At 50.4% G+C, this 50779-nt stretch overlaps 2 long non-coding RNA genes across 3 annotated transcripts; both read left to right on the top strand.

The window, feature by feature from the left end:
• Positions 1-3095: 3095 nt before the first annotated feature.
• LOC146430433 (uncharacterized) lies at positions 3096-27983 on the top strand. Its single transcript, XR_014855365.1, has 6 exons — positions 3096-3149; positions 5452-5602; positions 11340-14054; positions 14295-14833; positions 19022-19417; positions 26576-27983. It is a non-coding gene; the product is annotated as an uncharacterized LOC146430433 (long non-coding RNA).
• A 3342-nt stretch (positions 27984-31325) lies between these two features.
• Positions 31326-36024, top strand: LOC146430432 (uncharacterized). 2 transcript variants are annotated; one of them, XR_014855382.1, is made up of 3 exons: positions 31326-31414; positions 32867-33082; positions 35917-36024. It is a non-coding gene; the product is annotated as an uncharacterized LOC146430432 (long non-coding RNA). The 2 variants fall into 2 exon arrangements; XR_014855381.1 differs by having other exon boundaries at positions 35859-35957.
• The last annotated feature ends 14755 nt before the right edge of the window (positions 36025-50779 follow it).

The raw sequence follows: 50779 nt of genomic DNA, 5'->3' as shown, positions 1-50779 counted from the left end.
GTTTGTGCCTTGGTGGTGCTGATATTTCAAGTGTACTTCAAGTATTTGGTTTGACTGTAAAAGTCGTGGATCAACCTTGTCTTTTTTGGCTTCAAGATGTCCTGGGCTCTGTGCAGCTCTGGACAGAATGAATTTGGCTCTGGGTTTTGTGATCCAAGAGTTTGGTGGATTGAAGCTGCTGATTTAAGCTTAGAGGAGAAAGAGAAATGCATTCCTTGGGGGATTCAGTGCATCCCAGCCTGGGGTGGGATGGATGGATGGATGGATGGATGGATGGATGGATGGATGGATGGAGAAAAGCTGCTACTTCCCCTTTATTCTGAGGATGTTTGGACAAGTTTGTTGTATATCCTCCAGCTGTGCTGGTCAGCACCAGGAGAGATGGAAAAGCTCATTTTCTGCTGGGATAACCTATGGAAAAATAGTTTGACCAGGGGCTGAGGATCCCACCCAGCAGCATCAGGGAGATGCCACAAAATGATCCCATCCCAAGCACATCTCCAGTGGGACAGCAGAGCCACAAAGGCACACAAAACCAAGGGAAAATCAAAGTTTGCTTTTCACAAAGGGAACACCAAAAGTTGTGTTTTCCTTGTTCTGCTCATGAGCTCTGAAGATCTGTCTCCTGTGCTGGAGCAGCAGGAAAAGGCAGCCAAATGCACGGACAGGGAATTGCCTGGGAGGCTGATTTTAACAACAAACCCTGGTGATCTCCAGAAGCTCCCTACCAAAAGCAATCCAGAGACATTCCAAAACACATTTTTTCCAGCCTGCATTTTTAGCAACATCCATCAGCGCACTGGCCCAAGCCACACACTCACAGCGAGACCCAGAAAATATGGAAAAGCTGAAATAATCCTTGGAAGCCAGCCAGGGACTGGCCATGCAGCCTGCAGGACCTTTCCTGAATAACTCAGTAACACAAACCTAATGGAAGCACCAAGAGCCAGCCCGTTGGTTTTCCAGGCCTGGTTTCCCATTCCAAGATGAATGACTTGGATTTTTGGGAGGGAAAGGAGCAGGACTGGTCTGTCTCCTGGCTGGGAGGGTTGGGTTTTGGAGAGCTCAGCCTGCAGGAACAGGCAGCGCTGTGAACTTTCCCACCTTGGGCTTTCTCTCGGCCTGGATCTCATTTTTATTCCCTGTTATTTAAACTTCTGTTACACACTGGGGAGTTGCCTTCATCCCACACCAGGACATGCTCTGCTCCCTCTACTGGGTGCTGTGGAGAAGCCAAAGCCTTGGAGATCCTGGAGACCTGCAGGTCTCTGTCTCTCACCTTCCCTTTCTCTCTCTCTCTCTGATCACAGATATCTGAAGTTTTTCAGCCTTGAGGCTCTGGAACAGAGGGAGAGGAGAAATTTCACTGAATGGCCACCAAAATGTTCTCCCTTTAGCACAGGTGTCTTTTCCCCAGCTCTGTGTCCCCACTTTCCCAAAATCCAGCTGGCAGGGGGAGCAGAAGGAGGAGGGACTCACCATAGTGACTTGGCTCCTCTGGTTTTAATTAAAGCTGACTTAATTCAGATTTCTCCAGGAAAACCCTCCAGCTTTCCCTATGCCCCAATAACAACCCTAAGCAGAATCCCCTTTGCTGGAAGGGGATGAAGAAATAGATGTGGGAGGTTGTGTTTCCCAAGCATCTCATGAGGAAGGATGGGAGAGGATGGCTGGGAGCAGAGAGCAAGGGGGGTGGGTTATTCCTGTGTCCCAATCCCAGGCAGCTTTTGGTCCTGCAGAGCATCTTGGAATCATGAAGGTTGGAAAAGATTACAAAAATCACCCAGTGCATTAAGAATCTCCAAACTGGCTACAGGAAGCTGCTTTGGGGACTCTTGCTCAGCCCAGACACCTCTGTGGGTTCATCATCAACCCATCCCCAGCACATTTCTGCACCTCCTTTCCTGCTGTTAGCAATGACAAAAAGCAGCTTTAATGCAGATATTTCTTCACAGACCTGCGACTGGTGCTGAAGCAGTCAAGCACCTTCCCCTTGGCTCTGTGGTCTGAAGTGTTTTTCAGAAGTATCTGTTTATTACAGCTCAATAAAGTTTTATTTTGCGAAAAACCCGTGACGGATTTCCTCCGCTAGGAACAACAAGCAGGCAGCACCTCCTCCTCCATTCATAAAAACGTGTTAACAATTCCTTTAAAATTCATAGACAAGCCAAGCACGGTTCATTCCTGAAGTTACACAAATTAATACAAAGCAGCACGCGGCCTAGGCCTGGCAAAAAGTCAAAGTTTGCTCCAAAGGCCTCCCTCTGCTGTGCAAGACCTCTTGGAAACTCCAGCAATCAGCAGACAGTGCTTGGAATTCCCTCCTCCCCTGCCTGCTTCCCTCTGCCCTCCTGGTGGGAATGGAATGAGCTTTGAGGTGCCAAACCATCCCCTGGTTTGTGATTCCCTGGACATTCCCATGGCACATGAACATGAACATGAACGTGAATGTGACACAAGGAACAGCCTTGATTAAATCTGAGGTTGCACAAGACTCTGCCCCTTCAAAGTCTGGTCGTGCTCCAAAAGCAGTGTTTGAGTCATCCTGAATTTTGGCTTATCCAAAGTTTTTCTCCTTTCTCTTATGCAGGTGCCCAGAGCTGAGGGTTGTGGCCTTGGGGACAGAGGTGGCTTGGTGACAGAGTCACCCAGCTTTGGGAGAGGGTGGGTTGGGAAGGAGAACTCCGAGGGAAGACTTTCATCTGGGAAAAGTGCAGGGGAAGCATCCTACAGTTCCCAGGTACCTGTGGGACACTGAGGAATGGACTCGACCATCTCCAAGGTCTTTTCCAGCCTCGTTCATTCTGTGAATTCCGTGAAATGGCTTTTCCCTGCAGCGTCACACATCTGTCACCACACAAAGCCACCCCAGCAGGTCCCTCTGCTGGCTCCTCCCCAGCCTGCCCTGCTGCCCTTGCAAGATGTTTCCCCCAAGTGGATTTTCCCCCGGGAGGCTCTGACAGCAGCAGGTGCAAGTTGTCATCCTGAGGCACTAATTGGCTTTAATTACCCTGATGAGCTTCACCTGGGGTCTCCACCCTGCCCTCCTCTTCCCAGGGCTCTGCAGCTCTGTTTAATGGCAGCTCTGAGTGATGGCACTGTGTGTGGGATGTCCCTGCTCTCCTGGATGGACTGTGGATGTGCTGCAGGTAATTTGTCCCCTCAGGTGCCCCATGGCCTTCTCCTGTGGGCAGTTTGTCCCCAGCCTCCCTCCTGGGTGACCTTCAGCCCTGTGAGTCACTTGTCTCGTGTCTTGAAGGGTCAGAATTGCTCCTTTTTTTGTCCTTGCCTTGTCACCAAGCTGTGCAGAGGTTTCCCCCACCCCAAATCCCTCTCTCTGGAGGTGGTCAGTGTGGGCAGCACAGCTTCCTGACAGCAGCTTTCCCTTCACAGGGACTGGGATTCTGCAGCTTTAACATCCCAAAAGAGATGCCTTTTTGGGTAAAAATGATAAGAGTTTGATATTCTGATCAGGGTTTTAGAGCTGGATTCTCTGTCAGCTCCAACACTGCTCTGCTGGGCTCCAGTTTGGAGGGAACTCAAGCAATAATTTGCAGTGAGTGTGTTTGTTTAATCGCCTATTCAGCTCTACTTTTCTTTTTTTCCTTTTTTATTCAAGAGAGGCAACGCTGAAAGGCTCCTTGGAGTAGCAAGCCTGGGCTTTCTCTCCCTCCCTGCCTTGTCAGCACAGCCTCTGCTCTTGACCCTGAACTCGTCATTTGTCAGCAAAGGGAGGGAGAGCAGGGACACATCGATTGTCCCTGCTGACAGCACCTGGAAGGGGCAGCACGGGCCGTGTGAGGCCAGGTGGGACTTTGGGAAGCATCCCTTGCCCTCCCACCTGTGTCATGAGGAGCAGGCAGTGCTCAGGTGTTGGTTGATGTCACCAATCAATTGTCAGCCTGGATTTCTCTCTCTCAGGGTCACTGGCTCTGGGCTTGGGGGTATTTTTTCCCCCCCAGGAGGGTACTGATGTGCAGCAGGGTCACCTGAGCTGAGATGCTGGCTGTCCTGCCTGCAGGGAAACTGCTGGGATGCTGCTGGCTCTCTGAATTCCAGCCTTGCCCACAGGGGATGGTGAAATTGGTGATTGACAGCCTCAAATATCCCCCAGCCTTGCTCCTTTTTTCCCCTCTGCTGACCTCTTATCTAAAGTGCTTTCTCCTGCCCTCAGCAGCTGAGTTTCATCACACTGGGGAGGTCCAGCAGCCTGTAGCCCCTTGGTGAATCTCTCTGCTTCCAGAATGCATCCTGGTGGCCCCAAAATGTCCCTTTTTGGCTCCATGCTCCGAGTCCTCTTCCCCAAACCTTGGTATTGAGATGTTATTTTAGGCTGTAATTCCGCCAGGGCTACCAAGCTGGGAGGAGATGCTCCTGGGTTTTGCCTGGTGTGACACACAGCTGGGATTTGGCCCTCAGCTGGAATCAGCTGCCAAGCCAAGGGAAATCCTTGGCATCAGCTTCAAAACCCTCTGGGCGAGGCAGGAGCTGAGCAGGGCTTGGCTTTGTGTGCTGCAGAGCTGCATGGAAAAGGCCATGGGGGAATATTCAGGTAGATTCTAGCAAGATAAATTCAGGGAATGTGGGGATGAGGAAGCAGAGATTTCATCAGCTTTGGCTGGGTGAAAATTCAAGGTTTAGCCTGGCTGATCTCAATCTTTGTCTGAGTTGCTGCTTCCCCCTGGGATTCCTTGTGAGAGCTGCACAGGGATTTGAACCTTCTGATTCCAGGCTTGCTTTCCCTGGTTCTTCCTCATGGATCCTGCACGGTTCTGGGAGGGTTTGACCATCATGGACTGGGGATTTGGCTGAGCAGGGTGACACAGCCAAGGCCAAAGCTCTGCCTGTGCCACAATGTTCTGCAGCACCCAAGGGGCACTTGGCGTTTGAAAAAGCTGAGGTTGGGGAGGTTTTGTTGAGAGCTGCTCCTTCTGCAGGCTCATTGCAGAACCTGTTTGCAATGCCAACACTCAGACACAGGGAGCTGCATCTGCTGAGGTCACGCAGGAGTTGATTTGAGACATTTTCAGAGGCTGGGAAATATTGCAGTGCTAAGTCCCAGCTCCCCATTTTCCAGAGCTTCCAGTCCAACTCTGCTCTCCAAGGAAAGAAATGATGTTCCACATGTCTCAGCAAGCTGCAGCTCCCCAGGACAGAGATCCCAGTGCCCTTTCCAGCCCCTGGAGTGATGTTGTGAGGATCAATCCCTGCAGATCCACAGCCACACAGTCAGCGTGGAGGAAACACTTCCCTGCAGATGGTTAAGCTTAAGGAAAATGCAGCTCTATTACAGCCCCTGAATTAAATTCCCAATTGCTTTGGGAACCTATCTGGGAGAGGAAAAAGCAGATCGTGTTTCACCAGACAATGCCTGAGCTGAACAACCAGGGCTGGTGTTATAGAAGGCACAGTTGATTTTTCTCCCAACATTTCTGTATTTTTTTTTGGCAGGAGAAGGAGAGAGAAACCCTGGTGGATGAATCCTAGCTGGAGAAAGGATGGCAGAAGATGGTTACTTATGACTGGCACTGATAATTCCTGCTGCTGAAGAATTTCCCTGGGAGAAATCCTGGGAATCCAAGGATGAGCAGTGATCTCCGAGGTAAGCACTTCCCATCTGCTGGATTCCAGCTGTACATGGGGTAGCCAAGTTGCTTTTGGGTTTTTTCTGAGGGGTCTGATGTTAACATGGGACTGGGAGAAGAAAAGCTGGAATAAAGGTAGTGCTAGAGCTGAAAATTCAGGGGACAGTCAGTGCAGGATGAGCAAGAAAAGAAATCCAGGTGTGAGGATGGCAGGGAGGAAGAATGAATCTTTAGCTCAAGAGAAAAAAAATGAAAGGTTGTTTTGGTTTTTTCCTTTCCTGAATTGGGGTAAAAGCCAATATCCCAGGTTGGATGAGGATTGGAGCAACCTGGTCTAGGGGAAGGTGTCCCTGCCCGTGACAGGGAGTGGGGACAACACAATCCCTAAGGTCCCTTCCAACCAAAACCAATCCATGGAATTCTGCACATTCAATCCCAAAAGGAAAAAAGCCTCTTAGAGTAGTCAACAAATCCCATTTTGGTAGCAAGGCTGATTTGTTTTGAGCTGGCTGTAGAAAATGAATGTCAAGGAAAAGTCATTTCCAAGCAAGAAAGCCCATCCTTTGCGTTGGGGAAAATGTCAAAAGGCCACGCTGACATTTACATTTTTTTTTTTCCTCCCTCCACTTTGTTCCTGAACAAAAATTTGCCAAAGCCAACAGGGTGTCACTTGCTGATGGAAATCTGTTTTGACACGAATTTTCCAACCAGCTCTCCTCGCTCCACACAAACATTTCCGCTCTCCATTCCAATCCGGATTTGGCAGGGAGCAGGGTAAGGATGAAGAGGGGCTATTCCTTTCAGGTCCTGTCAGGGATGGATCACCCTGTCAAAGGCCCCAAGATTGCTGGGAGAATTCTGATTGCAGGCAGATCTCAGCCCGAGGTTGTCTCTCTTTGCCTGCCCGACTGACCTGGGCAGGGATTAAATCCCTACCTGAAAAAGAAATGCTCCCATGGGAGTGGAGTCTGGGCTGGAGAGCTGCTGATCCAGAATCAGGGTTTGTTTCTGGGTTGTTCTGCTGAGTTCCAGGTCTTCCCCATTGATTTCTGGGGGTTTTTTCTTCTTTATGATGCAGTTCCTGGATCATTGTTTGAACAAAGACTGATTTGCAAGGGCCTGGAGTGATGGGACAGGGGGAAGTGGCTTTAAAATAGCAGAGTTGGTTTAGATTGGATGTTGGGAAGGAATTCCTCCCTGTGAGGGTGGGCAGGCCCTGGAATAGAATTCCCAAAGAGGCTGTGGCTGCCCCTGGATCCCTGGAAGTGTCCAAAGCCAGGCTGGACAGGGCTTGGAGCACACTGGGGGAGTGGAAGGTGTTCCATGGCAGGGTTGGAATGAGATGAACTCTAAGGTTCCTTCCAATCCAAACCATTCTATGATTTTATGATATTGAATGAAGACAGGAGTTCAGTTATCTGCTTTTTATATATATATATATTTAAAGACCAGAAAGTGTACACTCTTGCTGTAATTTATCTGTATGATACTTAAATCCAGTGAATGGGATGGAAGAGGTTTGGAAGTCTCTCTCATCACCTTGTTGGGATCACATCACAAGGAATATCCTCCTGGGAGTGGGGATGAGGTCCCAAGCCATGCTGGCTCTATGCTGGAAAGAGGACAGCCCAATTTGTCCTCCAGCTCTGAATACAAGGGGCTTGCCAAAAAAAAAAAAATTTAAAAAAATCTGAGCACAAGTGCTTGGATGTTACTGGCAGGGAAAAAAAAAAGCCACAGCGGCAATAAAATTAATTTCCCTCTCTAATATATACAAGACTTTCTCCAAGAGAATTATGAGGCAAGCTGATCAAAGTCTGTAAGTGGTACTTATGCTATCAGTTTCACCCCCTTAATGCCCTGCTGTCAAAACAAAATCCCCTCGAAAGGCTTTGAGGAAAATCACATGAGCATAATGGCTTTGAGAAAAATGGCCCTAAGTACTCAGTAACATATACAGAGAGGACTATTAGATGGGCTGGTGTAATTGGACTTCTAGTCCAATGTAAACACTCTCCTTGGAGCAAGTTACTGCTGAGCCACGGAGCAGAGCAGGGCTGGGTTATCCACGGCCAGGGGGAACTTTGCCCTCAGATGTGATGAGGACTTGAGGCAGAATGAGATAAAGGGGAAGGGAAAAGCAGGGGAAGGATGTGGTTTGTGAAAGAATCGATTTTAGGGGTATAAAGGATGGATTTTGGTCGGGGTGTGATGGTGCTGCAGTGCTGGTGAGCTCTCTGAGCCTTTATCTGCTCTCTGTGGGGCTCTGAAGGTGTTCCTGGGGGGGATGGTGCTGCCCTGACACCTCTGGGAACAGCAGTGCCTGGAATTCCCAGCTCCAGGCACAGCTGGGACCATCCAGCCCTGGTGGGGACGATGAAGGTGACACCCCAAATTCCCAGTTTGCAGCACTGGCAGGCTGCACAGACAGCTTGGGTTGAGAGATGCTTTTCATCTCTGGAGGATTTCTTGGTGCACCTGTAGGGAAACACTGATTTTTCATATTTTGGTCCATGAAGTTTCCCCAGGGTGTTCCATCACCTCTGGAATGGTGACAGGGACAGTGCTTGCTCCATGTGCAGCTCCCATTGGCACTTCCTGCTGTCAGCTCTGCCCTTTCCCATCCCTTTTGGGGTGTCTCAGCCCCTTTCCCATCCCTTTTGGGATGTCTCAGACCCCTTCCCGTCCCTTTTGGGGTGTCTCAGCCCCTCCCGTCCCTTTTGGGGTGTCTCAGCCCCTTTCCCGTCCCTTTTGGGGTGTCTCAGCCCCTTTCCCGTCCCTTTTGGGGTGTCTCAGCCCCTTTCCCGTCCCTTTTGGGGTGTCTCAGCCCCTTTCCCGTCCCTTTTGGGGTGTCTCAGCCCCTTTCCCATCCCTTTTGGGATGTCTCAGACCCCTTCCTGTCCCTTTTGGGATGTTTCAGCCCCTCAGGTCCCCTCTGCTGCAGCAGTGATGCCCCAGGGCTGGCAGTGACTGGGAGGGGATGAACAGATCTGTGGGTTCAGAGCTGAGGGGCTGAAATGGGGCTGGGCTGGGAGAGATCCCAATGTTAAGGCAGCAAAACTGAGCAGCACTGACGGTTTGGATGCTCCTGGGTGGAAAAAGTGCTGCTGAGGGTTAATATCAAGTCCCTGCTGTGCCAACAGTGGCCAGTGCAGAAATCAGGGCCCATTTTTTCAGTCCTTGCTTCCCCTTCTCCCTGTTCCCTTTTGCACTGCAGTCCTTTCCATCTGAGGCTCAAAGCTCCTTGGAGCCATTTCCCTCTTTCCCAGGCCATTCAACCTCTTTGCCACATGCCTTTTCTCCCTGGGAGCACCAGCTCAGCCTACCAAAAAGCAGGATCAGAGATTTTTTTTTTTTTTTGACAAAATACTGAAATATTTCAAAGGCTTAGAAAAAAAAAACATCCAAAACAACCCAAAAACAATACCAATAAACCCAGACAGTTTCTACCACCTGGGTTTTTAGCTGGTGAGTGTAAAACAAGTCTTCCCTGACCATCCTTTCATGCTGGAGTCAATGAAAAGATATTCCAGGCTCATCCAGATTCCTGACATCTCCTAGAGCTATTTCCCTATCTGTCCCTCTTTCCTGGCCTTACTGTCTTGCTCTCCCTTTGGAGGAAATTCCTTTCCCGGTGATAACCACGTCTGTAGCTCATATTTCCTCTTTCTTGTTGACAGTTTTAAACCAATAGATTTATGAACTTTGAAGTAATAGAAATATTTCAGGCATACCTACCCTGGCCCTTATCTAGAGCAGGCAGGGATTATTCTTTTTCTGGACACTGCACTTGTAACAGGAGACATTTGCCTTTCAACCCATCCTTTGGAAAGCCCAGCCTGGTTTGCTTAATGAGGGCTTTGCTAACCTCTGATTATTCAAGTGTGAGTCCCAGTGCTGGTTTTCACCTCAGCTGGGATCAGAAAGATGAATCCACTTTGGAGGTGATGCCCTCTGAGGGGGGTGTGGGGCTGGGGAGTGATGAACGGGTGGTCAGTGAAAGGATTTGGGATTATTTTCCCTCCAGGCTGGCTGGGATGAGTTAACAGATTGTCTTCTCCCTTCTTGCAATCCCTGCTCCAACTGAGAATCCTACTGTTGGAAATTCCTCCTGCAAGATCTTCCCAGGCAGAATTCCTTCAGTTTTTAATTCAGCAGGATCCCTAATTAATAAAAAAGGATGGAGGGAGTGGATGCTTCCTATAGGAAGTGTTTCCCTATGTCAAGGATGTCAGGACAGATTTACTGCAGCAAATCCCACAAGTGACACAAATCAGAGATGATTCCAGTGGCACTTCCCACCTGGATGTGGGTGCTGAGGCCTGGGGGTGTGCAATGAGTGGCACCAAGGACTGACAGCTCCCAGAACTCCCCAGGGACAGAGGGGGAATGCTGCAGGTGGGACAGTTTGGTGTTCATTGAGATTTTTGCCTTGGGAGAAATCGTGTGGCAAAGGGATCTCTGGGTCGGGCTGAGCTTAGGGGAGGCTGAGCCTTCATTCCAACAGGTCCAGACTTAGTTCCAGATCCCAAATGATGCTGGGGATGAAGAACTAACAGCCCTGCAAGGTGCTGCTCTCAGCTGGGGGTGTTTCCTTGCACACTGCTCATCGAGAGGGTGCTGGACAGCCTTTCCAGCATGATCCTGACACCACACAACCTCCTCCTGGATACTCCTGGAGCCAGGATTTCCTGGTGGGATGGGTGTGAAGGCACTGGAGAAGCCCTGGGTGCTGTGGGTGGGTGCATGGCTGGGTCAGCTGTGAGAGGGGAGAGGCAGATTCACCACATACCATCCTCTTGTCCAGGAAAAAGAGGATCCTGAAGGAGCTGGGGCAGCTTTGAGAGCCAGGAAGGGGCTCTGGTTGTGTGCTGAGGATGTGCTTTTGGGATCAGAGGTTGGTGATCCATGCCATCCCCAGCCTGCTTGTGATCAGGACTGCAAACAGGAAGGATTGGCTGGGTCTGTGCAAAAGTGAACCCCAGAATCATCACAGAATCCTGGAATGGTTTGGGTGGGAAGGAACCTTAAAGAGCATCTTGTTCCACCCTCTGCCACATCAGGGACACCTCCCACTATCCCAGGTTGCTCCAAGCCCTGTCCAGCCTGGCCTTGAGCATTTCCAGGGATGTGTTTGGGCACAGATCTCCACAAATAGTATTTATCACCATGCTGAGGAGGAGATTCCCTGGATTTTCTTTTTTTTTTTTTTTTTTGTCCCAGCATTTCTCCCCTTCCTTCCAGGAGTCTGGTGGCTCTGACACACTGCTTGAGTGAGCAGCAGAGCAAGGAGATCCCACCCTGGGGTTTCCCCAGCTGTATCAGCTGGGGGCTTAACCAAATAAATCATTTTCCAAGGCTATAAATCCCGAGGCTTTCAGCAGCTCCTACAGTAACTCCCAAGTGCAGAACAACAGCAGGCTGTTTATCCAAACTCACCCAAGCATCTGGAGCCGAGGTAATGATTTTCCAGCCACTCACACCCTGGCTGTGGGCTGGGAGCTGCTGCCCAGAGCATCAGAGAGGGAAGCAGAGGCTTCAGGGTTAAAGAAAATCAATTTCCCCTTCCAAACCCCAAGCTGGGCTGTTTTTGGAGGATATTTTCATCCTGCTCTACTCCAGACTGGGATTTCTCTCCAGAGGCGCAGGAATTGGTGCTGTAAGGGTTAAGCTGATGCGCTGGGATGTTCCTCTCTCCTCCCGATCCCCAGCTCTTGTCTCTGTTAAACATCTCCCCCTCTCTTTTACGTGCAGCTCCTCTTTTACAAGGCTGGATGTTTCGGGAATTTCAGCGCAGCCAGGAGCCATCTCCCCATCCATTAGGGCTGGGTGACAGCAGGTAACGGGATGAGGATGGCTTCAAAAGGGCCACGCTGCCCCATCGCCCCTCCCCAGCCCGAGCTCTGGCAGCACAGTCTGAGCACAGCAGAGCGAGAAGCAGCTCTGTTCGTTTGCAAGGCTCGTCTGCACCCAAATTGCCCATTTTGGGGGGCAAAGGCAGAGCTGAGCCCGCTGGGCGCTGATAGTTTTTAGGGACTGCAGGGCTGTTTGCCCACAGAGCTCTCAGAGCAGATGGAGCCACCTTGGCCCCGAGAGGAGCTGGAGATGCTCTGCTTTATCAGCTGCTCTGACCTCTTACCCTGCAGCAGGCCAGCCGAGGCTGGATCATGTCTGGGCTAATCACCGGGGCTGCAGAGCCCTGAGGGGCTCAGGAATCCACTTTCTCAGCCTGCCTTCCCTTTCTTTTTTTTTAATTCCTCCTTTCTCTTGGTTTCTTTCTTCTTTTTTTTTTTTTTTCTTTTTTTTTTTTTTCCTTCTCTCTGCCGACTCAATCTCACGTTTCTCACCTCTTTATTCCCACGCCCTCTCCCCCATCCCGTGCATCCTTTCTGTCCCTTCCCGTCGGGCAGGACAGGTTTGCTCGTGTGTGGTCTTTCCACCTGGGACACCAGAGGGGAATTTCGGCTCTCCTGCCCGGGCACCAGTCAGGGATAACAAAAACAGCGGTAGGAAGAGATCAAATAGGAGGTGGAATGTTGGCTTGGATGATGCTGGAAGGGCAGCCCCAGGAAGTGCCAGTGTGTTGCCTGGGCAGGGAAAGAGGCAAGTGCTTCCTTTCTTTCCAAAAATCTTTTTTTTTGTGACAGCAAAAAGCAGAGACATCGATAAATTTGCTACCTTTTTCATTTCTGAAAAGTAGTTAGAAAGAAATCTGGAAACATGAAGGTGTGAACACCCAGGAGCTCCCAGGCTCTACTTGCAATTTCTTTTAATTATTATTAATTTCTCTTACTATTATTCAGTAATAGTATATTTAATTACAATTATTTCTCTATAATTAATAGATTAATGTAATAGATTAAAATTAATAATAGAAATAGTGATGTCAAACACTCATCTTCCTAAGAATCCTCTTGCCAAACCCATTTCTTTACAGAATTGGCTTCAGCTGCTGCAAACCCCACCCCACACCTGAGTTAAACTTGAGCTAATTTGCTAAATTACCTCCCGATTTCCAGGGAAATCTTCTCCCAGGTGCTGACTGGAGGAGCTGCAGACATCAGGAATGCTCAGCCAGCCCGGCTGGGCTAAGAGGCTGTGGTTTAATTTGCACTAATGAGTTGCAGGGTGATTAACTGGCAGAGTGGGACATTAACACACTCAGGCTGTGCCACTGCTCCCTCTGCAATTCCAGGGCTCGGCTTTATGGCTTGTCCTTGAGATCAGCACCAAACCAGTCCCAAATGCCCAGGGAAGCATTCCTGGGGGGCAGGAAAGGCCAGGCTGAGGGAGGAGAGGCACCTGTGGCTGTGTTGTCATCCCAAAGCCCTGCCAGCTGCACCTGCTGGGAGCTCCTGGGGACATCGTGTGGCTTCTGCTCCTGGATCCTCAGCCCTGCTGGAGTCTCTCTGTCCTAAAGGACACTTTCTCAGGGAGTTCCTCCTGCAGGAACAGCTCCTGTGGAATTGCTCTGGCAGAATGGTTCTTAAGATGTGAATAATGACAGCTTTTTAGGGGCAGAAATAGATTTGGACCCATGCAAGCCCTTGGGAAGCTCTTCCAGCCTTCCCTTAGGCCTTCTGATGTATTTTTTTCTTCTGTGCTTTTAAGGGGAATTATCCAAAGGAGGCCACTCTCCTTTTGATTTATGGATCAGTGTTTAAATATGGCATGACTGACAATTCAATTAATTGATTCAGTTTGTGGCTGGTTTGAAAATGGCTCTTGCAGGGCTCTCCCCAAAGCTGGGATTTCTCCTCGGCTCTGCCCCAGGACTGACGGCTCTGAACCCCCCAAAACATCACCCTACAGCACCCCAATCATGGAATGTCAGTGGCAGCATCCTCCCCCTGAATCTTATTTTCAGCTGGGGAAACTGAGGCACTTAAAAACCAAATTAGCCTTCTTAATCCCACCCAGGCATTACAGGCAAAGGTAGAATTAGCCTTTAAAATAACTCTGATTTCTATCCTCCAGTTTTTAGGATGCTGGAGAATACAAAGGTCCCTAAACAGACTAGAATAACATTAGAAGTAGTTCCTTGTGTGTCAGCTAAACTGCAAGAAATCCAAATTTTTCCCATTTACCCTCCAAAAATTAAACATCAAGGGGACAAAAAGGCCAAATCAGGGCTTAGATCTTCGAGTGCTGAGCCTACATTTTCTTGCAGCCATCCCAGAGAATCCCCGTCCGTCTCCATCTGCCTGGGAATGACAGAGATGGATGGCGGTGCTGCCGGGAACGTGCTCTCCGGCTGGGGCTGTCCTCCCAGGAGCAAGCTGGAGGCTGTGGGAGCCCCTGATGAAGATGTAAGAGCTGTGTTTGACACGCCAGCTCTTTTGTTGGGGCGCTGGTGGCTCGTGCCACCCGCCTGCCAGCCAGGAGCCACCACAGTCCCACCCAAAAGGGTCACCAGGGCCTGTGGCCTGCAAAAAAAGCTGGGCCAACAGGGAGTCTGCCTAGAGAAGTGTGGCTAGCACAGGTCTTTCTCATGAGAATTTTCTCCTGTGTTTTATAAACAAAGATAAAGTTTGGATGTTATTAAAAACAGTGTCTCGAGATTTGGACAGTTCAGGCCTAAGGGGAGGTTTCTGACTGACCTCTGAAAAGTCTATATAAGTTGGAATCAAAACAATAAATTGCTTTTTTCTTGCCATGCTGAGAATCTGGGCCTTTTTCTCTGCTAGCGGCTGAACAGCGACAGAGAAGAGGCTCAAGAAGTGGGTTTTGGGGATAAAAAGATCAGAAAGCAGCCAGGAGGTGTAACAGCAGGGAGAAATGTTCGGTGACGGGGAAGGATGAGAGAGGAGCAGACAAACCCCCAAGGGGCAGAGCTGCTGCTCTGAAGGAGTTAATCCCCCGAGCAGAGCACTAAGTGGTCAGCAGCCCCATAAATTACGGCCTGGAAAGACAAACCCCAATCATCATTAGTCACGGCTCATTGGCCTGTTAAGGCTCCTCAGCCGAGTTTATCTCTTCCCTCCTGTCCGGCCGCAGCCATATTTCATGCTCCGAAAACAGCTGACCCCGGGGGTCAGCCCAATGAAAGCCCCATTCAACAGGTCCTCCCAGGGCCGGCCGCGGAAAAAAACGGCCGAGGTCAAAATAACACGGAGCTGCGGGCAGCCCTCGGGCCCCGGCCGCCCGGAGCAGCCACACACCACACGCTCAAGTGACCAGGACATGTTAATCCGCGCCGGGATCACGCGGGGTCAGCCCGGGGCTGGGAGCAACAGTGGCGTAATTAGGTGAGGGTGACCTCCATAAAACGGTAATGGGCTTCCAGAGGCCGGCACGGAGCGGCCCGCGGTGCTGTGCACCCAGTGCCTGGCTCCTCGGGAGCTGGGGATGGAGGGAGGCCGAGTGTTGGCCTTGTTCACGCTGAGGGCCGGAGTTGTGGACGTCACTGCTTCACCACTCAGTGCAATTTTAGCGTGACGTATTTGAAAAGAACGGAGTGGGGAAAATGTCTTTATTTCCATTAAAAATAGCCCCAAGAAAATATTTTGTTGGGAGCTGGAATGGTAGGGAGGGATGGAGGAAGGCCCGAATGTTGGCCTTGTTGCTGCTAAGAGTCATGAACATCCCAGCTAGGTGTTTCACCACTAAGTGAATATTAGTGTGAAGCATTTTAAAAGAAAAATGTGGGGCAAATGTCTTAATTTCCATTAAAAATACTCCAAGAAAATATTTCGTTGGAAGCCGAAACATTTCCCAGTTCCTTAGGAGGTGAGAATGGCAGGGAAGGATGGAGGAAGGCCCAAATGTTGCCCTTGCTCCTTATAAGAATTGTGAACATCACAGCTTCGCCACCCAGTGTAATTTTAGCGTGAGGCATTTTAAATAAAGGAGTGAGGAAAATGTCTTAATTTCCATTAAAAATACCCCCAAGAAAATATTTCTTTGGAAGCTGAATAATTTCCCAGCTCCTTAGGAGGTGGGAATGGCAGGGAAGGATGGAGAGAGGCCCAAACATTGGCCTTGTTCCTTCTAAGAATTGTGGATATCGCAGCTTCACCACTCAATGCAATTTTAGTGTGTAGTATTTGAAAAGAAAGGAGTGAGGAAAATGTCGTGGTTTCCATTAAAAATACTCTCAAGAAAATATTTTGTTGGGAGCTGGAATGGTAGGGAGGGATGGAGGAAGGCCCGAATGTTGGCCTTGTTGCTGCTAAGAGTCATGAACATCCCAGCTTGGTGTTTCACCACTAAGTGACTATTAGTGTGAAGCATTTTAAAAGAAAAATGTGGGGCAAATGTCTTAATTTCCATTAAAAATACTCCAAGAAAATATTTCGTTGGAAGCCAAAACATGTCCCAGTTCCTTAGGAGTTGAGAATGGCAGGGAGCGATGGAGAGAGGCCCAAACATTGGCCTTGTTCCTGCTAAGAATTGTGAACATCACAGCTTCACCACTCAGTGCAATTTTAGTGTGACGCATTTTAAAATAACAGAGTGGGGGGAATATCTTAATTTCCATAAAAATACCCCCAAGAAAATATTTTGTTGGTAGCTGGAATGGCAGGGAGGGATGGAGGAAGGCCCAAATGTTGGCCTTGTTGCTGCTGAGGGCCAGAGTTGTGGACATCGCAGCTTCACCACTCAGTGCAATTTTAGTGTGAAGTATTTGAATAGAAAGGAGTGGGGAAAATGTCTTAACCAAAAAACAACAACACTTAACTTCCATTAAAAATACCCTCAACAAAATATTTCATTGGAAGCTGAAACATTTCCCGGCGCCTTGGGAGTTGGGAATGGCAGGGAGGGATAGAGGGAGCTCTAAATATTGGCCTTGTTGCTGCTAAGGGTCATGAACATCCCAGCTTGGTGTTTCACCACTCAGTGCAATTTTAGTGTGAGGCATTTTAAATGAAAGGAGTGAGGAAAATATCTTAATTTCTATTAAAAATACCCTCAAGAAAATGTTTTGTTGGAAGCCAAAACATTCCCAGTTCTTTGGGAGTTGAGAATGGCAGGGAAGGATGGAGGAAGGCCCAAAACCACCCCCACAAAACAAAAAAAAAAAAAACACCAAAAAAACCCCAAAAAAAACAACAAAAACCCAACCCCAAAAACCACCACCACCAAAAAAAAAAAAAAAAAACCCAAAAAAACTCCAGAAAATATTTGTTGGAGCGGAATGGGGAGGCCCAAATGTTGGCCTTCTTGCTGCTAAGAGTCGTGAACATCCCAGCTTGGCGTTTCACCACTGTAAAACTATTTAGTGTGAAGCATTTTAAAAGAATAGAGTGGGGAAAATGTCTTAATTTCCATTAAAAATACCCTCAAGAAAATATTTCGTTGGAAGCTGAATAATTTCCCAGCTTCTTGGGAGTTGGGAATGGCAGGGAGGGATGGAGGGAGGCCTAAACATTGGCCTTGTTCCTGCTAAGAATTGTGAACATCACTGCTTCACCATTCAGTGCAATTTTAGTGTGAGGCATTTTAAAAGAAAGGAGTGAGGAAAATGTCTTAATTTCCATTAAAAATACCCTCAAGAAAATATTTCATTGGAAGCTCAAGCATTTCCCAGCTCCCTGGGAGTTGGGAATGGTGGGGAAGGATGTAAGCCTTGTTGGCCTTGTTCCTTCTAAGAATTGTGAACATCACAGCTTCACCACTCAGTGCAATTTTAGTGTGAGGCATTTACAAAGAAAAGAGTGGGGGGAATGTCTTAATTTCCATTGATTTCCATTAAAAATACCCCCAAGAAAATATATTCCAGAGGTGGTGTGGAAAGGCCCTGCCTACACATAGCATCAGGAAAAGAGAGGGATGAAATAAGGGGGGTTGGAAGAATTTCTGTAGGGTGTTTTTTTCCCAATATCTTATAAATTCATGGACATAGGTTTGGGAATCTACCTTGGTTGAATAACTTGGAGTGGGATGAAGGGAGAGGAGCACCAGACCAGCCACAGCTTCAGCTTCCTACATAATATTATAAAAGGCTGTACTGGGGGACACAGAGTGGCTCAGGGTGAAATCATGGTTCTTTTTCATTGTGAAGGCATCTATTCAACTGAAAGCTCAAAAAAATTATCTTAAAATGAAATTTAATGCCATGGAATTAAAATCCTGTGGATTAGCATCAAGTGAGAATATTCACTCTTCACCAATGCATCAGGGCAGGGTTTTAATTGTAGAGAAGAGTTTCTCTACAGTGGGAAGAATAAGAAAGGTGAGGAAAACATCTGGATTTTTTACACTTTGGATAGATGGGTTTTGAGCCAGGATGGTGCTCAGTTCTTGGCTACAAATACCCAACACCATGACATTACAACACAGGCTTGTAAACACTTCAGAAATAATCCTCATGGAAACTGATTGATTGATTGAGACTGAAGGATTTGACTGTGAAACAACAGAGATCAAGTCCAGCTCCTGTTTTACCAACCCCTTGGAAGTCAAACTCCTGTTTTAGCAGCCCTCTGGAAGTCAAACTCCCATTTTCCAGCCCTTTGGTTGGCAGTGCAGCATCACCTTTAGGAATTCAAATCTGAGGCCAGGAGAGCCTTGTGGAGGCAGCACAGGTGTTTATTTATGTTTATTGAAGGTTTTCCTGTCCCCTCACCAGTACCTGCAGGACCAATTGCCTTTTTATCCCTCTTCATGTGCTTCTCCAGGTATTTAGGCTGTGCAAGAAGCCACATTGTCCCCTGGAATATCATCTTCCTGGAGCTGGAGGTTAAATGTGGGGCTGAACCCACTTTGCTATCTATTAAGGAAAGGTTTAAAACCAGCTCCCCTAATGACTGTGATCTCTGTCGTTGAGCACCATAAATCAGGAGGTGCTGGCTCAGGGCTTTCCCTTTTTTTTTTTTTCCAGGGAAGCAGAGGGAGGAGTGAGGATCAGGGATAATTCTGCTGAGATAATTCCTGCCCAAAGCAGCTTGCAGGGATCGCATTTTAACCCAGCTATTTGTCTGCCTCTTTATTGCAGCGTGTCAGGGGATGTTTGAACACAAAGCCATGGAGATGATGTGATTTGGGACATGCAACCTCCCTGCTCCCTCCCTAATTACAGGGAGGATAAGGATGGGAGGATGCCAGAGGCAGGTGTGGAGCATCCCAGCCCTGGATCTCTGCCACGACTGCAGGAGAGCTCAAAGGGGGAAAAGGGAGCTGGAAAAGGGAGGATGATGAGGGCTGTGTTTCCTCCTCTTCCTGGGCTGGAGATGGGGCAGCTCCTGGCTCTGAGGCAGGGATTTGCAGGATTTGGGGAAGGAGAGCTCTGAAATGGAGACCTTCTCTCCCCTCTTCATCCATCCAGGGTCCCTCAGCTCTGAACTCCTCTGCTGTGTAACTTGGATGACTGAACTGGGCAGTGTCATCTCCTTCCCTGGGTGGATCTGCCAGGAAAACTTCAAACAACCAAAAAAAAATCTGTTCTAGATAAAAATCCTGGGGCTTTCCACAGGATTTTTTTTCTCCTCCAGTTGGAGACGAAAATCTTTCGTGCAGTGACTCATTTTGGGAGAGTTTGCTGCAAAGCCTGATCCCACCTGGAGCTGCAGCCTCTATTCCCAATGGAGGAGAGCTTTTCTCCCATCCTGGATTTGGGATGGCACCCAGCCTTGGATTTGGGGTGTCACCCATGGATGCCATCCCCATCCTGGAGCTGCTGGAGCAGGCCTGGCCCTCCCAGGCTGCAGCAGGTTTTTGTGGGAGCCCAGGAATGCTATGCCAAAGCCTGGCTGAGCACTCCAGAGCTTTCTGCCCGCTGGCCACTGGCTCCTTCTGAGGACAAGGCATGACCTGACATGGGATTGATTTGTTCCTGGACAAGGGAGGTGAAAATGGATGGAAAAGGAAGAGCTTGGAGCTGGCAGCAGGTAAGGCTTGGAATTCACATCCCTGTGCACACAAACTGGGGGAAAAGCAGCCCTGGAAGCGAGGCAGAAGCTGGGACAGTGTGGAACACTCTGGCTCTTTATTCCCTGGTATATAATGAAGCCATTAGTTAAATTCAATTAATTACCTTCTCCTGGTGGTGATTCCCATGCTGTTCCAAGCCAGGGATGATCAGCCAGGGATGATCTCCCCTCCTCTCTCCATATCAAACATCCCTCCCTCCCTTTTTCCTGGGCAAAAGCAAAGACTATCCCATTCTCCCTGCCTTTTCCTTAAGCCATCTTGCCCTTGCCAGATTATTTGGGGAATTAAAGCTCCTTGGAAACGCCTGGATCAGCGAGGCACGGTGACAGCACAGTGGTGGGAGCAGGCAGAGCAGGGAAGGGATGCAGGAGAAAAGCCTGAGCAGGACAGGTACAGTGCTGGTGGAAAATTTACAGCCTCAGGCTGAGGCTCTGGGCCTCGTTTTTATTACATCTGACACTGAGTGAGTGAGGTTGAGTTACCCCTGTGTTTACAGCTGGGTTTTTGCAGCTCCAAAGAGCACAGGGTTGGGAAGAGGAGCCCTGGAGATGCTGGTTCTGGCCATCAGCAAATCCAGGAATAAAGAGCAAGTGATATTTCATAAGCTTAGGGTGGGATTTAGCTGCCCAGCAGAGCCTGGGGGAAAGGAGCACAGCCAGCATTTCCCCAGGACTGGGGGAGTTAGAAGGATCTCCACTTTTTCTCCTGTGCCCAGGTAATTTTTAAACTGTTTGCTGGCTCCTCCAGCATCCTGCCTTTACCAGCTTTGCCAGCATGGAATCATGGACTATCCCGAGTGGGAAGGAACCCACAAGGATCTCTGAAATCCAACTCCTGGCCCAGCACAGGACACCCCAGAAATTCCACCCAACAATCCCACCCTGTCCCTGAAGCTGTCTCAATACTTCTTGGCCTCTGCCAGGCGTGGGGCTGTGACCATTCCCTGGGGAGCCAGGACAGGGAGATTTTAACAGCTGGATTGCAGAATCACTCTGGAATTTGGGAAGAGGATTCATCTGGGCTCAGGACTTTGTGTGGGGATGTTCAAAGGAAGGTGCAGAAGAGGGGGGACATCCCCTAGAGCTGCTTGCAGGTGGATTTCCCTCCTCCCATGGCCCTCTGGAGGGTGAAATGAGGATGTTGGAAGCTGGCAGGACAAACTGCCAGGGATTGACTGAAGATCTCCAGAGGTCCCTTCCAGCCTAGTGCTGCTCCAGACAGACCCTGGAATTAAATGGCCTGGGAGGTGCAGCTGCCTGGAGTCACCAAGGCTGGTGTTGGGATGTTTCCTTTTGCTCCAATGGTTTCACACCTGGCACTTCCCCCCTGCCCTCTCTCCTGCTCTGCCCTCAGCTCATCCACTCTTCTTCCAAAGCAGCACTGCAAGAAGTTTTGTTGGTCCCAGGCTGCCTTCCCACCCCTCATCCTCTCTCCTAGGAAAAGCTTGTCATCCTGTCCTGTTTTGGTTCCACTATTCCCTTCCTGAGCACACCTAAATTGGATTTTAGGAAATATTTCTTTCCTAAAAAGATAGTCAGGCATTGGCCAGGCTGTCCAGGGCAGTGGTGGAATCACCAGCGATTGAAAAGGGAGGGAGGGATTTAAAAGCCTTGTGGATGTGGCACTTGGGGACAAGGGTTGGTGGTGGCCTTGGGGCATGGTTGGATGGGATGATCCAGGAGGACTTTAGGATCACAAAAATCCTGGGATTCTGTGGGCTTTGTGGACTGTTCCTCAGACTCTTTAAAATCCAGATGAAGTTCCCAATCCTCAGCTGGGGCTGGGAGATGTCCAGGGAGCCTCCAAGCCCAGTGAGAGCTGCCTGGAGCATCCATTCCCAACCTTCCCAAAGGTGGGAGCTGCCCAGCCCCACCATGATGCCCACCCTGCCCAGCCACCCTCCCTGCCAGGCAGCTCCTCCTGCTGTTTCAGCCGATGAAATCCTGTGATCTAAACGTGCTCCCATCCCCAGATGCCAATGTAGGAACAGGACATCCCCTCACCCATCTGCTCCCTCCCCACATCCTGCATTTAATCCCCAGCTCTCAGCTTGGAGTGGCAATAGTTTTTTGGGCTCTGAGCCATCTCCTCTGCCCTCTCCACCTCGTGGAGGTGGCAGCTGGTTCAGCAGAGCTGCTGGGGCCCTTTGCTGCCCTGCAGCCCCTAATTGGTCAAGTTGAACGTGGCTCCTCCACTTGCAATTTGTCAGGGCTTTATCTGAACATCTGCATCCCGGCCTCTTATTAAGCCCTTAGAAAAATAGAAGTGCCTGATGCCTGAATAGCTTTAAATTTGGAAGCAGAGTGGGAGTGGATGGGAGAAAACACATTGCCCTTGATGTAATCATCAGAGGAGGACAGTTCTGAACAATGACCAGATCGTCCTCGCCCCGACGATGACAGCAATTTCTGACTTATCACCCCCCAGCACTATATTAAGGCACTGAGATTACAGTGTTATTCATTAGCACCACATCTGCTGGAAATCAGCGTGGGGAAGGCTGCTGAGGGTGCTAAAAAGCTTCAGGATGGCACAGAGAGAACTCTCCCCCAAAAGGGAGGGTCCTGTCCTGTCCCTCCTGGGGGTTTCCCAGTGCTGATGAGCCATAAAGATGTGGGGCAGCCCCTGGGGTTGGGCTGGTGGGGACATGGGACCCCAGGTGTCCCCAGCCATGGGGTTTTGGCTGAGGTTTTTCCCTTTTTCCTGCCTATTCCAAGAGGTCTCTTCCCTTCCTGGCACAGCTCTTTGCATGGCTCATCGGGTTTAACCCATGGCACCATTGCACTGTGGGACAAAGATCCTATTTCCTGCATTTTGAAGTTCTCAAATATTCTCAGGCTCACCAAAAAAAAGTGATTTATTTCAATCTGATAAAGGAACTTTCTTCCATTCATCATGCCCTGCCCTGGCTGCCCCCAAAAGCCCTCAGCTTTCTCATTTGCACCTGACAGGTGAACTAAACTTGTGGATAACTTCAGGAGTGACTTCCTGATTTTGTTCCCTGCCTGGCCTAGTGAGTAGCCAAGCTCCATGGCCCTGCCTGGAGGAAAACCTCCCTGCAGTGTGTTTGCTGAATCTGATATTTAGCAGTTGCAGCAACATTTAAACAATTCTTTAGGACCATTCCTTGACTTTTCCAATCAGTCACCCAGAGAACAAGGGATGAGGAACATTAAGGCTCCAAGGGTATTTCATGGTCTTGTGGCTAAAAATGCAGAACTGTGAGAATCTGGACCTGCAACAGTGGTGGATTTTCTCCCATCTGAAGTACAAAGGTGATTTCTGAGCCTCCCCAGCCACCACCATCAGCCCACCCTTTGATTTCCCAAGGATGCTGCAGAGGACGAGGAGCTCAGCTGGCAGGCACCGTGCTGATGAGTGGCTCTGCCTGAACAAGAAACCCAGTGCAGCCTTCCTGGAGCTGCCCTGCTCCCCCTCAGGAGCTGATCTGCAGAACCTCAGCTCGAGGAGCTTTCAAAGGACCGTTTCAGCAGCTGGTGTGAACCATCCATCAGGGCTCCTGTCTTCGCTCTAACCCGCTCCATTCTGGGCTGCCTTAATTCAGTTATGATGAAATTTCGAGCAACTGCTCCTGACAAATGAGACTTCCTCTAGTGGGTTGCTTCTTTAAACTGTTAACACATGCTTAAATATTGTCAGAGCTCAGAAGGAGAACGTTGGAGCTCCCGAAGATCCTTCATTATCAAAGGCAGCTGCTGGCGTGCAGTGGATCCCTGCTGCCCAACTGTGCATCCGTGGGAGAGTTATCCTTCAACTATGGCAATGAAGGCTATGGCTCTGGAAAAGGGGCTGGAGGTTTTAATGGCAGGGGAGGGAAATTGTTTACAGGCAGAAGAGGAAAGTGGTGGAAATGCAGAGTGGGCAATGCTGACTTCCAGAACCTGAAGGGAATCTAAAAAGTGAAGATGGAGAGGGAATTTTTACAAGATTCTGGAGTGACAGGACACAGGGAATGGCTTCCCATTGCCAGAGAGTAAGTTTAGATTGGATATTGGGAAGGAATTGTTCCTTGTGAGGGTGGGCAGGCCCTGGCACAGGGTGCCCAGAGAAGCTGTGGCTGCCTCTGGATCCCTGCAAGTGTCCAAGGCCAGGTTGGGGACTTGAAGCAACCTGGCATAGTGGAAGGTGTCCCTGCCCATGGCAGGAGGATGAAATGGGATGATCTTTAAGATCCTTCCCATCCCAGACCATCCTGAGATTCTGTGATTTCACACTTCTCCCCATTCCATATGGGGTCTCTGAATCTCAAAACATCAGAAGCTCCCAATCTCAAGGAGCTTCAGTTTCCAAGGAAAGGTCCTGCAAGGAGAACAAAGCTTTGCTGCAGGTGCTCTCCCAGCTCAGCTGAGCCACTCAGCCTGTCCTGCCGAGAAAGAGCCCCCAGGAGATTCCTGTCTGCTCCTCCCAACCTTCCCCACACCAGTTCCCCCCAGTGCTGCTGTGACAAGTCCCTCCGGAGGGCACCAGGAGCTCTGGTGGCAAATACTCATTAATTGATTCACCAGCACCGAGGGAGAATCCAATCCAATTATAAATTGCTAAATAATTGATGCCATCGAGCGCCAAGATTGGGGCATTATTGATCAAGGGCACGAGAGGGGCTGACAGCTGTTCCTGGTGTCAGCGTCACCGAACCTGAACTGAGACAATGATCCCTGGGACAGGCAGGGGACACCAGCCTGAGATCAGCCATCTCCACACAGCACACAGCACACCACTTGAATCCTTGAATCCATGCCCTCTGGCCCCACCAAGGGCCTGGAAACCCATAGCCTTCCCAAAGTTTTCAAAGGATGCCTGAGGGAACAACAGGAGGTAATTTTATCCCTGAGACCTCAACCACAATTTTCAAACTGCCATTGGTCATCCCACCAAACCCAGACCCTGCAGAGAAATGAAGTGTGCTCTACAGAAGCATCAAGGAGGAATTTGGTTGGACAAGTAGGACAGGATGAGGAATAATTCTGCCATGGCTTTTTGGTTTGGTGTCTCCAGACAGCATGGAAAGGAGCAAGAGGGAAAATCCTAATGAGAATGGAACCTTAAAGGTACCTTACCATGGGAGGAAGAGTAGGAAGAGGTTGGGGTGTGGGGGGTGAGGATTCCTTTCCTGGGGATTGTTCCCCAGTGTCTATTTATATGGAGGGACATTTCAGGGATCAGGTGTGACACGTGGGCAAGGAGTTTTCTGATTCTCCCCACCCATCCTTCTCAGCATTTCAGTGGCTAAGGAATTGTTGAAAACCTGTGAAGCAGATGGAGATTTACCCCCAGCTTTGGTGGGATTTGGATTAGGCCCAGTGGGACAGGGTCCTTGCAGAGCTCAGGGAGAAGAGGGGGAAGCTGTAAGTGGTCCAGAGAAGTGAGGATTGCTCACTGATCTCCCCCTGGAACCAACACATGGCCATTTCAGGCCAAGGCAATCTGTTATTTCCACTCCAGGACATTTAGTTGGGTCAGGGTAGGGAAATTTGATTTACTAGCCAAGGTCCCAGCAGGCTGGTAAAAGTGTGGATTTTTACCAGCTGATTGTGTGTGGATGCTGAGCAGTGCTTGGGGACTGTGGTTATTACCCTTGGCCACGCAGGGAGTTTTCTCTCTGCCCCCTCCCTGCAATTCTCAGGCTAGCCCTGAGTTCTATCAGGACCTGTGAAACCATGGGGAGGGGAGGCAAAGGCAATCCAGCTCCTCACAGAGCTCCCAAGAGCCTGCAGAGAGGAAACACCTAAAGCTCTGCCCTCTCTTCAGGGATTCATTTCACACCTCACCTACCCAGGGTGGGAGTTCTTCACTTCATCCCAGAATGGGCTGGGTTGGGAGAAGATCTTTAAAATCATCCATCCCACCCCCTGCCATGGCAGGGACACCTTCCAGTGTCCCAGGTTGCTCCAAGCTCTGTCCAGCCTGGCCTTGGACACCTCCAGGGATCCAGGGGCAGCCACAGCTTCTCTGGGCACCCTGTGCCAGGGCCTGCCCACCCTCACAGGGATTTCTTCCCAATATCCCAACTAAACCTTTTCTCTGAGTGTGAAACCATTTTTCTAAACCTTCTCTCTCAGTGTGAAGCCGTCCCCTCTTGCCCTGACACTCCAGTTGCTGATGAGCTGTCCCTCCCTGGCTTCCTTGCAGACCCTTCAGCTCTCAGAAGGCTCATCTGAGGTCTCCACTCTACATTCTCTTCTCCAGCCCCCAATGTCCCATCTGTCATCATCCTCAGACCCTTCTCTCCAACAGAAGCAGGATAGGGATTTCCCCCAGGCAGGGTTGAGTTCCAACTGTGATGATCCAGCAAGGAAGAAGGCAAAGAGAATGAGCATGATGAAGATGCATTTCATTGGCAGGAGGATAAATTCTGATCTCTGGGGTTGGATGGAAATCGAGCCAGTGGGTCAGAGCCTGTCATCCAGGCACTGATCTCTTCTCTCTGGTGACAGGGACAGGACACAAAGGAGTGGCTGGAGATGGCCAGGGAGATTTAGGATGGAGATCAGGAAAGGTTCTTCCCCCAGAGGGTGCTGGCACTGCCCAGGCTCCCCAGGGAATGGGCACAGCCTGAGGCTGCCAGAGCTCCAGGAGTGTTTGCACAGCACTGCCAGGGATGCACAGGGTGGGATTTTGGGGTGCTGGGCAGGGTTGATCTTTGTGAGATCCATGATCTTTGTGAGCCCTTCCAGCTCAGGATATTCCATAATTCTGTGCTCCAAATGGAGCTTCCCAGCCCTACATTCCCAGCTCTGGGCCAGAGCCCTTCACCTTTGGCTCCCCAAACCCCAGACCTGCCTTACACACTACCCTGAGCGTTATTCACTTGACTCTGTGCCACCCCCTGCTCTCAGTCACCACCATTGCAGGGCTCTGGCCGTGGCTGTGTCAGCACCAGGGAGTTCAGGGCTCCTGCCTAACCTAACCCTGCTGAACTCTGCTGCCTCTACCCATTGGCATTGGCCTGGATTTTTTGTTTGTTTGTTTGTTTGTTTGTTTTGTTGGGGGGTTTTTGTTGTTGGTTGGTTGGTTGGTTGGTTGGTTGGTTGGTTGGTTGGTTTGGGTTTTTTGTGGTTTTTTTATTTTGTTGTTTTTGGGTTTTTTTTTTCCAGGCAGGAAAAGGGTCATTCTGCTGTTCTGACACCATGGTTATAACAACACCCAAGAATCCTGCTGGGTCAACCCACCACCATGAGCACCTCCAGTACCATACAAGCTCCTGCTCCTCAGAAGGAGTTTTCCTTTTTATTTATTCCCCAAACTGCCCTGAGGCAAGGCTGCTCCTCGTGCCTCCCGCCAGCACAGCAGCCCCATCCGCAGCAATCCGAGGGGAAAGAGGTGCTGGAATTCAAATAAAATCGCTTCTCCCGTTATCCATGGCAGCGCAGCGGCTGCGTGCGAGCTCCGGTGCTCAACCCAGGCACGAAGGCACTCCCTGCCCTGCAGCTGCTGCATTAACTCACATTCAGGGCGCTCTGCGAGGGATAAAAGCAGAGGGAAATCATCTCCCGGCCTGACCTCGGGCTCGCAGCACCCCGTGGACTTGCTCCCTTTCCTCCCGCACGCTTCCAGGAGCTTTCTCCGGGAAAATCCAACATCTTCAGCAGGAGCAGGTGCTCTGCAAAGGCGGCAGCAGAGCCCTTGGAGGGAAAATTCCCTCGCAGGCTGATGGGAAACACGTCCTGCCGAGAGGGAAGAGACCTGGGGGAGGTTTGCTCCCACCAAGGCGGTGCTGGCTGCAGGGATTTGCGTATTTGGTGACTTCATGCACATCCACTCACCCACTTCCTTCCCCAGCCTCGCAGGGATCGCTCGTTAGTTGTATTCGCAGCTAATTAAAACCTCTCCTGATTAGGGAAAGAGGGCTGAGGCGGCAAGCAGCCCCAGCGGAGGATGCTCCAGCCCAGAGGATGACCCCAGGCCGCTCTGCAGACCCCACGCTGCAGTTGGGACATTATTTACCCTGATATTGCAGCGTTCTCTTAAAATATATTGAAGGAGAGATTGGGAAAATGAAGTGTATAAGATTTATCCTGCACTAGAGGATTTCAGCATCCAAGAAAGCCAGCGAGTCCAGTCCCTCAGACTTAATAGAAACCTCCTGCTTTATTAATGTTGCCTGATTTTTTTTTTCCCTTGTCCACAGGTCCTGGGCAGAAAGTCAAAGCTGTATTTGAGGAGCTTTCCTGGAGGTTTTCATTAATAACAGGGCCAGGGAATCCACTGCAAATGTAAAAATAATCGATTTGAGAGCCCTAAAAGGATGGAGATTTACTCACTGTGGAAATATTAGGGAGAAAGTGGGAGTGGGAGGTTCCCAGGGCTCGGCATTGCCTGGCTGCGAGCTCTGGAAGCTGCTGGGAACGGGAGAGGAGGGAATGTTGCCTCCGAGCGGCTCTGGAAAGCAGCTGCGGCTGCTCTGCTCAGCTCCGAGCTCCCTGAGAGCTCCGAGAAACGGCGAATTTCCTTCTCAGGGTGACGGGAAAAGGTGCGAGGAGAGCTTTTATCAGGCAAGGTGTTCATCCCTCCGAGCTGGAGGTGCTGCTGACGGGCAGGAGAGAGGGATTGCTGCTTCCTGCCGTGCCCAGCTCTTGTGGGAATGCTGGAACCATTCCTCTCCTTCCAAGGGATTGCTCCTGCACCCCACACTGATCGCCTGGCCACGCTGTCACCGCTGCTGGTGTCACCTCTGCTGACAAACCTCATTCTGCAGAGCCAACGCCAGGAACCTGACAGCCATCAGCATTCCCAAACCTGAACCCTGACACATTCGGGTCCCAGCTCCGGCTGAGCCTGGGCACAGGAAAAATCCCCTTTGCCTCCAGGACAAGTGGCTCGAAGGGTTTGCCCTCCTCACCCGACCCCAAATTAGAGGCAGCAGGGTCGGGATGGGTTGGTTTTGTGGTGGAAAATGGGTTTAAAATGGGTGTAGGTTATTCTGGAAGGAGGAGCACAGCCTTGAACTGTGTGCCATCCTCCCGGCAGATGTGAAACCCCTGGTCAGAGCTTCCAGCTGAGACCTCTGGATTCCAGAGACCTGGGAGACAGAGGGAGAAGTGAATTTTCCTCCCATCCGGGCAAAGGCGGCAGTGAAGCCTATGGATGCAGACCGAACTGACGGCAGGCTCGGGTGCCAAACCAGCCCTGTGGGAATTTTGGGGAGCCCCTGCCAAGCCCTGCTGCCCCAGCAGACAGCATCCAGCCTGCCCCGGAGCACTTCAGCTCCTCCCTCGGCTCTTCCAGCAGCTCCGCAGCCCCCCAGCCCCGCTGGCTGCGCTGGTGGCCCGGGGGGCTGCAGGCATTTTCCCAGCGCTCTAATCTAACAGCACCAGTGGGAATGTTTACAGCACGCTGCCACTTGAGGGCTTATCAGCCTCGCTGCCTATCTCCCACCGCCCCGGCCCGATAAAGGGAGGGGCTGCTGGCACCCGGGGGAAGGGCTCGGAGCTGCCTGGGGACAGGCCGAGCACACCCGGCAGGGCTGGGGGACTCCTGTGTCGCCGAGGATGTGGTGGAGAGAAGGAGCAGAGCAGATCGTGTCCCAAAGGAGCCTTGGGAGCAGCAGCGTCCAGGCCTGGGGCAAAGGGAACAGCCAGTGGAGGGCTGATGGGGTTTGGGGCAAGGAAATGCATCCCTGGGAAAATGATAGGATCGTTTAGGTGGGAGCGTCGTTGTCCCAGCGCTGCCAAGGCCACCGCCGAGCCATGTCCCCAAGTGCCACATTCCCACGGCTTTTAAATCGCTGCAGGGATGGGGACTGCACCACCACTGCATGACCTTGACAACTCTTTGGTGAGGAAATTCCCCCAATTTTCCAATCTAAACCTCCCCTGGTGCAACTTGAGGCTGTTTCCCCTTGTCTCATCACTTAGGGAAGAGTCTGACCCCAACAGAGAGGGCAGCTCCGACATTGCCATCAGGGAACCGACTGCTGACACCTGCCTGCCTTAGGAACAGCTTTGCCCTAAATTAGCTTAATCAGCTAATGACGATAAAACGCAGCTCACCTGGGGTTGTACTCTCTGCTGTGTGTCGGGCTGAGCTGCAGTTCCCGCAGGAATCCTAAAGATACATCCCGCTTATCCACCTGCAGCGCTTAAGCCGAGCGGAGAAATTAAAAAAAAATTTATATATTTAATCTTTGGGACAGACAGGTACCACGACGAGTCCCTGCGGCCCGCGAGCATCACCTGCGCATCCCGGGCGGCTCCGGGCGTGGGACACTCCACGATTGCCCTCTAGTGGCCCCCGGCCCGTGCCAGGGGCTGTCCCGGCCCCGGGGGCTGCGGGGTTCTGCTCCCGACCCACCCTGTCCCCCCAGCCGGGATCCCCACCCTGCTCAGCGCAGCCTCGCCCGGCGTGGCAGAACCGGTCCGTGTCCCCTGAGTGTCCCCTGGGCTGTGCCAGGCTCACAGCACCCAGTCCGTGTCCCCTGAGTGTCCCCCGGGCCGTGCCAGGCTCACAGCACCCAGTCCGTGTCCCCTGAGTGTCCCCTGGGCTGTGCCAGGCTCACAGCACCCAGTCCCTGTCCCCTGAGTGTCCCCTGGGCTGTGCCAGGCTCACAGCACCCAGTCCCTGTCCCCTGAGTGTCCCCCGGGCCGTGCCAGGCTCACAGCACCCGGTCCCTGTCCCCTGCTGTTCCAGGAGCAGCTGCTTTTAGGATTGGGAGTTTTGCCAGGATTTGGCGTGCAGCACACCTGGCTGTGGTGTCCCCACCCCACCTTCTGGGGTGTTTCCCAGCCTGGGAGGTTCCCTCAAGCAGGGAATCTCAGACTTGAGGTTTGGGAGGTTGGTTTGAACAGGGAATTCATTTTGGAATACTCCCTAGCTTTATTTTAAATGTATTATTGTGGAATAACCCAATCATTTAGGGTGGAAAGAGCCTTTAGTGTCGTTGAGTCCAACCATTCCCTCAGCACTGCCAAGGTCACCATGAAACCCTTCATGTCACCACAACCCTTCAGGAATGGTGACAATCCTGTGCCAGGGCTTGATAATCCTCCTGGTGAAGAAATTTCCCCCAGTATCCAACCTGAACCTCCCCTGGCACAGCCTGAGGCTGTTCCCTCTCCTCCTGGTGGTTGTTAGCTGGGAGAAGGGAAGGATATTTTAATTAATTTAGGGTAAGGAAGCTGCTGCTGCTCCTGCCAGCACGGCCAAGAGGGATCCCCAGTACCCACTGGGATCCAACAGAGTCTCCCAACACAAGAAACAGGAGAAATGGAGAGGTAAACCCAGGGAAGAAGGGAACTTTTCAAAGGGAATGAACTTTGTGGGATTGCTGGAGGGAGAGAGAGGCTGGGGAATCACCACAGATTTTCAAGAGTGCTGGAAGAACCATGCACGGCACATTTTGCCCATATTCACCCTTCCCCTTTATCTTAACACATAAGGACCTTCTGGAGAGCAGGAATATCCAGCCATTCCCAGAGTTGTGTTCCCAAAGTGTTGTTCTGAAGGAATCCATCCTCTGCTGGGGCTGGCTGTTGCTATTCTGGTCCCTGCAGTAACAGGAACTGTTTGCGTGACTTGTCAGGAACTTCTTCACCCCAAACATGAGATCATTTATAAATAAATCCAGTCCTGGCAGCGCTGGAAACGTGAGGGATAAAGGAAGGTTTCCCTCCTTGGTGTGATGTCCCCAAGGGGCTGCAGGGGAGGGAGAGATGTGGTGTCATCCCATCTTCTGGAGAGGGTTGAGATCCCAGGCTCTGCTGTATGTAGGACAGGGATCGTGATCCCTGTGTGTCCCACTGCCTGACACTGCCTAGATAAGACTAGAAAGTGTGTGGAATTTTTTAATATGAAGGTGCCACTGAGGAAAAAAACTATAGATAACACCTTTTTCCCCCAAAACTAAGGGCAGAGAAGATATGGGATCACATCAGCAGCGTATGCAAAGCACAGCCCAGCCCCTGACACCGAGTATGAACTGCAGCCACAGGTGCCAGGTAAGGGGGAAATGAAATGGGGGATGTGGGTTGCACAGAAAAACACAAGGGAAGGGGGAAAGAAACAAAAGGAGAGACTGTGAAAGTGATTCAGAAAGTCAGAAGACCACGTGGGGGTAAAAAAAACCCCAAGCCAGAACAATAATGGGGGAGAGGAAATAGTTGGAAGAAAGCACAAAGCAGTGAAGCCATTGCAGAGGGTTTATTGTTCTCACCTGGGGTGTTTTATGGTCTCCATCCCCTGAATCTGTCCCTGGGTGACTGTAGGGTTTCATTAACTCCCTGTGTGACTCCCTCAGGAGTTTTATGGCCAGGACAGACCCCAGTGGCCAGCACCACGCAGAGCCAGTGTCCCAGCAGCCCACAGGTGTCCCCAAGCCACACCAGCACGGGGCCCATCGTGGCTCTCTGGGCTGCTGGTTTGCACATGCTGTTGCAGCATCCTGGGTGATGTTTCCATTCCTCCCCTGGGAGTTTCCTGGAAGTTTCCATTTCTCCCCTGGAAATTTCCATTCCTCCCCTAGAAGTTTCCTGGAAGTTTCCATTCCTGCCCTGGAAGTTGCTGCCCCGTTGGAGCAGAAGAAGAGCACAGGAGACTCCCTTAAAGCTGATTTTGCAATGCAGGAGTCACTTTTATCCCTTCCCACAGGCAGAGGGGAGGGCATGAGGAGGTTTTGGTGAGGGAGTGAGGAGCTGGGACAGGGACAGCTGAGCCTGCCCACACCTTGTGCCTGCATTTGAACTTTTCCTTCCCAGGGAGAGCAGGGCTGAGGGAATCTCATTTCTGAAGCTGCAGGGTCTGATTTTCCCCCCTCAGTGAGCCCAGTGACACTTCTGTGCCTTTCAAACACCAATCTGGATAACCCAGCTCCCCCCTCTGAGCCTGATCCCTTATTTCAATCCCCCCTAGAGGTTCCCAGACCCCAAACCAGTTCCCCTGTGCCACCTAGGCCCTTCCCTGAAATCCCCCTCACCCTGGGCTGCCTGAGGAGCCCTTTCCATGGATTCCCAGCCCAGCTGCTGCTCAAAGCCTGCTGTGATGCAGTGCCAGCCCTGGGAGCAGAGCTCAGGGCATCTCTCCTGCCCACCAGCAGCCAAGCCCTGCAGCACAAAAGGGGCTGTGTGGCTGCTGTTTGCCCTCAGAGAGCTGCAGGAAACTTGGCTGGGAGAAAAAAAAAAGGCTTCAGAAGCTCCTGGGATGGGTGGGATTGATGTTAAGCTGAGCTCAGGAATAAAGGGAATCTTGAGTGGGAGCAGAAGGGATGTAGGAAAAGGGGATTTCTCTCCATGCAGCAATTCCCTGTGCACAGCTGCAGTTTATGTCCTCATAAATTGCTTTTGTCACCTGCAGGAGGCTGATCCTGCTCAACTGAGAAAACACCTTGGGTTCCTGAGGTGGTCTGGGGAAAAAAACCACCTCAGCCACGTGTTTTTAACCTGAATGTCTTTTAGATCATGGAGGACAGCGAGAAGGATGAAAAACCCCAAAACCCTCTGTGAAAGAGGGCATGGTGCACATATCTGTGAGTTACTGAGCTGCAGAACAAAAAGGTGGCTGTTTGGAAAGAGGGGCAGAGCGAGCTTAAAGGCACAGAACATGGAAAACATGGAAAACCTCTCCTTGGAGAAAGGGAGGCTCTATCCCCAGGACATTGTCCCTGGACTCAGGTAAGAGGAGCTTCCCAGGGGATGAAAAGCCTTGCTGTGGATTTATTCCATGCCAAGGGCTGGGCTGTGGGCTCTTTCAGCTTTGTGGTTCAGGGCAAGCTCTCCCCAGTCTGCTGAGCGGGGCTGGGCCAGGGCCAGGGGCTGTGGGGTGCACAGAGCTGGCATTGAGAGCCACCAGGCTGCCAGGCAAGCCTGGCTCTCAGCTGCCCTCTGGGCAGTGCCTGTGCTGGTGGTCCAAACCTCAGAGCTTCACTGTGAGCGTTCCCAGGCGGAGAAAGGCATGGGGAAAGCTGAGGAGGGTTTGCCACAGCATCTCCAAATTCCTCTGCCAGTCAGATCCATGCCAGGGCTTCTCCTGCTTGTTGATGCTGTCCTGAGCTCCACCAGCAGCTTAGGCTGGGAAAAATCCTTAAGAATCACCTCGAGGGAGATGATTCCCTCTGTTCTGCCCTGCTGGAAGCTCAGCTGGAGTGCTGCACCCAGGGCTGGAGTCCTCAGCACAGGGAAGGGTGGGTCTGTCAGAGCAGATCCAGAGGAGGCTACAGAGATGCTGCCAGGGCTGGAGCTCCTCTGCTCTGGAGTTGGGAGAGCTAAGAGTGCTCACCTGGACAAGGGGAGCATCCAGGGAGATGTCAGAGCCCTTCACAGTGCCTAAAGGGGGATTATAAAAAAGTGGGGAAATGACTTCTTCCATGGGCAGATAGTGATAGGAAAAGGGGGAATGGTTTGAAACTAAAAGAGGAGAGATTTGGATTGGATGATAGGAGGAAATTGTTCCCTGGGAGGGTGGGGAGACCCTGGCATAGAATTCCCAGAGAAGCTGTGGCTGCCCCTGGATCCCTGGGAGTGTCCAAGGCCAGGCTGGATGGGGCTTGCTCTCCTGGCCCTTGGCTGCTCCCAAATTCCCTTAGCCCCCAAAACCCTTTGCCCCTCCTTTTCAGACATTTGCCTTCCTGTGCCAGACTGCCTGGAACTGTAGAATAAATCCAGACTGCCCCCATTCCCTGGAAGAAAGCAGCTCCTGCCCCTCATTCTGTGCTCTCCCCTTTTCCCTTCTCCACCTCACAGCTCTCCAGGAAATCTCCTGATTGATGATTTATGGGCAGTAAAAGCCTGACTTGGGACTTGTTTTTGCAAAGCCTCAGGGGGTTTTGTGAGTCACCCCTGGGCTCAGCTTGCCTGGAGGTGTTTCCTGCTGGTGGCTGCAGGTGGGGTGAAACCATGGGAATGATCCAGGGCTGAAACCATGGGATTGCTCCAGGGGTGAAACCATGGAAATGATCCAGGGCTGAAACCATGGGATTGGTCCTGGGGTGAAACCATGGGAATGGTCCAGGGGTGAAACCATGGGATTGATCCAGGGGTGAAACCATGGGATTGATCCAGAGCTGAAACCATGGGATTGATCCAGGGGTGAAACCATGGGATTGATCCAGGGGTGAAACCATGGGATTAGGGCAGGGGTGAAACCATGGAATTAGTCCAGGCACCTTCTGTGGGCACAGCAAGAGCAAAACCAACCCGTGAGAGCTCTGGAGTTGAGGATGGCTCTGAGCAGAGCTAGCCCAGCTGCAAGCCATTCTCGGGACAAACTCACTTTTGCCACCAAAATTCCATATAACTTTATGGCTCTGCTCTGTCCCTCCCGCCTCGGCCGTGGCTGAATAAGGCAGGCTTAGGGAATGGGCTGTGGCAGGCTGTGTGTTTCTGGGTGATTATGGCATGTGACGGAAAGCAAAGAGCTGGAGGCAATAATCCCCTGGAAACACATTGCCCCGGGGTGTCTTGTTACCTCCTGAAATAAAATTCCAAATGGGAAACTAATGAAAACAGGCGAGAGCTCCAGCCGTAGGGAGGGCAGGACTGCCAGGGGATCAATCCTCCAGCCCCAGGCTGAGGGATCATTTGTCAGCACCCACTCCCCACCCCTGGGTGCTGCTGACAGCCAGGCCCTGCATGCTGCTGCTTCTGCCCCCAGGATCCCGGGAAAAGCAGATTTTCCTTGTGAGATGAGGGGTTCACCTGGGCTCTGCTCAGCCCAGCTCACCTGGGGGATGTTCAAGTCCCTGGAAATATAGAAAGCCTATACCCTAACCCTAACCCTGGGCTTTGATGGTCTCAGTGGGTTCTTTCCAGCTCAGGATATTCTATGATTCCTCTTTTATTCCTTGTATTTAAGGTGGAGCATCCTGTGGATTGTTTGGGATAATTATCACTAGTTTATTAACTGGGAAGAGTTAACAATTAATCTCACAGCCTGAGAGATGTAGAATTTCAGAATGGAGAGGCTGAGAGACTTGACTTTTCCTTAGCTCTCCATCTCCTGGCCTCCACTCACTCCTTTTCCAGGCAGCAGGAAGTTTTTCTTCCAGACAAAGCTGGGAACAACAGCTCAGGGATTTCCCTGCAAGCACAGGATTAGGACTCTCCCGCTTTTAGGACAAAGCCAGGAGTGACCCAGTCTGAGCTCAGCGTGCACCTTGAGCACGAGGTTGGACTTGAAACCTCCCAAGGATCCTCCTGAGCTGACATTTCCATGATTCCACAGCGATTCCCTGTCTTTTGGGGGTGTTGAGGAGCACAAGCTGCCTCCCATTTCCATGAGATCCCATCCCTGAGGACACCATTCCCACCAGCACCAGGCCACAGCTCTTCCCTGCTGTTTGATCTCTTTTCTCAGCCTCCTCTGCAGCAGAGAAAGGGTTGATCCAGAGGTTTGTGGGAAGACTTTCACCACCACGTGTGGGATATTAATAATATTTTTAGGATTGTGAAGAGAATTCCAACTTTCCACGATGAGGAATGTCACCTGCTCCCTGTTCCTCTCCCTACAGGAATAGCCACCAGCAGGAGAAGATGCTGAGAAATTACATCCCAAGGTTATTTATTTCCTCTTTTTCCTCTTTTTATTTTCCCCAAGCTTAAGAAAAACACCCAAAAAACCCCCAATTTTTTTCCCCCTTCTCACATCAACAGGATTTGCCAAGTGAGGATGGATGGATGGAGGACCAAGATGTTCCACCCCAGAAAGGTAAAATGGCTTTGATATCTCACAGGATCCAAGGTCTCTTGGCAAATTTTGGGCTTTTCAGGAAAAAATATTTGCCACCAGTCGGATTTTCTCAGCTTGCTATGAATGGATTATTTTCTATCAACTGCCCCAAGTTTTTGTTAGAGAGAGAACTGAAAAATGTTGGTGGAAATGAGGATTTTTTTTTTTTCTCCTCTTTTCCTTCTGTGGGAAAAACACAGCCTGAGAAAATCCAGTGCCTTGAGAGCTGACTGCAAACTGTAATTTTCAGTTTGAAAACAATGACATTTTCCCCTTCTGTGAAGCAGCTAGAAATTGGCATTTTCCAGGCAGGAAAATTGGATAAAAACAGTTAAGTGGGGAGGAAGTCTCAAATGCTTCCTGACTCTGGGATTTTTAAATTTTTTTTAAATCATTTGTTTCAATAAAAAATCTGACATTTTAATAGGAGAAAATGTTTTGTTTGGACTTTTGCATGCGCAGTTGGAATTTACCAGCATCAAAATACATGATGACATTTAATATATTATAACATGTCATCGTATATTTTAATATACTTTCAACAAAATGGTCCCAAAAAATAATGCCTAAAGTGAAATTAAGTATTTCTCTGGAAATTCGAGGCAAAGGCTTCGTCCCTCTTCAAGAATTTCATAGAAATGGACAAGTTTTTGCGAAATATTCTGATTTCCAGCCAATTGTGGCTTTGGAAGCACCAAGAATTCACCCTCAGCAGCTCTTTGATCAACTCTTTTCCATCCATGGCTTTCCAGTTCCACTCAGAATTCCAAAATTCTCTTTTTTTGGTCATTTCCTTAAATCAAACTATCTCATCCCTCCACGAGGAAAGGCAAAATCGGCCATTAGCCTCATTTTTCTGCCTGGGAAGCCAAGTTTTAGGGAGAGAACTTGGAGGAGAATTTCGGGAGAAGCTGGAGGGGAAGCCAAGATTTCGTGGCCAACTCAGAGCTTCCCACGACGTGGATTTTCCTCCAAAGCCAAACAGTTCTGGATTAGGGATGGTGGGAATCAACCTCCCTGGTAAATCCATTTTTTTGGGGCTCTGCTGTGCTGAATCCCAAATAAATTGGGATTTTTACACACTGCAGCTGGGCTTGGTACTTCAATTTATTGCCATTTCCCAGATGAATTTGGCCATTTCCTGGTTGAATTTTGCCATTCCTGGATTAATTTTGCCATTTCCAGTTGAGTTTTGCCATTTGCTGGATGAATTTGGCCCTTCCCAGTTGAATTTGGCCATTTCCCAGTTGAATTTTGCAATTCCCAGTTGAATTTTGCCATTTCCCAGTCGAATTTTGCCATTTCCCAATTTAATTTTGCCATTTCCATTTGAGTTTTGCCATTTCCTGATTTAATTTTGCCATTTCCTGATTTAATTTTGTCATTTCCCATATGAATTTTGCCATTTCCCAGTTGAATTTTGCCATTTCCCAGATTAGTTTTGCCATTTCCCTGTTGAATTTTGCCATTTCCCAGCTGAATTTTGCCATTTCCCGATTTAATTTTACCATTTCCTGATTTAATTTTGCCATTTCCACTTGAATTTTGCCATTTCCATTTGAATTTTGCCATTTCCCGATTTAGTTTTGCCATTTCCCATTTAAATTTTGCCATTTCTCAGTCGAATTTTGTCATTTCCCATTTGAATTTTGCCATTTCCCGATTTAATTTTGCCATTCCCATTTGAATTTTGCCATTTCCCATTTGAATTTTGCCATTTCCTGATTTAATTTTGCCATTTCCCAATTTAATTTTGCCATTTCCCTCCCCAGCAAGGAGCTGCCACCACCCCAAATCCCCTGAATATTCCCCAATTTTCCCTTTATTTCCCTCAAACCGGCAGGGGAAGCGCTCAGGGTGGAGTGAAGGTTATCCCCACGTCTCCTCAGGCTCTCCTTGACGCTGATTTTCGGAGAAGCTTCCCGAAAACAAGGTGACAAATCCCATCACAGTCAGCCTCTGTCCCATCAGCTCAGCCTCAACCCATCCGCAAGCGGATTTGAGAGGTAAAACATGGTGCTTTTTTATTTTTAAAGTGCCTCTTTTTCCCTGGGGGGAATCTCTGGAGTCCTTGGGAAGATTCAAGATTAAATAACTCGTGGTTTTTTTTATTTGTTCGAGTGTTAAAAACTGCTTCAGGCTGGAAAAGGAATGTTTGCAACACTATTAATTTCTCCTTTTCCCCCCCAAAATTCCTGTTGAAAACAAATGACTTTATGCAATGGCATCCATAAGGGGTTATTTTTATATTTTAGCAAGTTTTAATAACAAAGATATCGATGTGGGAGTTCTCTGGAAAGGGAATGTGCTAAAGGAAAATCTCTGATAATTCAGCTTTAGCTGGAAATTGATAATAAATATCATTTCCAAATTCCAGTCGATCACAGCAGCTTTCACCTTGATGCAGGAGGTCCTTCGACCTAAACCTTTGGAATTTTGCGCCAAGTTTGGATGAAGATCCCTGGAGCAGGATGAGGTGGAATATTCTGGAAGTGACTGTTCCTCTCCTCAGAGGAGCCAACAGGAGGAAATCTCCCCAAGATCAGGTGAATTCAAATATTTCTGCTTTTTTTGTCCTTTTCCGAGCACCATTCCCACTGATGTGTTTCCATCCCATCACTGAGTGGGAATTTGTCCTTTCCCAAATTTTGGATATCCCAGAACTGCTCTTAGAAAGCTCTGATCCTACAATTTCCATTTGAAGGAAGAATGAATCTCCATTTGAAGGATGAATGAAGGAACCCAGGGCATCTCTGAGTTTTCCCCCAGCCGGAATTCCAAGGAAATCATGGAGAAGTGACCCTCCAAAGCAACCCCTGCTCTCCTGTGACAGCCCCAGGCAGGGACAGCTTCATTTCCAACCTGTTTCCAAACGTACTGACAGTGGCTGGGTCAGCAAGGAGGGAAGCAATATTGCAGCTCCTCGGCCAGAAATGAGGAATTAATTGAACACTTGCTTTTCATTTCCCCACTCCTCGCCCAACACTGAACCCAACTCGGATCCCTCTGTGCTTCCCACTGCAGCAAAGGGGTGTGGTGACAATTTTTTCCCTGTTTTTTTGGGGGTTTCCATCGTTTTCTGCTTGATTTAGGCAGTTTTTTGCCAGTTCTTTTCTAAGCACTCTGAGCTGGGAGGAAGATTCGGGATGCTGAGATGTCTGTGGGAAAGATGTCAGTGGAATCAGGTTCAGTCAATCCCACAATTCCAGAATGGTTTGGGTTGGAAGAGACCTCAAATCTCCTTTTTTCCCAAATCTCTGCTGGGTTTCACCAGCCCAGCTTCATCCAAACCACTTCCAACTTGACCTTGAACACTTCCAGGGATGGGGAAGCTTCTGTAAATCAGTGAAATTCCTTGGTATCACATCCTGGGCACTGCTGGAGACCATGAGCTGAATCATGGATTTAGGAGTGTTTCCCATCATCCCATCCCTGCTTTGTTGGATTTTCTTTGAGCTTTGGATTCTCCTGGTCTGGAGTTCAGTGGGACTGCAGGGAGAGGCTGTGATCCTGGCAAGTTTAGGCTCCTGCATGTGTCTACCAACAGAAAAATACCTGCTGCTGTGGGAAAATGAGTTTTTCCTCACACCCTGGTGTCCCTGGAAATTCCCCAGTCCTGTGCCTGCCTGGCTTTGAAGCATCTCTGTCACCTGCAGGACTCAGAGGCAAATATGGGAAACCTGAAAATGAGGGGAAAATGTTTCTGTGGCTGAGGAGAAACAGGAACACGTGTGGGTAATTAAGGGCTGCTTTTCTCTTCCTGGTAGGAAGGATTCATGGACACCTCTGGGTCTCTCCCATGGATTTCCCATCCAGCTGGGATATTTTGAGCTGAATTCCAGGACTGAGCTCTCCTCACCTCTTTTCCCAGAGCAGTGGGACCATCCCTGCCTCAGGCAGGATTTGACCTTCACCACCTGCTAGTCACCACATTGCTCCTGATTTTAGGGAATTTTAGAGGAAATACAGAATTTTCGAGGAGATGGAAACCTTTCCTTCCCCTTTTTGTCTCTCCCAGCCCCAATTACAGCTCTGGGAGGAGACAAACCCAACAAAGCCCCACAAAGGCGACATCTCCCAGCCTTCTGCCCCTAATGAGAGCAAATTTTTTGTCCAAACATTTGAAGCCAGGAGGTGCCTTCTCCTGCCACCCCCCGCCGGGGTTCATATCATTATCCAGTTGGGCTTTTAATGAGAGGTGACAGTGGCTCCAGCACTTCAGAAGGGAATTAGGGAAGCAGGGATGGCTGTGCAGTCTGTCTCCCCAGAGCCTCAGCAGCAGCCCTGCTGCCCTGGGCAGGCTGTGGGATCAAAGGCCACTTACCTGCTGCTGAGCCCCAAATCCCTCGGGACACCAGGCTGGAATAAAGAACCATTCCAGCAGGCAGCAATCCACTCGGCTGGGATGGGGTGGGGAGGCAGAGAGGAGTCCCTGGAGATTTTGGGGTGTTGTGGGCAGATTGAAAATAGGATTTTGGGGTGTTAAACCAGGGCAGGTTTGGGGTTAGGAGTTGGTGGAAAGGGAAAAATTATGGTGAAGGCAGCAGGATTTTGGGGTGGGTAAACCAGGGCAGGTTTTGGTGAAAAGGGAAAAATTTTTGTGAGGGCAGTAGGATTTTTGGGTGTTAAACCAGGGCAGGTTTGGGGTTAGAATTTGGTGGAAAGGGAAAAATTATGGTGAGGGCAGTAGGATTTTTGGGTGTTAAACCAGGCTAGGTTTTGGGTTAGGGCTTGGTGGAGAGGGAAATATTTTGGTGAAAGCAGTAGGATTTTGGGGTATAAAACCAGGCTAGGTTTGGGGTTAGGAGTTGGTAGAAAGGGAAAAATATTGGTGTAGGCAGTAGGATTTGGGGTGTTAAACCAGGCCAGGTTTGGGGTTAAAATTTGGTGGAAAGGGAAAAATTTTGGTGTAGGCAGTAGGATTTTGGGGTGTTAAACCAGGTTTTGGGCTAGATTTTGGGTTAGGACTTGGTGGAGAGGGAAATATTTTGGTGTAGGAAGTAGGATTTTGGGGTGTTAAACCAGGCCAGGTGTTGGTGAAAAAGGGAAAAATTTTGGTGTAGGCAGATGGGTGAAAATGCAGCAAGTGAAATGTTGAGAGGAAAATTATGCATATCCATATCCATATAATATTTTTTTTTAATAAAAAGCTTTCAAAGTTTCAATGGGACCTTTTAGCCTTCAGATAAATGTTTCAGAGAAGAGGGTTTATTTTTAGAAATTAAAAACAACAAAAAACCTGATCAGAACTACCCATCAAAACCTCTCCATGTCTCACCCATGAAAAACAGCAAGTTCAGCCCGTTCCTCCTCTCTGTCTCAGGATAGGTTTGATTAGAAACGTCCCAAAAATGCGGGAGGAAAATGTGAATTTTTAATCCCATTTTAAAGGACCTTTACCCATGCGTGAAGTCTCCTTTTGAAGTGCTGCAGTGGCTCTTCCCCAGGCTGCTCTGAACTGGGAGAGGAGCCCAAACAAAGGGAACTGACTGCAGTGGTCGTTACTGGTGGCAGAATTCCAGAATTCTGGAATCTGGGCACTGGGACACCACCAGGAAATCCATTCCCTGGGATGGCAGGGAATTTTGGGAGGTGGGGAGAAGATGCTGAGGCACACAAAACAGTCCCCAGGGTGTGAAAATGGATGGAAAAGGTTGATTCTGGTGATTGCAGGGAATTTTCCTGGGGGGTTTTTTTGTGTGCTGGAACAGTTTATAGCTGCCCTGGGCAAGGGATTGGGAGGGAAATAAATTCCTCATTCATGGATCACAGAGAGGATGTCTGTAACTGTGGAGCTTCAGGGGTGTCTGAAAGATTTCAGGAGCTGATCTGGGATAACTTCACCCCAAATCCCACTATTTCATCCTCCTTAGGTTCATCCCTGCTGAAAATTCATGCTCTACTATAATTTTTTCCTAGGATTTCCTGGATCTGGGTAGGCAGGATGTTTGATGGGAGAGTCAATGGCTCCGTGGATATTTCCTTTCCCAAAACACCAAAGGTGCTGCTGGGGACCTGCTGGTCCTTGCTGTCCCCTTGGTGGCACTGGGAGACAAGGGACAGCAAATAACAGCTTCAGGGTCCTTCCAGCACCACAAAAACCTGGACAAATGTGTTGCAGTTAAAATGGGAATTTTTTTCCCATTGGGGGGAAAATGGGGAGAAAAAATTTCCTTTCCCCCATGTCCATCACAGGGGGAAATTTCTGCTTTTTTCCCTGTCATTGGAAAGCTGGAAATGAATAATTAATTTGAAAATGAATGCACTTTTAGTCGTCTGGATGAGAAGTTTTCAGTTTCTGACGGATAGGTGACAGAGCTTAGGGAAAACCAACATTCTTAGGGAGAAACCAGCCTGTTGTGGAGCTCAGCTCTGTTGAGGGGCAGGGAAAGGCAGCATTAACGACCTGAACCCACTCAGGCAACTCCAGCAGGGCTGGGGGTACAAATGGAAGAGGATGGAGCAATCCCATCCCATCCCATGCCATTCCCTGCAGGCTGGCAGGGGGAGCAGAAATGTGCAGTGCAGGTAACGCTCGATAAACAGCCAGCCAGAACCCAGCCATCCCATCAGCAAATCAATCAGCTGGGAGGCCTTCAGATTGGGTTTTTCCCCTCCTCCCTTCCCCTCCTCTTTTCCATTTTCCAGGCAGGTGTCTAAGGTGAGGGCTGTGGGAGCAATCGCTGCTGGAGGAAGCTTTGCTGCTGCTCTGCTCACAGCTAAAGTGCAGCTCAGCCCAGGCTCTGGGGCTTTGTGCTTCTCCCTGCTCCCCATCCGCCGGGAATGGAGCTGGGAAGGTTGCCAGGGTCACAGTTGGAGCTGTTTGCATCCCAAAGGAGGTGCATTAACCTTGGGTTTGGTCCCAGCCAGCCACAGTGGAGTGTGGAGGTTTTCAGGCTCGGGATGAGGGAGATTGGGAGGATGGGCTTGCTCTGGGTTTGGCTTCTGGGCTGATCAGAGCTGAGGAGAGGCTGGGGAGGAAGGGGTTAAGTCCAGCTCTAGTCAGGGAAAAGCACTGGAAGTGCACGGGCAGCACGAGGGGTTTGCAAATGGATGAGTCAAAGTCTGATGGATTCAGCAGGGCTGCTGGTGTTTGGGACCAGAGCCAGGGGTCTGGAGCTGGGATGTGAGGGTGGCCCAGCTTTGAGACCAAATCTCTGAGCTTGATGTCCTCTTTGTCACTTGTCCTTCACGGTGCTTTGTCACCTTGTTTGCCTTGCCTTGCTCCTCACTAAATCCCCCAAAACTGCCCAACCCTTCCCACAGAGATCTCAGCATGGGAGGAAGAGCTGGCCTTGGCCTAATCAGGAAGGGCCAAACTCCACCTTTGCAGAAATGGAGAGGAATTCAGGAAATCAAACACCACCACGAAACTGGATTTTAAAAAGCTTTCTGCTTTGGAAATGTCAGAATCTCTGGTGGTCTGGGGTGTGATGTTGTATTTTCATAAAGCAAAAGCTGTCTGAGCCAAAATATCACAACTTGAATGGCTACTTCAGTCAGCAAATGCAGTCATTCAGCCCAAAGAACAGGGGAATGACACTGGGAGGGTGGGGACAGAGCAGGGGACAGATGGCCTCGTGCCCAGGTCTGTATCCCTGTGTAGGTGCTGGCAGAGGGACAGACCTTGATATATCACCTGTCCCTTTGAACCATCCCAGCTCAGCCAGGCAGCTCCATCCATCTTCTCCCTCCGGGAAGGAGCAGAGCAAATCCTCTGCCTGGTCTGGATTCCAGATGTGTGGCAGCAGCTGGGATGCTGGGGCTGTTCCCAGAGCCCTGCAGCTCCTGGGGACAGGAGGAAGGGGCAGCACATCCTTGGGGACAGCCAGAGCTGCCCCATCCCCTGGGGCAACCTGCTCCATCTCCCGCTGGAGTTACACCCACCAGCAAGGGATACAACCTGCTGCAAACAGAATTTATTGAAATATTTCCCTTTCAATTATTTCCATTTCCATTATTTCTCAAGCAGCTGAAGGAGGGAGCTTCACAACCGTGGTCATTAACTCAGCTACCAAATCTGCCTCAGCTGCTTTTAATCCCCTGGACATCCCCTGAGCTCCCAGATGCCAGGCTTGGGTTTATTCCCCTGCAGGAACTTGTTAGGCTGTCAGCCCTGCATGTTCCAATATCCCAGGTGAGGCACCTCCCATCTTCATTTCATTATCTGGCTCTGCTCCTCCACATATATCCACCCTGGCAGCTTGTAGGGTAAAATAGATGGCTTGGAAAGGGCTGGGTTGAGGAGTGGGTTTGCTGTGCCTTTTGTTCTGCACCCAGCAGGTCTGGATTTGAAACCACAGGCTGACAAAAAGGTTCATGATCACTAGTGGGGCTCATCCATCTGCTGCTGGCGTGTCTGATCTGTGCAGGAGGTGTGCTGGGGTGGTTGAACCTGTGGTTTTCTGCTCTGTTAACAAGGCTGACGTTGGGAAGGGAAATGTCATCCTGGTTCATCATTTCAGGGAGGGGTAGAAGGGAATCAGAGGCACAGAACATCACCAGGTTTGGGCAAAGTCGTGTTTTTCACTCTCTTTCTGGAATTTATTTGGATTCTGCAGGAGTAAACTCTGCAGTTTCATTCTAGCCAAAACCAACTGGAAATATTATCTACAGAAATGCTCAGAACGATTTAGATTGGGGTTTTTTTGTCTGCCTGTCCATGATGTCACCTTTTAACCCTTGTGTGTGGCAGGCCCTGTGTCTGCCCTGGGTGAGCCTGGCACAGCTCACCTTCAGCTCTTCGTGTCCCCAGCTCAGTCCCTGGGAAGCAAAGACAAGGCCACCAGCTCTGTCTTCACCTCTTGGCTGCATTTCCTGCTCCCCAAAATCAGCTGAAAACAGGAAGATCCTCCAGGGATTTTCCTCCAGCTGCCAGCGAGCAGAGACTGCCCAGGCTGGGACATCCTCTCTCCGTGCTGCAAATTCCAGGAGGTGCTCCTGGCTCTGACAGGGAGAAGGAGGCTTTGGAAAGCAGCCACATTTCTTCCAAATCCCCTGCTCAGCTCCCTGCAGCCCATCCTGCCCCGAGCCCAGCCCCGCGCTGTTATTTCAGCAATCAGCTGCAAGACAAACCAGCTGGCCCCGGCGAGGTGTGGAAAGTCCACCGGGGGATTAAGCCGGTCTTACCATCAGTCCTCACTTGTGAAAATACAACCTACTAAGTTTTCCTAGATGATGCAGTTTTCAATTGCTTTTGTTTGCTTTTCAGGCAGGTCTTAAATCAGCCTGTCAGTCAGGCTCCCTTCTCCCCCCGCCTCGCCTCCTCGGCGGCTTCCAGGCGCTGCTGCAGGACCTGCAATATCTGCCCTATTGCCGTTTATTTATGGGGTTTTCCTTTCCTCCCGCTCGGCAGGGAGGGGTTGGGACTCGCCTGGAGGAGGCTGAGCTCTGCAGCTCGTTTTTTGGAGCTCCCGGAGTGCCAGGCAGGGATGCTGGCAGGGGTGACGGTGGGGACACTGCGGTGGCACTTGGTGTCTCCGCAGCTCCAGCTTTCTCCTCCGTCACCTGCGATGCTGCAGCCGCTGAAGGGAGGGTGGGGAGATCCTTATCGATGTCCTACAAACCTCTCTTCACACCTGCCAGGAGGATTTCCCGTGAAGAGCTGGGAGGAAAGGCTTTACCCTCATCCCCTCCCTCTCCGCCCTGGGCTGTCACATCCAGCTCTTGGCTACGAAAGGGATTTGTGCGGCTGGAGAGGAGCTGGAGTTTGTTTTGTCAGAGTCTCCAAAAGGGGTGCCGAGGTTTGTCGGAGGATGAAGTAGTGGCTGAGAGGCGCAGGAAGCAGCTCTGGAAGGCACAAGCGGAGAGTTCAGCTCTGTCCCGGCAGGCACAATTTGCTATTTGTTTAGGTGCTTGAGCACAGCCCTGTCAGCACCGGGGAGAGGAGGTGGTCCTGCCTGAGTGTGTGCAGCAAATCCAGCACGGCCCAGGCAGGGATGGACTGCTGGGATGCAGCAGAGCTGCTCCGTGTGAGTTTAGGGAGGATGAGCTGGGATTTCTGAGCACCCAGAGCCAGCCCTGACCCACATCTCTGAGCACTGAGTTAGCTGTCCTAGCCCTGGTGCACAGATCCCGCTGGCACAGCTGGCTGAGCTCCAAGGATTTTCACAAATCTAGCCCAAATCTCACAAACAGCCACATCTCCTCCCCCCGGCCCGGCCTCAGCCTTCCAGGTGTTTTCTTCCGCCTTTGCCTCGTAACACAATTCACAGAGGACACAGCTCTTCCAGAACGGGAATCTGGGCGCCAAGCCCGCTCCCAGCAGCCCTCTAAATCCTGCCCCTGCATGTAATTGAAATCGCAGGGGCTGTGCCTAGGGAAGGTGGGGGAGGCGGCTGGGTTGGAATGTCACCTGGTTAATGAGCGCCCCGCCATCCCTTTTCCCTCTCCTTCCTGGAGCAAAAGGCAGGGATGGAGGGGCTTCGGGAAGGGAGCTGGAGGATGGAGGGGCTTTGGGAAGGGAGGTGGAGGGGCTTTGGGAAGGGAGGTGGAGGGGCTTTGGGGCTCTCTCTGCCTGGAGAAGCTGATTCTTCGGCAGAGCTGGTGGAGCTGGGGTGGTGTTTGGGGTCAGGGCTTGCAGCTCCCCGTGCTGAGCTGCTGGCAACGCTCACCTCTGATAAGGGAGAAGGCAGAGAACACCCAGGGCCTGTCTCATGCTGGATTTTTGTGTGCAGGCAATGCAGAATGAGTCCTTCCTGGCAGAGAGATGTGTCCTTGCGTTTCACCCATGGAAAAATGCAAATCCTGGTCTGATACACCCCGTTGTTGCCATGGATAGGCAAGGAATCATCCCCAGGTATTTTTGTGAAAAGAGTGTGTAGCTGAGCAGATAATCAAGGCAAGGAATCCTAAAGCTGTTTGATGCCAGAGGAGATTTGGGAGTGCTGATATCCAAGTTTTCTGGCTGGCTGTAGGGTGGGAGAAGGGGCTTCCCAGGCTTTTTTCCTGCTGTTGCTGATGTGGAAATGGCTTGGGTGACTGGAAAGCCACTGTGCAAGCACATGGTCCCTGCACCAAGGTAGTAGTGTGGCTGCCTCTGCCTTCAACAGCCAAATCCACAGGAGCTCCTCACCCCAAGCCCTGAGCTGGTTTTAGAACTGATTTCAGCCAAGCCAGAACCACACTGGCACTTCGATAAAGCTTGGTTTGCCTTCTCTTCTTTGCATCTCCTCCCAAGCAGCCTGGAGATGATTGGAGAAAGCTGCACCTTCCAGTGCTCCAGAGGCTCAAGAAGGACCCAAATTCCTGATCTCAGTGTTACCTGGTCTTGAAGTTAGATTGGTTCTGTTCTGTGCAGCAGGAACAAGAAAAATCCAGACTGAAACCTGCAAGTGGCCATGCTGATAAAGGGTCCAGCCTATAGCAGGAGGGGAAATCCATTTTCCCTTGTGCCTAAGCAAGCTGAAACCCCAAAAATCCCTCATCCCACAGCCCTGATGTGAAACCCAAGTCACCTCCCTCCACATCTGCAGCCCTGCTGCTCCTGCTGGTGCCTCCAGGGGCAAACAAGGCAGCAAGAAGGCCTGGCAGCTGTGTCCAGCCCAGCGTGGTGGGAGATCCTGAGGAGCTGGGCAGGGAGGAAGGCTGGGAAGCCTCTGAGGGATGCTCTGCATGCCCCTTGTTGCCCCGTTAGCAGCACTGCTCGAGTGGCTTCCTTGCTGGCAGCTGGAGCAGGGCTGATCCAATTCCCAAACTCCCCGGGGATGGAGCTCACTGAGCTGGAGGGAGGGACAGCAGCTGGCTGGTGTCAGAGCTGGTTGTGGCTGGGAGAGCAATGAGGCATCACTGCAGTGTGCTAAGGTGGGATCTGCTGGATGGGGGACCTCCTGGCCTCCTGTCTGTGTCTCCCAGCCACTGCTGCTCGGTGGCCTTAGAAAGCTGCTGGATCCATGGCTGGTGTCACTTGGAAAATGCTGCTCAGGGGTCTTTACCTGTGAAAAGAGGTTAAGAATAGAATAGGAACAGCACAAGGATAAAAGGGATTCCTTCAGCAACTCCAAAATACCTGTATGGGATGCCAAAGGGTTTGTGTTCAGCTGAGCTCCTCTTTCCATGCACCAGCCTCCCTGGGGAAATGGGTTTGAACCTGATGCAGAAAAAATGGGGAAAATGGCACAAAATGGCACAAAAATGGAAAAAATGGAAAAAAATGTTATATTTGATCTTGATCAACCTCGCCTGGAGCATCCAGTGCTAGCACCGTTCCTCAGGAAGCTCTGGTGGGGACAGCTGGAGGCAAAGCAGGCTGTGCTGTGGGATGCACATGGCTGTGCTATCCACTCACTGGAGCTGATCCTGCAGGGGGATTTGGGAGCCACTGGAAGCAGAGCTGGCTGGGAACCTTTTTGATAAAAGCTCATGTTGGATCCTCTCTGTCAGATGGAACTTTGAGCCATGTGTGATGCCTGCCAAAGCTGGAGCTGGCAATTCTCCTCCGTCAGAAGGGAGGAAAAAGGGGATCCAGGAGGAGCAGTGGCTCAGTGGAAGCACATCCAGGCAGCATGTTGGCTCCAGAAGGACAAGGACTAGCTGCCACTGCCACCCCCTTGGCCACCCAAGACTCCTGAAGTGGTGCCAGGACCCTCCATGAGTGACACCTGCCAGAACCTCTTGGATGGAATAATCTTGGATATAAGGGACATTTCAAGGTTGTTCAGTCCCATCAATCCCAGAGCCCCTTGCAGCCTGGCTTGGATGTTCCTGGGGTTGGGATGAACAACACTCCTTCATCCCCACAAAGCAAAATCTTGAGCCCAAGCCAGTAACAGTTCCAACCCCCTTCCCCTTCTCTTTCAGAAAAATTTTGGAGGTGGCTGCTTCTGTGGAAATAGGGTTTTTCCTGGGAAATAGGAAAATTCTGGGAATTTTCCAGCAGGCCATCAGTGCTGCTGCTGAGCACAGGAGATGCACTGGGGATGAGTTCCTTTAGCTGCTCCTCGGTGTCAATCTGCCCCAGAGCCTGCCCAGCTCAGAGACACTGCCTGTTGAAAAGGCAGTAAATCAGCTCCAACCCTCAGCCAGGGCTGGCTTGGGAATGTTTTATGGTGGAATCAGGATAATGAATGAGGAGCCTGTTTGTGTTAGCTTTGGCTTGAGAGCTGCAGGAAAAGTCTGGTGCTGAAGTTGGTGATCAACTCTCCTCACTAAAGGGATTAGAAACAACTCCTTAAAGCCTCCAGGAGGGTGAGAGGTTGGCACAGCACGAGCTGAGTGAGCATGAGGCTGAGCTAAGAGGGCTGGGTGTGTTTTGGGGCAGGATGAGCCCTCACTCCTGCAGGATCCAAGCTCTCCAAAGCTTTGGACACCTGCACTCTCCTCCGTGGGCTTGGCTCACCACACACTGCAGAGCAGAGTGAGTTGGCCAAACCTGCAGCAATCCAGCCATCCCCAGGCTCTGAGGAGCAAAACTCACTGGGATGCTTTGGGATTGCTCCACACCTCGGGGCAGATCACCCATCATGTTCCTGCCCAGCTCTGCTCTCACATCCTGCTTGAGCTCATGGGTGTAAGCTGAGCTTCGTGCTCTGACTCTGCCAGAGCTGCAGAGAGCTTGGCTGGGATTTTCCCGAGCTTTGAGGAGGGTCTGGATGGCTCCTGGGCCAGTTTTCCTCTGACAAAACCAGAGGAGCTGTTGGTTAGTGGGACACAATCCCCCTGGGATGGATGGGGAGCATTTCTGTGTTAGTATTGATCCAATCCTGCACTTCCAATGCCTGATCCCTAATCCATGCATGCTGCAGCAAATTCCCATTTTTCTGGAGTATTCTGTGTAGCCTTGATGGGCTCAGCTCCCTCCACCTCCTAACTCAGCAGGGCTCTCCAAAGAGCTGCAATGTGCAATTCTGGATCCAGGTTTTCATTTCCTGGTGGTCCTTTCTGCCCTCTGATGATTCCTGCTTGGCTCTGAGTGAGACACTCCTTTCACCAAGGTTTAGGATCCTCCTTCTCCAAGTCTTTACCCCAGCAGATGGACCCAAATCTGAGTTCTTCCAGAGTTTTACCAGTGCTCCAAACCTGGCAGCACTCACTGTCTCATTTTTGCTCCAAGGGTTGATTTTCTGTTTTCCAAGGGCTGCAATCAACACCACTTTCCAGAAGAAATCCCAGCTCACCTGGCCTTGCCATTTTCCATCGTTTTGGTGGTTTTTTTCCCGCTGGATTTTTGAACTTTGCTTTCTCAAACTACCTAACAAGAAATGTTTCATGAAGGGAAATGACTTAGAGCTGCACCAAAGCCTCTCCCACCTGGTGAGCTGTGAAACTCCCCTTTGGCCCATGGATGTTCCCATGGATGTTCCCATGGATGTTTCCATGGATGTTCCCACAGGCTGAAGGGTGGGATTTGAATTCCACCTTGAAGGGTGGAATTTAAATTCCCAAAATTTGGAAAGGGCAGGATTTTCTGCCCTGCTGGGAGTGATCCCAGGGGAGGAATCCAGGCTCAGCCTTGTCTGAGACCCAAGGATCTGAGAGACCTCTCCCAATTTCCGACACAACTGTGGGTTTGCACACCCATTTTGGGCCCAGAAAATCGTGACTTTTGGTCACATTTGGAGCCAATTTGGGGTGTTTTGAGCCGGTTTGAGGTTTTCTTTCAGTCCCAGCAGGGCTTGGAGATTGAAGAGCACCATGAAGAGCCCCTT

Source organism: Lichenostomus cassidix, chromosome 15 (genome assembly GCF_008360975.1).
Source record: "Lichenostomus cassidix isolate B80296 chromosome 15, HeHo_3.0, whole genome shotgun sequence".
Classification (NCBI taxonomy): domain Eukaryota; kingdom Metazoa; phylum Chordata; class Aves; order Passeriformes; family Meliphagidae; genus Lichenostomus; species Lichenostomus cassidix.
This window is presented reverse-complemented; position numbering and strand designations above follow the sequence as displayed.